The sequence below is a fragment of the Ochotona curzoniae genome, unplaced genomic scaffold (genome assembly GCF_017591425.1).
Source record: "Ochotona curzoniae isolate NIBS_2020 unplaced genomic scaffold, NIBS_Ocur_1.0 contig_3190, whole genome shotgun sequence".
Lineage (NCBI taxonomy): Eukaryota > Metazoa > Chordata > Mammalia > Lagomorpha > Ochotonidae > Ochotona > Ochotona curzoniae.
In genome coordinates this window covers 14,674,012-14,746,100 of record NW_024465751.1, presented here as the reverse complement: position 1 = coordinate 14,746,100, position 72,089 = coordinate 14,674,012, and the positions used below count along the sequence as shown (strand labels likewise).

At 42.6% G+C, this 72,089-nt stretch overlaps 1 protein-coding gene across 1 annotated transcript; it reads right to left on the bottom strand.

Annotated features, from left to right (window-relative positions):
- Positions 1 to 38,917: 38,917 nt before the first annotated feature.
- RAD21 (RAD21 cohesin complex component) lies at positions 38,918 to 68,090 on the bottom strand. The gene is made up of 14 exons (XM_040979387.1): positions 67,887 to 68,090; positions 61,515 to 61,689; positions 55,257 to 55,386; positions 53,393 to 53,492; positions 50,715 to 50,821; positions 49,627 to 49,833; positions 49,160 to 49,285; positions 48,795 to 48,917; positions 47,015 to 47,238; positions 44,707 to 44,869; positions 43,736 to 43,881; positions 42,140 to 42,289; positions 41,173 to 41,256; positions 38,918 to 40,625 (listed from the first exon to the last, which is right to left on the bottom strand). The coding sequence occupies exons 2-14, from the start codon at positions 61,656 to 61,658 to the stop codon at positions 40,434 to 40,436; spliced, it is 1,896 nt and encodes a 631-aa protein (XP_040835321.1). The 5' UTR covers positions 61,659 to 61,689; positions 67,887 to 68,090; the 3' UTR covers positions 38,918 to 40,433.
- Positions 68,091 to 72,089: the final 3,999 nt, after the last annotated feature.

Genomic DNA, 72,089 nt, shown 5'->3' with positions numbered 1-72,089 from the left:
TGCACCCAGCCTCCCGAACACCTCTTTCTCTGGGTCCAGCCAGTAGACGCCACCCATGGGTTGCTGATGTGGGGCATGCTCTGAGAGTTTTGCTCGAGTGGTTTTAATAGTTCATCAGTTCTGATTTACTGCCCATCTTGCCACTCCAAGCACAGTGAAATTTTTCCAGAGTCCACTGGTTGATATAGTCCACCTTAGAATCTACATTTGCCCAGATATTCACTGCCAACACTTGGCTGGGGTAGTTGATCAATTTGCTCTATCTTCGGTCTTCTGTTGTGGTACCAGGTGTTCTCTGTAAATTCCAATGGACTGCCATATCATCCATGTGCACCTGGATATGCTGTCCACTGCTCCATCTGAGCCTCTGAGAAGGCTGTTTTGACACATGCACTCCATGATCAGACAATGGAACCTGCACTTCTCTCCATGGTTGTGGTTTGAGTCCAGCAATTCAGTTGGAGGGATCCCCACAGAAACTTCATCTGTGGGGATCCCAGACCTGATTATTAAAAAAATTTTATTTGGGATTCTCCCCCTAAACTCCCACCCCCAGACAGGTTTTCCCCATGTTGCTACAATAATATAGTCCTTCATAAGGAGTCATAATTCCATCAGTCTCTTATTTAACTGTGCCCTGACATTGCTGGTTGAGACAGTGTCAGACAGTCTGGCATCCCATTGTTTTTTCCATGAATTCATCCATGTCAGAACTTTCAATGTTATCTCAGACATGCAGCAGTCATGCCATTCCGTCCCCCAATTCCAGTGATCCAGAGTCACACGCTAGGAAGACACTGAAAGGAGAAGGGAGAATCTGCGCTCGAGTTGCAGGTTCTCTTTGTCTTTGGTATCTCTGTGACTTGAGTATGTTGGTCTTGTGTTTAATCTTGTGAAGTTACCTGTTTGGCATTCACAGCAGAAGGCAAGCATTTTCCCAGGTCAGGATTCTATTAGTATAAGGTGACATGCCCCTGAAATTCTGCCGCCTGTTGAAATTAGATTACACTGTTGTATTAGGATACAATCGTAAAAATTAACAACAGCAAAACTTTGTAAAAAATGTAAGGATTGCTGCTAACAATGTCTCTCTTAGCAAGCATACTAATTCCTTCTCTAATATTGTGTATTAAAGTAACATGTATTGGTTAAAAGAAAATACAGAGTTAATGACATAGACCTAATGGTTTTAAGGAATAAGTTTGTTCTAGATTTCTGGAGTTCAGAACTCTGTTCTCAACTTTAATGGTTTAAAGTCAACCTGTTGGCAGAGCTGGTTCCTGTTGAAGGCTCCAGGACAGAATCTGTATCCTTGCCTTTTCAGTTTCTAGTTGTCACCAACATTCTTTGGTTTGTGATCTCACTTCCATTTTCAAAGGACAAAACTCCAATTTTCTCCTGACACCAGATGTGCTTTCCTCCTGACACTGACCCTGCTTGTGTCCAGGTACTGCAGGACACACTCCATCCTGAGACCCTAAGTTACACCAAGGAAGCCCCCTCTCCCAACAAAGTCAGATTCCTCAGTCCTAGGCCTTGGGATGTGGAAGCATTTGGGAGTCCATGATTCTCCTTGCCATAGCAATTATGCTTTAAAATTTTAATTTAGTTTCATTTTATTTGAAAGGCAGAGACATCCAGTTCTTACAACTATTATTTTATTCCACAAATGCCTACAGCAGGCATAGCTGAGTCCCACTGAAGCCAGGAGTCTCCCATATGGATGGCAGGGATCCAGGTCTTGCACCATTACCTGCAGCCCTTCAGAACACACATTAGCCAGAAGCTTGAGTTGGATGTAGAACTGGGATGCAAACTCAGCTACTCCAATATGGGAGACAAGTTTCCAAAATAACTTCTTACAAAATGACTGCTTTTCAGCATTGATTTGTGTTTTTAAAAAACACATAAATACACTATTATTTATATACATAAATATATAGATAAAGATAAGCTTTCCTAATTTCTTTTTTTAAGATTTATTTATTTTTATTGTAAAATCAGATCTACAGAGAAGAGGAGAGACAGAGGAAGATCTTCCATCCAATGATTCACTCCCCAAGTGGCCACAACAGCTGGAGTTGAGCCAATCCAAAACCCAAAGTCAGGAACTTCTTCCAGGTCTCCCACGTAGGTGCAGGGTCCCAAGGCTTTGGGATGTCCTTGACTGGTTTCCCAGGCCACAAGCAGGGAGCTGGATGGGAAGTATAGCTGCTGGGATTAGAACTGGCACCCATATGGGATCCAGGCACATGCAAGGTGAGGACTTTAGCCGCTAGGCTATCATGCCAGCTCTGCTTTCCTAATTTCACCTTGCATTATTTGTGCATCCGAGTTTACTTTTTGAAATGATGCTGACAGTCCTTATGTAGTTACCCTTCTTACTGAGCCATTGCATTGCAGCTTGTACTTTCAGGAGTCCTGGTTAGAAGGAATATAAATCCAACTCCTACCTGGTAAGCAGGTGTCATGTTTGCTCTGACAATCTGATGCAGAAATCAAAAGAGCTTCAGTTTCCAGGGAAACTGGATTCCACAGTGGCCCCAGGACCTCCTCACTAGTCATGTCTTTTTCACACTTCTAACTCATTGAATCTGCTTTCTGTTGCCACGGCAGAGGTACCAGCTGACCACAAGCTCTTTGTTTAACCAGGTCAGTCTATGCCCCTTGACCAAAAGGGAAACCCTGGTTATCCTAGCCTGAATTTAACCTCAGAGAATCGGCCACAGCCCCTGATAAGCTGGGTTCTTGCTGCTTGGTGTGTGGTCATCAGACAAAGCGCACGAGCTGCTCCTGGGAGCTTGCCAGCAATGCAGAACTCAGGCCTCGCCCCAGACACTGTGAGTCCCAACCTGTGTTGCCAGGATGTCTGGGTGGCCTGTGTGCCCATGCATGTTTGAGAATGCCTGCTATAGCAATGGCCTTAGTTCTCCGTTTTGATTTTTCTTTATAGCTGTTGAAAAGCCTGTGCTGACTGACCAGCAACCAAGGTTTATAGCTGAAGGAGGTGATAGGTGAGAACGGCGCAGTGAAAGTGAGGACAGACAGATGCACAGGTACTGAGAAATACATTCTACTGTCATCTGCCTGCCTGCCAGTCTCTCACACCATGCAGCAGCTAAACCAGAATAGACAAGACCTGCAGCTGGGCCAACCACACATTGTCGGAAGCACCTCAGGAAAACAGTGCCTTGCCATAGCAAAGATGGTACTGGGCTCTGTGCCTGCTTGACTCGCCCCAGTCAATCAGCTAATGTGTCCTTCCATGTGTCTGCAATTAAAGTAGCACAATGGGCAGACAGGGCAAAGCCAGCATAATGTGATGTCATTTTGTAAGCCACTTGAGATGCTTCTTTGCATTCTACAGAAGTTCCCTGCGGGGACTTGCATGGGGCACTGCTGGGATTCCTATCCTATTAAGAAGCATGAGGCTTTCATGCTGCTGCTAGCCAGGAACATGTCCAGTCTTGGATAACACCTTGAAGAGAAAATAACTAGCAGAGAAACAAAATAGCTTTAAAGTGGCCCTCAAATGTAATCATTAACAAGATGAATACAGATAGGCAATAGGGACTTAGATAGGGTGAACTTTTACTATCTTAGAGTAAAAGCATTAATTCTTCTGTGCCTGAGGCCAAATCTTAGGATATTAGAATCAATAAGAAAAGAGATTTTGGGCCTGGCATGATGGCTCAATTTGCTAAGCCTCCTGCTGTAAGCACTGGGATTCCATATGGGTGCTAATTCATGTCTCAGCTGCTATACTTCCCATCCAGCTCCCTGCTTGTGGCCTGGGAAAGCAGTCAAGGACATCCCAAAGCCTTGGGACCCTGCACCTGCATGGGAGACCTGGAAGAGGTTCCTGACTTTGGGTTTTGGATTGGCTCAACTCCAGCTGTTGTGGCCACTTGGGGAGTGAATCATTGGATGGAAGACCTTCCTCTCTGTCTCTCCTCCTACTCTCTGTAAATTTGACTTCCCAATAAAATAAAATAATCTTTTAAAAAAAGATATACAAGCATAGCAGGAGCAGTAACCAGTGTCCGTGTAGAATGCAGGTTAAGAGGGGAGTACATTTTTGTTTAATGACTGTTTCCAGATGATGGGGCCAGTGTGGTCCTAATAAGGTGGTCCTCCTCTCCGGTGGGCTCCAATGGTGTGAAGCTTGTGCGGTCTCACAGGGCCTCATGCTTGGTTTAATGTTCTGCTGTCACCATCCTGAAATTTTTACATTAATTTTTCAGTAAGAGGTTTCACTGCCCCCCCCCCGTAGTTGTTGGTCAGGTTCTGGTCCTACCTCCCCTTAGTCAAAGCCAGTGTCTCCCCAGAGAGGACAAGACTGGCAGAGTCACTGCTTCCTGCCCTGTGCAGGACTGGAGAGACTGGCCATTAACTCCAGGACCCCAGAAGACTGGGCAGGTGGCTGGCCTTGATGCCAAGGAGCTAGTTGTTCTGTCTGAGCAGTTCTTTTTTTCCCCCTCTTAGCAGTTCTATCCCATACGTTTCTCTTCGCCCGGGTAGAAATGCTTCATGGGTTCCAGCTGAGCATCCTCGGTGTGGTACACAGGTGGAGTGGCCTATGGAGGGTTGTCTTCTCTCCAACTGTGTGGGTTTGGGTACTTTCGCTCGATCATTTTTCATTAGTCAGGATTTTTGTGGACAAGATCAGGACTCTGTCCCAGCACATAAGAATAGTAATCTGTGGCCCTTAAAGAAACAGGAGGCTCAGGAGGAGAAACACAAGACACTCAGCTATCACTTCAGTGGTCTTTCCAAACTGTCAAAGCCGCTCTGAAGTCTGCCTAGCTTGTGAGAGGCTGGTGGGGGGCTTTACTGGCTGAACTGGGGAGGAATGCCTCTGTTGGACGGCCAGGACTTGGCTGGTAAATTGATCCAGAGGAGCAATATTGTCATTGGAGCTAACAAGTGTGTGTGCCCTGTTTGTCCAGGTGCAGCGCTCAAGTGTAAACCTGAGCCCTCCGAGGCTGTGCTGCAGGCTCATGCAGATCCTGCAGGTGTGTGGCAGTGGGGAGGTGGCACCTTGCACCAAGGGTGGGGAGGGGAGTTCTCCTGGGATCCAGCCTGCGGCTCATCACTGAGACTCCGTGGGCCTGGAATAACAAAGGAAAGGAACCCGCAGCTCGGTAGTTCCAACCGAGCTGAGCAGCGATGAAAGTGAAAAGAAAACTCAGCTGGAGTTCAGACTGTGGCGACAGTTAATAAATCAGTGAGTCTGGAATACGTTACGTCCCACAATAAAATTAGGAAGTTGCAACACTGTCGTTAAGCTAGTATTAGTTTTAAAAATAGTAATCATTAACACGTGTGTGTCTCCTGCAGCTATATTTCATTTATCCATTCACTCTTAAGTCAGACTGCTTCCTCCAGAAGAAATTGTGTGTGCATCGATACACAAAGTGGCTTCTGGCACCCAATCACTGTGTAACTTGGACAGGTTCTTGTCGATCTCTCAGCCTCAACGTACTCATGTGTAAACCTGAAGCAGTGGTGATTAGTTCAGTGTTCAAATATTCTGTCAGCAACCTGGAATAAGAAGTTTCCCATCACGCTGCAATATACTAAATGCACACCTGACACAACCATAATCAAAGCCAAGTTTGCACAAAATACGCCCTATTTACACGCTCGTTCTTCCAGTTCTTTTATATTGTATTTAAGAAATACTGGTTGAATTGACTAAGATATTTGTCAGTCACTGGGTTTGATTTCTGGTTCTGCTTCAAACTCCCCAGGCGGCAGAGCATGGCCCAAGTGCTTGGATTCCTGCGGCCGACACGGCATTCAGGGATTGAGTTCTGGGCTCCTGACTATGACCTGGCCCGGTTCTGCTTATTGCAGGCCTTTGAGGACCAAGCCAAAGGATGAATGGTCTTGCACATTTTCTTCTTTCTCTTTCTGTCTTTTCAAACTCTTTTTAAAAAATTAATATCATAAAACAGTGAGCACATGTTTTACTTTTGCAACCCTCGATTCCCACCACATGTTTGAGAATTTCTACTGGCAAAACGGGTCAGGCAGTGCGTTTGAATCGTGGTTATGATTCCAGGGGTAGTAAAGTGGAATTTCCTAGAGAATATTCTGAATACAGGCTTCTTGTTGGTTCTGACTGGCCTGTTTTCCGGGTTAGTTGGGTCATTCTGTCCTCACAGGTGATCCCAGAAAGCATAGACTGTCTTGAGGTGTCAAGCCTGCTAATGGCACCTTGTAAGAAGTCACCTGCTTTGCTTTCACACTCTGCAGGTGCTTTGTATCTGATCTCTTTCTAAGCTGGCTTTCCTCATAGGCTGTGAAACTTCAGAACATATAGCCAATTTTGGATACTTTTGTTTCCTAAATCCAGCACAGAGCCCAAGATGGTGCAGGGGCTCAGAAACTTCTGCAGGATAAATCAGTGAGTGACTTTGGGGCTCCAAGCAGGTCTTTGGTTCTCTGGGAGAGCATAGGAGGGGACAATACCACCGTGTTCTTTCTACCACTTGACTCTGGCTAACAAGGTGGTTTTTGTTTATCACAACGTCAACGGGGAGTAAGAAGAAAACTGGGGTGATTTGAGCTCACAATTAAACCAGAAAATAAAGAATTCTCTGCCACAGGGGCCTTTAAGCTCTAAGAGGGCCTGCCATTCCTGATCTCAAGGAGCACAGCCAGCTGCCTGCTGTTTTGGAAGCCAATGCTGCAGTGCAGAGAAACCTAATCTCCTGGGGGACGCAGAGTCAGTCCAGTGTGCACGGGACTCTCCCAGGCTGGAGCGGGAACTGCTGCTCCAGGCCTTGGGCTCTGGCCACTGGCGATGGGTCAGGATCTAATGCAGTAGACTGGTGAGGCAGCAATGCAGGAAATGTAGTTTTCCAAAGCAACTGAGAACCTTGGCTGGCTTCTGTTGGAAGGGATGGGCCCGTCTGGCTGATCTTAGTTGCAAAGTAAAAGGGAACAGAAGGCTGTGGAGTGTATGTGTTTGATCTCTCACAATTTATTTTCTTTTCAGTAACATTTTTATAATTTATAGATTTATAGATTTTGTTCAAATAAGATTTCTATTTTGAAATGTGTTTGATTTCTAATGTGATTGTAAAAATATGTTTTTGGGGCAAATATCCCAACCCTAGACAACTGTGGAACATAACTAAAATTAATCCTAACTCCATTGAAGGAAGAGCCCTTGATGATATATATATATATACATATGATTTATTTATTTCTTTCTTTTAAAGATTCATTTATTTTTGTTTGAAGAGTAGCTTTACAGAGAGGAGACACACAGAGAATGATCTTTCAACTGCTGTTTTACTCCCCAAATGGCTATAAGGGCCACAGCTGAGCTTATTCCAAAGCCAGGAGCTTCTTCTGGGTCTCTCACATGGGTACAAGGGCCCAGGCACTTGAGCTATCCTCCATTGCTTTCCCAGGCCATTAGCAGGGAGTTGGATGGGAAGTAGAATAGCCAGGACTTGAACCAGCACCCACATGGGCTGCTGGAACTGAAGGTGGAGGATTAGCCTGTTATGGCACTGTGCTGGTCCCTGTCAAACATTTTGTTTAAAGATTTATTTTATTTTTATTACAAAGTAAGATATACAGAGAGGAGGAGAAACAGAGGAAGATCTTCCATCCAATGATTCACTCCCTAAGTAAGCGCAACGGCCTGGTGCTACACCGATCCAGAGCCAGGAGCCAGGAACTTTCTCAAGGTCTCCCGCACAGGTGCAGGATCCCAAAGCATTGGGCCATCCTTGACTTCTTTCCCATGCCATAGGCAGGGAGCTGGATGGGAAGTGGAGCTGCCAGGATAAGAACCAGCGCCCATATGGGATCCTGATGCGTTCAAGGCGAGGACTTTAGCGGCTAGGCCATGCTGCCGGGCCCCTGTCAAACATTTCATTTAAAGATATATTGTAATTCTGTGCCCATGTGGGAGGACAGAGGGCCCATGGGGACCTGGGAATGCAGTTTTGCAGATGGCTTGAGAGATGGAGCTTGCGGGGGTATGCAGGGACCTGGGCGCATGCTCAGGCTGGTGGAGCGAGCCTGGGGATTCCCCCATATCCTCAGTCCCAGGTGGGGTGGGCGAAAGAGAGGGGCAAGGTCTAGACAGCATGCTGTCCTGGTGTGCTGGTGGATTAGGCTTAGGGAATTTTATCATACCTTGGTTTTGGGCGTGTGGAAGAGTAGGGTTCTGGACCAGCGTATGTGCTGGGAGCTTGGGACCATGGTGGGTGGGCAGAGCTCTGGGCCATCATGCCATCCAATAGAAAGATTGGGCTGGGGAACCCAAGCACTCTTGGGTACATGGGTCATGGATCAATTAGGGGAAGGGGCAAGGGGATATGTGGGAAGGAGGACCACTGAGGAAGTGTGTTGCAGGTGAGGAATGGCTTCTGAGGGACTTCCATTGACAAGGTCAATGTACATGCAGATAAGCGAGTGGGCTGAGACCGAGCGGTTTGGACAGGGGGAATGGGAAGACCTTTATGGGTCAGACCACTGCACCAGCCCACATGGGAAACCTGAGCTGGGTTAGTTAGCATGGCTTACTGCCAACTTCCATACACCAGTGCACACCATAGCTAGGGCCTACCTGACAGGGATAGATCACAGTACCCACCAGTGAGAGTCAGAACAAGGGATGAGCTATGACATTGACCAACACATGAAAGAACCAGGACTGGAGGCAGATTCTGTGCGGGGGAATGTGGGTACACCCCTGTGGAACTGCAGTTTCTGCTGATTTGTTTAAGAGGTGGAGGTAGTGATGGGAACTAGGTATGACCATGAAATCCCCCAACACTCATAGACACTGGGGCTGCAAACAGGCCTGGCTGCAGTACCCACAGGCACACCCAGTAATGGGGACTGGGCTTAACTTCAGCACCCACTGGTGCTCATGAATTCAGGGTGCGTGTAGGACAGGCTGGGCTAGGTCTCAGCTTCTGCTAAGCCAGGTACGAGCTGTGTCAGGTCATAGATGAGGTGTGGCTGGGCTGTAACACCCAACGGTGAGAACCAGGATAGGTGTGGGCTGGTCAGGCAAGGTCACTATTCCTTCCAGGACATGAGGTAGGTTAAGTCAGCCTGAGCCAGAGACCCACCGATGTGGTGAGGTCTGCCGTGGGGATGAGGTCCAACAGAAGAGCCTGTGGAACTTTTTTGTCAGGACACAGTCCCTGCAGGTGAGTGAAAGAAGCAACCCACTGGAGTAGAACCCTTGGAGCAAGCTGCACATTGGGGACCTTGTGTTGATGTCAGGTGGCAATTACCTATCCCGTGGTACTGGGGCATTTTGGAGGCTGGGTGTGGCTTCTCTACTTTACTCTTCCCTTCCCCCAAATACAGGAGGAGGAAAAATTAAGTTTGGAGGCGGTGGTCTCACCCATTTTCCCATAACCCTTGATTCTTCATATCCTGATCAATTATATAAACATCATCAAAACCAAACCAAACCCAACCAAACCAAATCAAACCAAACTAAACCAAACCGAAACAACAACAAAAACAATAAAAACAAAAAACCTTGAGATGGGGCTGGAGACAGAACTGACCCAGCAACTGCAACTGCAACTGCAACTGCAACTACAGTGTTTGCATAGGCTGATGTGGGTGACCGACTGAGCCATACTGCTAAGCATACACAAGAGTACGGACTGGGATCACCTCCCACAAGGTTTCTTTGGGAATCTCCTAACTGAATCTCTGGACTGAGACCTGCAACCATGAGGAGAATCACAGGATCTGTGGCCTCACCATAGAATGCATGTGTCAGAACTGGGTCTTAGTGGCTTCGACGGACCAGTGGATGGATACCCAGATGCACATAGAGGATTTGGCACTCCATTGGGGTCTGCAGAGGGCATCTGGTACCAGTGCTGAGGGAAGAAGGTAGAACAAATTGGACAATGACCCCAGCCAAGCATTGAGAGCAAATATCTGGGCGAATGGAGGTTCTAAGGTGTACTATGTCAGCCAATGGACCTTTGAAGGATTTCCTCATCCTTGGAGTGGCAAGACTGATAGCATTTCAGAATTATTGAAACCACTCAAGCAGAACCCTCAGAGCATGCACCACATCAGGGACCCTGGGGGTGATACTTTAGCCACTAGGCTACTGTGCTAGGCCCAGATAGGGGCTATTTTAAAATGCATATCTTATTCTTAGCATTTCAACTCTGTCCTATCCATACATGCTATATCAAGTTAGTATGAATTCATTATGTTGCAAAAACTAAAGCTCACACATAATATGCTTTTCTATGAACTTTTTAGTTTGCTTGTAGGACCACACAGCCTGTTCTAAGTCTGCACTTTCATTTCCTCATCCACGTTAGTGATAATGTTAGCTCCCACCTAATGAATGTGACTGCTCCCAGAAGTGGCTGTGAAAATGAGTTCTCCATAAATCCTTGACCAAGTTGAATTTCTTTCCTTGTTAGGCCACACATCAAACCATTGTTTTTTCAGGTTCTTTTTGATGAAGACAGAATAATATCCTACAAAGGATCTTTTTTTTTTTCAAAATTAAAATAAGGCTTTCACATACATTTTCATTTACATTCATGGCACATGCAACCAATATACCTTTGGTCCCTCAGAATCTGGTTTGCTTTATAATGGCATCTTCCAGCTGGCCTTGATTTGCTTTTGGTGAGAACTCCATTGAAACACGACTGAAACAGTGGGTTCTGGTTACGCTGATGGGAAAGGAAATCCTGAAAAGCCTGTGTGGTTTGTTTATCTATTTGTCTTGTGCATTTAATCGTTCAGCCAAGATTAAATATCTGTGTTTTGTGCTGAATTTCATAGCAATTGGAATGCAATGGCGAAAGAGTTCCTTCTTGACCTTCAGGAACCCAGATTTCCTGGAGAGAAAAACCCATGTTGATAAACAACTGTACTGCAAAGTGATAGAGCCGTAATACACCAGCTGTTTATTCGTTGGTTTCCTCTGGTGTGTCAGAGACTATCTGGGGATTGAAAATGTAATTATCTGTGCAACACATTTGACATCCAGGAACCTGTACGGCAGTGCTAAAGGCGAGTGTGATGTGGCTATTACAGGCATAGATATGAGGTAGTCTAACTTGCCTCTAGGAATTATGAAGGATTTTCCCGAGGAGGTGATGTTTTGAGCTAAGCCTTAAGAATTGAAGTCAGCACTTTCCAAATGAGGGCTATGGGGGATGGAAGCTAGAGGGCAGAGCAGGAGGCAGACAAAGGTCTTTCTAGTCAGAAAAAAACAACATCTGATGAAGTGGCAAGTGTTACTGTATGTATGAATTGGGAAAAAATGAAAAAGTGAAGTTAAATGGGATGTACATACCTTAGGGACTAGAACTTTGCAATTTTTTAAAAAAAATTTTGATGATGTTTACATAGCCAAAAAGGATGCATGCCCATGTGGACCGCTGACCAAAGTAGGAAGGGTTGAGGAATAGGGGAAACTGAAGGAACTCATTGTTTCCCGTTTTCTCTTTCTTCTTCCTGCATCTGGGGGACTGGGGGAGAGAAGGGAAGAAGCTGCACCGGCATCCCAACCCAACCACATCAGTACCTGGGAATGCGGACAGCCGCCTAGTGTCATCCCAGAATCCCTGATGTGAAGCTCGCCCTCAGGGTACTGCTCAAATGGTTTGGATAGTTCTGAAATGCTGTTGATTGTGTTGCTCCAAGGATGAGGTAATTCTTCCAAGTTCCATTGGCTGACATAGTCCACCTTAGAGTCTCCGTTTTCCCAGAACTTTTTTCTTGGGATTGTTGGGATTTTAGAAAGAGGCCTAAAGTAAATTTATGCCTTATGGCCATGAGGAACAAACTTCTTTAGCATGAGGTGAGCAGGAATATTGTTAGGAATGAAGGTGAGGAGTCTTACTCAGTTACCTGAAAGGAAAATGATAAGTGTTTAAACTATGAACTTTGGTGAAAGTAAAGAAGGGAAAGATTGGTAAGAAACCTAGAATGTGGGTTTGAGCACTGGATGAAGAATGTTGGAATTCACATTACCTAGCATGTCTGGTTATTAGTGACGTAAGTGGTTGTTACATGGTAATGTCCCAGGGATCATGGGAAGCTGTTGCAGAAGTTCTTCTGCTAGTTTTGGTTGCTGTATAAAGAACATATTACTGTACATTGTGAAGACTAACAGTTTATTCACTTCAAAAGGCCTTTTAGATGGGACTACAGTTTGGGCAAATGTATGTATATACTTGTGAGTGTGTGTGTGTGTATAGCTGTCTCTCACACAGCTAGGTTTTTAATGATATGTGGAAGTACCAGCATAACGAGGAGCTTACACATATGTACATGGATTATACTACAATTCCTGGACACAAACTCCAACTCCATCTCTCACTTGTAGCATGAGCTGGCACAAGAAATAGAAGTTCATCACCATGAGTCTCTTTTTCCTACAGAAGTATACTCAATAATTATCCCTGCCTTGTAAGGTTGTTGTGAGGATTAAATGAATTAATTTATGGTAATCCACTTAGAATGAAACCTGCCTGGTACAAAGTTAAGTACTTTGCTATCTCTTATTATCATGCCAAAAATGTCTCCAAGGGAACAAATCCTTCACCAATCCCTGAAGTTGTTCAAATGCTATCTCTGCCTGTTGCTGATATGCAAAGCTCAGCTCCATGCTAAAGCTGGTGCTATGACTGTACATATATATTACCTCCCTCAGTAGCCACAACAGAGTAATGAGAGCCAGTGTAGAGCTGTGTGGTTTCAATGCTGCAGAGGAAGACATGGATTAGATATGTTAAACAGCATATCTGAAATCATGGGACAGGATCCTAACCTAACACTAGCCCACTCTAATGTCCTCGGGTACAATCCAGGCTGTTGCTAGCACAGCCAGTGACCAGAGCTGCCTGTCATTTCAGTAGGACTTTAGTAGAAAGGAATTCATTATTCCAACATCAAGAGCCACCTTGAGTCCTGAGTTGAAAAGCTTGTCCAATGCCACACATGGTGATGAAACACAACTTAGGTGGTGTCTTTGATCATGTAAGACTAGACTGTGCTCTTTGCTTTATCCTTTCCAGCCACCCAGCCCCACAAATCATGTTCTCACTTCTCTTTTTTTCTTTTAGAATTTTGGCTTTCTTATCTTTCAAAGGATTTAATTATTTTGCTTGAAGTCAGAGCTACAGAGAGAAAAAAGAAACACAGATCTGTCGTCCACTAGTTCACTTCCCAAAGATTTGCAATGACCAGAGCTAAGCTGATCCAAAGCTGGGAGCCAGGAGCTTCTTCCAGGTCTCCATGTTTATTGTTATTTACCATATTACTTAGTCTTGAAACAAACACTAATTATCAGATGGCAAAACATTATGACACTGTGACCTGGAAAAGATTATTTTAAATAGCAATTGCCTCAACGGTGCTAACAGAGCTTTAGAAACCATTTGGAGGCGTATTGAATGCATACATTGAATAGGCATGAGTGCCTCAGTTGGCCTGTTTCCACATCATCACTCCATGTCTTGCTAGAAGTTGGTAAATATCAAGCTTATCTTCAATTGCATCTTGGATATGCTCCTGTACATGCCACTGACGGCTCTGGCAAGTGTGTTATCTTAGGAAGCCTTCCCTAATGTATAAATATCACAGACATTGGTACAAATGTGAACTACAACTAACTGCATCGCCTTTTTCAACTGGAAGCTGTGGTACGAGTGTGTGTGTGTGTGTTGGGGAGAGGTGGTTGAGGATGTAGGGGTAAGTTATGGATGCAGGTTTCCCCCAAGGTGATGAAGTGTGAGAACTTTTCACCATCCCAGGTCATGTTACGCAATCTCAGTTGTGGAAGTGAAGTTTTTAAAGCTTTGCATCTGTTGCTGAAGAGCATCCTGTTTCCCCAGTCGTGGAGATCTACTAGTCTTTCATGTTACTCTCTCCTGGAGAAAGAAATCTGGCTTTTACCCAAGTCAGGTGTGCTGCTTTAGCTCAACTGGGTATTTGAAAATCTGCACATTAAAAACAGATAAAAACAGACAAAACTAGGTCAATTGAGCAACAACCCATTGATTTTCAATAGGATTCACTTCTAATATTGTTTCCATTGAGCGTTTCTCCTGTACCTTTTGAGATGCTTTACAAAGTCCCCTTTACACAAAACTTTTCAAGAACTCCTACTGTAAGTGAAGTACTCTTGTGCCATTTTGAAATATTTGGTCATCATGGGAAGGAAGAGACATTTTATATCCGTATTTTAAAAATAAAATCTATTGGCAATATCAAGAAGGATTGATTTGGGGTGGAACACATTGTCATGGATTAAGGCAAGGCTGCCTTGTTCACTTCTGTCCATGTTAGTGAGCACATGGTGATGCCAGAGTCTGACGGGGACTTGAAGGCCTCACACAAAGCACAGTCAGGGTGCCAGCTGGCTGAACTGAGAGGGAAGTGCTGCTTCATTTTGCTTTCTTTGAAAGCCACCTTTAGTGTGCCTATAATGGGTCAAATGTTCTGTAAAGTGCCATCTCATTTCATAAAACTTTTGAAGTAAAGATTATTATCATCTGGACTCTGAGAAAACTGAGCCTCTTAGAGATGAAATAATTTTTCCAGGATCACACAGTTAATGTGTAGCTCTTGATTCAAATACGGGCCCGTACAGTATCACAGCTCATATATACTGAGCTCTGACATTGTTTTAAATACTTCACATGTGTGAAACTAATTTAAACCTTACGAAAGCTCTGTGTGGCAGGTTCTGACATCCTTCCCACTTTACAGACGAGGAAAAGAAGTCACCATGGTGTGAAACGATTTCCTAAGAGCACTCAGAAAATGTGGGCTGTGGGTAAGAATCCTAATCTGCTGGTTGTAAAAACTTCATTTTTTAAAAAGATTTAAAAAAAAATTTTTATTACAAAGTCAGATATACAGAGAAGAGGAGATACAGAGAGGAAAATCTTCCGTCCGATGATTCACTCCCCAAGTGAGCGCAACAGCCAGTGCTACACCAATCCGAAGTCAGGAGCCAGGAATCTCTTCCAGGTCTCCCACACGGGTACAGAGTCCCAAGGCTTTGGGCCGTCCTCAACTGCTTTCGCAGCCCATAAGTAGGGAGCTGGATGGGAAGTGGAGCTGCTGGGATTAGAACCGGTGCTCAGAAGGGATCCCGGTGCATTCAAGGCGAGGACTTTAGCCTGGGCCACGCCGCTGGGCCTTGGTTGTAGAAACTTCTCATGTAATCAGTGCACTCTAGAGGGTCTCTATCCGATGCTGCTTCCCTGTTTCCCTCAACTCTACTGCTCTGACAACTCTCTCTAGTTAATCATAGCATTTCTTAAATCTGATATTATAATTGCTTGATATATTCTCTGACCACTGACACTCCTTCCAGCCACCTTCTTATGTGTCTTCACTCCTCGTCCAAGTGCTAGTTTCTTATCACTCTTCATCTCAAAATAATTGTCTTATATCCCTATTGTTGTACAACTTGAATTCAAACATCACTACTGTAAACAGAATTATGGCAATATGGATCTTGACCAGTGGTCAGTTTTAAAGAATTTACAGATTCTACCCATGCCGCATACCATAGGATAGCCACTGTTCGGTTTTATCATGAGTCTACAGATGTGCTAAAAACTACAGCTGTACCAAGGATGCGGCAATAAACAAATAAGACAGAAACTCCACAGTCTTGGGAGCCAAAAAGAAATCTCATCAGAAGGCTTTACTGGAGGAAGAACAACTTCAGAATTGGATCTTGCTCTAGGAAAGCTCACAACACAGCAGATGGCTTCCTGTAGAAGGAGCTAGAAGAAAGTGAAATGGAAGTGTGAGTGACTTAGCAATAGAAGTGACTCCTTACCCTTTTGCTGCATTCCATTCATTGGAGGCAAGTCACTCTTCACACCCAAATAGAAGGGAAGGCATTGGTATAAGAAAAGAATAATCTGTTTTTTAAAGATTTATTTATTTTTATTGAAAAGGCAGATTGACAGAGAAGAGGAGAGACAGAGAAGATCTTCTGTCCATTGACTCACTCTCCAACTGACCACAATGGCTGGAACTGAGCCAATTCAAAGCCAGGAGCTAGGTGCCTCTTTTGAATCTCCCATGTGGGTGCAGGGTCACAAGGCTTTGGACCATCCTCGACTGCTTTCCCAGGCCACAAGCAGGGAGCTGGATGGGAAGCAGGGTTGCTGGAATTAGAACTGGCACTCTATATGGGATTCTGATGCATACAAGGTGAGGACTTTAGCCGCTAGGCTATCACACCAGTCAATAATCCATTTTTAAGGGTTTATTTATTTCTACTGGAAAGCAGATTTATGCACAGAAGCAGAGATAGAGAGAAAGATCTTCCATCTGCTGATTCACTCCCCAATTGGCCACAGTGGCTGGAGCTGAGCTGATTGAAACCTAGGAACCAGGAACTTCTGGGCTCCTATATAGGTGTAGGTCCCAAGGTTTTAGGTCATCCTCCACCACTTTCCCAGGCCATAAGCATGGATCTGGATGGGAAGTAGAGTAACAGGGACATGAACTGGTGCCCATATGGAATCCTGGCACTTGAGATTGGGAGAATCCAGTAAAGCCATTGTGCTGGCTTCAGAAGGTAACAGTCTTGAGGATCTTCTTAGAAACTGCCTACCATATTTTATTGCAAGTAGTAGGGGTACTCAGGTACTGTCTTGAGCCTGATTAGTGTAGTTGTGTAGAGAGGAGGAACCACCCACCTTTGTCCCCAAAATTGGTTCACATGTCCAAACTGATGGACTTACACATGTACCAAGAATGTATGGGCCTGGCAGTGTGGCCTAGAGGCTAAAGTCCTCACCTTGAACACACTGGGATCTCATATGGTCAGCCCAAAGCCTTGGGACTCTGTACCCGTGTGGGAGACCTAGAAGAGATTCCTGGCTCCTGGCTTCGGATCGGTGTAGCACTGGCTGTTGCGCTCACTTGGGGAGTGAATCATCGGACGGAAGATTTTCCTCTCTATATCTCTTCCTCTGTGTATATCTGATTTTGTAATAAAAATAAATAGATTTGAAAAAAAAGAATATATGAAAATATTTGTTACTCAAATAATGAATTGGCTTCCCACTGCTTAAGAAAACAAAAGACTGAGGAAGCAAAGGAAGAAGACTGACTTAGGGTGTTAGGCTGGGTTAGGGCTGGGGCCAGGAGCAGGGCCCCTTATACGCCCGGGTCTGGGTGTTTGAATTGCCTGCTGGAGCCAATAGAGGGCACATGCTGTTTCTTATCAGTTCTTCCAGATGTGAGGCAGAAGCAGAAAGGGAAATTGTGGCATTTGGAAGCTGTCAGCACCCAAATATCAAAAGTAGAGCTAGAGTGTCCATTGCATTGCTGAACTTGAAATTTGGTGGATAAGACTAGGTGTTGAAGTTCTGAAGTCTGATTCCACAATGGCTCTGAAGAGGGATTACGTTGTATGCACGCTGCCCCTGGAAACACGTGCCTGACAGCACTTCACATCCTCAGTGAGCACTGACTTAAAGCAAGTGTGAGGGACTCTAAAACAGGTGAGCTCATAGAAGCGGACAGCAGGACATTGCTCACCTGAAGTTGAAGGGTGACGAGCACATTGAGCCATGTTTCTTCATACCTAATTCACCGAATGTTTTTTTCAACCATTAATGGATGTTGAATATTATCAATTTTTTTTTATTGGAAAGTTGGACATACTGAGAGAAGATTGTTTGTTGGTTCACTCCCCAAGTGGCCATGAAGGCTGGAGCTGAGCCAATCCAATGACAGGAGCCAGGAACTTCCTCCAGGTCTCCCACACGGGTGCAGGATCACAAGGTTTTGGGCCACCCTCAACTATTTGGGCCAACCTTGCCTTGCAATGTGCCGGGATCCCATATAGATGCCAGTTTGTGTCTTAGATACTCCACTTCCCATCCAGCTCCCTGCTTGTGGCCTGGGAAGGCAGTGGAGGACGGCCCAAAGCCTTGGGACCTTGCAACCACGTGGAAGATCCAGAATAAGCTCCTGGCTCCTGGCTTCAGATCCGCTTACCCTGGCTGTTATGGTCACTTGGGGAGTGAATAAGTGGATGGAAGATCTTTCTCTTTGCCTCTTCTTCTCTCTCTTAATCTGCCTTTCTAATAAAAATAAATAATAAATTTTTAAAATGTCTAATTTATGTCTGCTCTTGTATTTATCATTTAATTTCTTCTAGTGACTATTTTTTCCCTTCTTTTCCAAACCTTGCAGTGCACCATTAAATTGTTTATTTGAGATCATCTCATTTTTTTGATGTAGGTACTTATTACTATGAATTTCCCATTTCGTACTACTTTTGTTATATACTGTGAGTTTTGTTGTATTGTGTTTTTATTTTAATTTGTTATAAGGAATTTAAGAATTTCCCCTTTGATTTTTTTTTCAATGATCATTCAGAAGCATGAGTGCAAGAGAGAATTCTAAAAATACAAAAGAATAGCTTATATTCATTTAGATTGCAACTCATTTAAGACAAATGACCAGCTTCTTGGCAGAAGCCTTACAGACCAGGAGAGAATGGGATGATATTTTAATAAAATCTTAAAATAAAAATATTGCAGAAAGCATGATATACCTAGCAAAGCTACCCTACACAAATAATGGAAAAATAACAACTTTCCATTACAGGAAAAATAGTTAGAATTAAGCCAGACATACATGAAATGTTTAAGTCAGTCCTAGAATTGAAATAATGATGATAATGATCATTATGAAGGCATGTGGAAATACAAAAATCAACAGTAAGGCATGCATAGAAGACAAAGAGAAAGGAATCAAACACTATCAATATTGACAACCACTAAACCACAGAGGTGAATAGCAAGAGAGGAAGAAAAGAACAAAGAATGTACAAAACAAACAGGAAATAAGACAGAATGATAGGAGTATGCCTTTATCCACTCGTAATACCCTTAGATGTAAATGGCTTAAATTATCCAGGTGCAAGACACAGATCGGCTGAGTGGATATGAGAACAAGACCCAGTGACGTGCTATCTCAGAAACGCACTTCCCCAGCAAAGACAAAGGTTAACTGAAAGCAAATGGATGGAAAAACACACCATCCAAATGCAAAGCAAAAGTAAGTAAGAGTAGCTAGATTTATATTCGACAAGAACAGACTTAAAACCATGAAAGAATTAGCAATGCTTGTGACTATCAACAATAAAAACTCCACACACAGTTTTATATAGCAGTAGAGTTACTGCAGATATATGAACACATTATCTATGTTCACTTCTGTTCATTGTCACTTCAAAATTCCTGGTAGTTTTAAATTTGTGTAAGATCTTGTTATTCTTTGGATCCCCCACCCTCTCTTGCAATGACCATCACAGTCACTCTGGAGCTCCCCAAAAGATTAGATCAGATAGACGGAGACCAATAGGGAAAGCTTAGAACAGACAGGAAACAGCTTGGCCTCCCATATGCCTTATTAGATAGGACACAAAGATTGGTTACTCCTCACTAAGGCATTGAAGATTTCTCTGCACACCCCTCCTAAAACTGTTCTGCGCCTCAATTGTTAACATATGCCTTGTTAGAGTTATAAGCCTGTTTGGGCTATCCTAAAATTCGCTAAGTTCAATAAAAAAAAAAATCAAGCTTCAATACTATAAGCTGTTAAATATAAAAATGAAAATAGACACAAGACAGCTAAATAGTACCCTATAATGATTTTAAGGTTTTGTAACAGCCGGTTGTGTATAAACTAAAATTGAAATGTCAATGAAGTAGTTACAGGATGTGACTAAGAACTTGCATTTTCTAACATATTGGTCACTCAGTACCATGTCAGTTAACTCCATAATGTTGTAAATTATTGTTGATGTTGTGCTGTGGCTTTTCACTGGATGGGATGATATTCTGCCAGCTCTACTTTCAGACCAAGGATGGTCTCCCAAGGGAAGTGTTGAATTTATCTGGACAATAAGACACTGGACTCTATGCATGGTACATGCCCGCAGTGAAGGAATCATGTCTGGTTATGAACTGTACTACTGCAACAATGTGGAGGAATCCAACATGGGGGGAGGGGTTGGGGAGGGATTGGGGGAAATCCCAGAGCCTATGAAACTTTGTCATAAAAAAAAAAAGATCTTGTTATTCACTAACATTAGGTCTCTTATTGCTTTATAACAGATATGTCATTAAAATTTTGATAATTATATCAATACAATTTTCTTTGTAATTGTATATTCTATTTTGGGCATGTATGAACAGTCTGTCATGTGGCCTGCAGCCTTCAAGGGAGCTTCAGGGATCAAACAGGGCAGAAGATGCTGACGTAGTCATACTTCTATAGAATTCTTGGCTACATCCACCTCTTTGATGAGCATCAGTAATGCACGTCCCAGCTTCTCATTTCCAGCTCCTCCTCAGCTGGAAGATTTGAGGATGTAAAGCAGCTCTGAGAGAGCATGACCTTCTGCACTCATTTCAGACACAATCAGCTGCAGGAGCCCAGCAGTTCATCTGTGCGACGTGATTGCTTCCATCAGCAGCAGGGCTCACCAGATTTTAGGGGCGGAAATGTCTTTGCAAGGCTTAGCTGATGACAGATTTTCCTCTCTTCTTATAAGCTGGTGCCAAGATGACTCTTCACATCCATGGAATAACTTCACATCTGACAGGCTGGGCTGGGGGCCTCCTCTCATTTAATCAGCACCAATTCCAGCCTGTGCTTTGGACTCCACTGCGTTCAGGGCACAGAGGCTGTGTCCTCACTGTCGCCTCGAATTCTGCCTCTGCCCTCCTGGTAGCCCTTATCTTCTGTTGCCTCTCCATCCAGCTGTGGCAGGTGATGAGACCAGGAGCCTGGAGGATCCCAGCTTCCAAGCCTGGCAGGCTCCTGCTGACAAGCTGTCAACTCTCACCATGTGACAAAAAAAAAAAAAAAAAAAGAACAGCAACAAATCAGGCCCCCAGCAGAAACCGTGTGGAGTTGGAATCACTGATCTTGTCAGTCTGTCCTCAAAACTCTCTCACCCAGAACTCTCTTTCTCTAAGCTTAGCACAGAGACAAAACTTTTTGTATTCTGTTACCTGAGAACATAGTGTTGTATACACCTCTGCTTCTAGATTTAACTGTAGTGATGAAAATGAACATGTTAAAATTTAAGAAGAGTTTTGTTAGTCATAATTTCATTTAATCCCCAAAGCAATTGCATGTACCAATTTTCTTGCTCTCCTCTGACAAATGAGGTAACCTAGCTCAGAAAGATTCACATGAGGACTCAGACTGGGAGTGGGCCACGCTGGGCTAGGTTGCTGCATCTTCAGGTGAGATACAGGACATGGAGGCTGGGGCTGGGGGCTGGGGGCTGGGGGTGGGACTGGCCAGGCAGCTGCATCCAATGGCATGTGCACTGACAGGTGCTAGTGACAGACTGCATTTGACCTTGCACTGACTGGAAGCACTTTTCGGGGGGACTCTCCAATTGATCGCTGAAACAGGGAAAAATCACAAGATACATGGGCTGACCTTGGAGTGCATGTATCGGGACTGGGCCTCCTCTGTTGCTGCCTACTTGCACAGAGGTGACATGACAGCTCATCTAGGCCAGCAAAGGATGTCAAGTGCTTCACATCAGAGATGGAAGGCACAACAGATTGGGACACATTCCTGGCCAAAGTTTGCAGCAAGTGTCTGGGTCTGTACATACCCTAAGGTGGACTTGGTCAGCCAACAGATCTTGGAAAGATTTCATTGCAAGCCTGGCGCAATGAAGCTGCCAACATCTCAGGACTGTCCAAACCACTGAAGTAACACCTGAAGCATGGTCTGCCCTCAGTACCAGCCTTTGTGTGTGCTGGTGGGTGCTACTTCCCCCAGATCAAGTTCTCTTGCATTCTTGTGGTTGTTGTGACCCAACCTGATTTGGCTCACCTCCTGGTCCTTCCATTCATGGGTGGGTACTGCTGTCTAGCCCAGCCTGGCTTGCTCCCCAGCCCCAGCACCAGTGAGCAGTGGGTGATGCCACATAGCCCAGCTCAGGTCTCCCACCTGGGTGGGTGCCTTAGCCTGACCCTGACATGCCCTTTGGTTTCTCCCCTCTAAGCCACCTTGCCTCAGCTCCGTTGTTTACCTGTGAGTGTGGTGGTTTATTCTGTGGAAGCCCAGAGGTCACTCCTCTCCTGTCAAACATACCTTCAGCAGCCCCTACTCCAATACAATTTCAGACCCTCTTCCCCAGGCAATCTGCAGCTCCCTTACTCCACCGGGGACATGCAGCATGCCTGGAGGGAGGGTTGCATTGTGATCCAGCGTCCCCCACTTGCCCTGCATATCTTTAAAAAAAGAGAAAAAGTGGAATAGACAACTATGCTGGCACACAGAGATACTTAACACAAATTTGGCATTAACCAGGCCCAGAATGTCTGACAGCTATTGGCTGCTTTTCTCCCAGCAGTGTAACACCTGCCTAGGTACAAGGCAACCTAGGCAGTTGTCTGCAGCAGGGGTCAAGTCTTGGAAATTTAATCCCTAATGCAACAGTGCTGAGAGGCACGGTTTAATGTCCTCTTCTGCAGACTAATACTGTTATAAAGAGAGTTGGTGAAAATGGTTCATTCGCTTTTGTCATCCAGGCACACAGTGCCTTGAAACTGGAGACAGATTCTGTTCACCCTTGGATCTTGGAATTCCCAGTCTCCAGAGCAGTGCGACACCTGCTCTGTAGCCTTCTGTCAGAGCAGCACAAAGCCGGCCGAGACTGGGACCCCGGTCCTTCTTTTGAGAAGTTACTTCCCCTCCCTGCCTCTATCTTCTTCACCTGAAAAACTTAAATGCAGGAAGATGGAAAGGTGAAAATCAGGTGTCAGCATTGTTTTCCTAAGCCCCAGATGTCGTCTTATTCCAACATGGACTTCATACAACCAGCAATATTGTCAGAAGAAATCTCCCTTAAACAAATTCATGACTTAGATTGAAAATGAATGTGTGTGTGTATATATATATATACAGGGAATTGGTACTTCCTTGCCATTTCCTTACTACCACTTTCCTCATATCAAAGGCAAATTGGTTATAATGGCAAACAGCCTGTCGTCTCTGGCCAACTATTTTTTTATAAGATTTATTTATTTTTATTGCAAAGTCAGATATACAGAGAGGAGGAGAGACATAGTGAAGATCTTCTGTCCATTGATTCACTCCCCAGGTGGCCACAATAGCCGGTGCTGAGCCAATCTGAAGCCAAGAGCCAGGAGCCTCTTCCAGGTCTCTCATGTGGATGCAGGGTCCCAAGGCTTTGGGCCACCTAAACGGCTTTCCCAGGACACAAGCAGGGAGCTGGATGGGAAGCAGGACTGCTGAGATTAGAACGGGAGTCCATATGGAATCCCAGGCGTTTAAGGTGAGGACTTTAGCCGCTAGTCTGCTGTGCCAGGCCCCATCTGGCCAACTATTAAAGGGTTCTGAAGATAAGTTTTCTTTCATCCTTTTTTAAGGATAACAATAATAATGGTAGTGGTCATTGTAAATATGTATTCTTAATCAGGTACTCTTCTACTCATTTCTTATATGTTATCTCATTTAATTTTTACAATGACCTCCTGTAGTAGGTGCTTGCCTCAATATTTCACATGTGAAGATTGGAGATTTGAAAACAAATAAGGAGCCCTTTCATTTCTGATGAAAGCATTGCAGACAGCTCACCTGGATATTATCACAATTCTTGAAAATAGAATAGAGTGCTTACATTATACATTCTCTAGAGTATAACTAGTTTTGTGGCAAGAGGAAGACTGTTGTGTTATAAAATAAAAATTTGGGATAACCCTGTTTGGTGACTTGAATGTGAAGGGAAAAGGTTAGTGATATTTTCAAAGAAATGTAAAAGTTGGAGAAACAATCAACTTTGGGTGATGCTGGACAGAAAGACATCTTGAGAAAGCATTTAGCTATATGCCGAATGGAATGGGACTTTGAAACACACTTATCCTAGATTACACCTTACAACATTATCTGCCTGGACAGCTATACTTATAAGAGCTCCTGTGTGGGGATAAGCCTGCATCGCTCTCATAGACTTTTGATAAAATACCGAAGTATGAAAGTAACAAGGCTGTACATTTATCAAGAAGTAATTCTTTTTACAACCCACTTTTCATTTTAATGTGCAGTGGGGTGGCTTGCTCATTACTCTTCTTTCTCTCTTTTGCATGCTCATCATAAGTATATGTTTCCAAAATGCAACCGTTGACAGCTCCAAAGCCATTGTACTGAATTCTCCTCCTCATACTATTCCTACTATTCTGTATCATCCTTTTTGCCCTTTCATCTGCTTTCTTGGCTGTCAATGTTTCTCATTTATCTGTCTCCTTTCTCTTTTGTCAGGCTATTCTGAAAGGTAATTTTTCATTCTGTTTCCTGATCGCAATGGTCCATTTATTTGATTCCAACTTTATCCACCCCCTCTCTTCTTCTACGCTGCCCTCATGACAGCTCTTTCTCTAGCAAAGTTTTTAAAACAATCCAGAGCTGACAGCTGAAGATGATGATTGGGCTAGACTGCAAAGATAAATTGATTTCATAGCTCTTACAGGACTTCAGATTAGTAAGAAATCTTGGCTACAAATGATAGAAACTCAACTGAAGTAAACTTAAGCAAAAGACCACGTAAGGAAAAGGTCTGGAGACCTTTGCTAGAAAAGGGTATTGAGATAAAGCAGATTGGAAGGCATTACTGTAGGAACCAAGATGCTACTCTTTCAACTTTTCTGTTTATTATTAGTTTCATTCTGCACACAAGAATTTTCCATGTGCTAGGAAACACAGCAGTTGCCTTTCAGCTTCAGCTTTAACTCACCCTACAGAAGACGAAGACTTTGTGCTCCTCCACCTCCCTTTATTCATCACTCCCAGGGGAGATGTCTGATTTGATCTGGTTGTGTGTGTCCTTGAGAGTTTGGAGGTTTTAGCAGAGGAGGGCAGATATCTTCTATCTATCTATCTATCTATCTATCTATCTATCTATCTATCTATCTATCTATCTATCATCTATCTCTATCTTAACCAGAGATGGATCCTCCTCCAGCAGTTCAGATTATCCTCCTGGATTGAGGGTACATCTTTGGGAGAGGTGGGTCTCCAAGCAACGGGAAGAAGGAGACATCTGCCTGACTGGTCAGAGGAGCCAACCCAACCCTGGAGGTCAGTGAGGAGACAGACGTCACAACCAGATCACCATCACATCCTGGTTGTGGGTTATTTTCCCGGAACAACTGCTGAGTCTTAGTCAAACATGAGTGAGGAGGGCAACACTGCCGCTGGCATCATGACTGGCACTCCTCCTGAACACTGAGGAGCGCGGGCCTCCACAGGGAAAGGACTTGGACAGATGTAATGAGTAAATACTGCAGAACCTAAGAACAAAAAGTTTGTCATGAAAGTGTGAAGGAAAAGGTCTCCTCCTCTGGTATTACCCGAATTATAATTTAAAAGTTACCTTGAGGAGAATTATAGTATAAAAGGTTTCCAAATAGCTTTTCTAACTTCGAAATATTTGACCTCTAGGGTTGGGTTGGCTCCTCTTACCAGTCAGGCAGATGTTTCCTTCCCGTTGCTTGGAGAATAATCCTTTATATGTATATATAATATACATATTATATATATAATAATCCTTTATATATATATCTGCCCTTCCCTGCTAAAACCTTCTTCTTTTCGTTTAACAGTTTTTGTGTTGAAGCCTATTTCTTTCTTATGTTAAAATGGGTACAGTGCTCACTTTTGCTTTCTATTAGCATGGAGAATTTTCCATCTTTTTCACTTTTACTTTTTGAGATACGTCTCTTGTATGTAGCAATTAGATGGATTCTATTTTTAATCCATTATGCCAGTCTGTATCTTTTGAAAAAGATTTATTTACTTTTATTTAAAGTAAACAATTAACAGCAAAACAGAGAGGAGTGTCAGAGAGAGTTGTTGATTGACTGGTTCACTCTCCAAATGCTGAAATGGCCAGACTTGAGCAGATCTTCAATCAGGATCCAGGAGCTTTTGCTGGGTCTCCCACAAGGCATTGAGCCATCATCTGCTACATTCTCTGGCTGTAAGCAAGGAGCTGGACCAGAAGAGGAGCATCTGGTCCCTGCTTGTGGCCTGAGAAAGCAGTAGAGGGTGTCTCCAGAGCCGTGGGACTCTGCACCCACACTGGAAACCTGGACAAAACTCCTAGCTTCTGGTTTCAGATTGACTCACCTCTGGCTGTTAAGGCTACTGGGGAGTGAACCAGTGGGTAGAAGATATTTCTATCTGTGCTTCTTTTTGTAAATTTGCCTTTCCAATAAAAATAAATAACATATATTTTTTAAAAAGGTAGAGCAGTTGGGACATGAACTGGGACCCATATATGGTGTACTTGCCATAGGCGAAAGATTAGCTTGCTATGCTGTGATTCTAACCCAGTCTGTATCTTTTAATTGGAGAATTTATGACATTTACATTACAAACAATAGGTGTCTTTATGGGAAATGGCAGAACCAATTTGGATTTCTTTTTTCTATGACTAAGATATTTTTCACCTTCACATGAACCAGCACCCACCCATAGGGGACCCAGAGCATTCAAGGCGAGCAGGCTACCGTGCCGGGCCTCCAGCTGTTATTTTGATTGTTACTCTTCTGAGAATAATCTGCCATTTCTCTTTGGCACATTTTAGAATCTTTGTATTTTGATGTTAAAATGATTTAAGGAAAATAAAATGATTTAAGCAATGAATTAAGGAAACAGAAGGTGATGACTTAAGCTTGAATAGCGGTAATAAATGTATTAAGTTGTAGCTGAGTGAGAGCTGTTTTTAAGACACAGCAGCAAGATTTGTAGGAGGATGTGAAGTTGCATGTGGGAAAAACTGATGCATCCAGACCAATTCTGTTATTGTGGGCTTGAGAGCAGGTAGAGTTCCTCTAACTACAATCATGGCTTCAAGGAGGAGGTTATCTGTGGGTAAACATCAGAAGGCCAGTTCTCAGTATGTTAAATTTGAGGGTTCTATTAGACATCTCATTGGAGATACCAAAAATGCATCCTTGAATGCAAGAGAAAAGTCACAGATGGAAGGAGATGGTATTTAAAGTAATGAGGTTTGAAGAAATCAACATAGGATGTAGCAAAAGTGGAGTCATCTGATGGAGCCTCAGGGCATTCCAATGTTAAGGATTAGACAAGAAAAATCAACAAAGGATTTTGACAAGGAGCTTCTAGTGACAGAGAGAAAACAAAAAGCCAAGAGAGGGCCCGGCGCGGTGGCGCAAGTGGTTAAAGGTCCTCGCCTTGCACGCCCGGGATCCCATATGGGCGCCGGTTCTAATCCCGGCAGCCCTGCTTCCCTTCCAGCTCCCTGCCTGTGGCCTGGGAAAGCAGTCGAGGACAGCCCAAAGCTTTGGGAACCTGCACCCGCATGGGAGACCCGGAAGAGGCTCCTGGCTTCGGATCGGCATAGTATCGGCCCGTTGCGCTCACTTGGGGAGTGAATCATCGGACGGAAGATCTTCCTCTCTGTCTCTCCTCTCTCTGTATATCCGCCTTTCCAATGAAAAAAATAATAAAAAATAAATCTTTTAAAAAAAAAAAAAAGCCAAGTGAGTAAGAGTAGAATCCTAGAAGACAGTAAATTGTTTCAAGGATGAATAATTAATCCATTGTGTCAATTCTGAGAATGTGTTCATTCAACAGAATAGTTTGAACAATGTGACAATTTGTGACAATTTACTTTGTAATGTAAATTAATAAATTGGATTTCTCATTTCAGTCTTCTGTGGCTTGAGTATTTTAATAGGGAACCAGAGAAAAGCTTTTGCTTTGGGCTTGTGGGCAACCTATTAAGTTGCTTTGCTTCCCCTCTGCATGTCTGCTGGTTGTAGTGACACTTCGACTTTGTTAGGGGCAGAGTCGGCTTGCCCATAACATTACTCATTCTATAATCAGCTCTAGCCAGTCTGCTTGTTGTTGAGCTAGTTTACATGGGATAGGATAGTTTACATGCATAGTTTTTGGAGTCACTGTCCCACACCATAGTGAATAATCAATGAAACTATGACCCTTATCAGGCTTGAATTCGTACAGTGGAAAGACGACTGGCCTGGCTGCCAGGAAATGTTTGTTCTAGTTCCAGCTCCACCACTTCCCTGATTTTATTACGTAAGAGTTAGTTACTGAACTGTTATCAGGAAAGGCTGGGTTATGTAGTAGTAATGACATTTAAAATATCAGTGGCCTAGAACAGCCAAAGGCCCGTCTCTCAGCCCAGTTTGCTGTGGTTAGGATATGGCTTGAATGTGTCCCCAAGAGTGCAGGTGCTGGAAGCTTGGTCCTCAGTGTGGAGCCTTTGAGGGTTATGGGCTGGGTGGAAGGTGGCTACACCAGAAGAGGTACTTTCCTTGGGAGGGACAAGCTAATTTATGAGTCTTTCTCACAGGATCCTGGATTGTTTCTGAGTTTAGGTTGTTGGAAAAAGAGTGAATCTCTGATTTAGTTTTTCACCACACGCTCTTTCCCTTTTGTACACATATCCTGTGTGTGTGTGTGTGTGTGTGTGTGTGTGTGTGTGTGTGTGTGTGTGTGTGTGACAGGGGAGGCTTACTGGAGGCTGAATGGATAAGATCATTCAATCTTGGACTTTCAGTTTCCAAAATCACGAGTTGAAAAATACCTATTTTAAAAACACACTGAAGAGTTCCACCTCTTCCTTCTTCCGAATCGTTTTCCAGGATCCTGGTTTCTTCCATGTGCCCAGGCCATCAGTGCGAGATGATTAAATGGACAATGCAGGAAAAATTGTAGAAGGGACCTCATTTGTTCGTGAGCATAACAATGCACAGCAGACCAGGTTGAGGGAAGGAATGAAAACTAGGTGGTTTTGAGCCAAATGCCTGTCAGAAAACCCTGCAAGATTGCTTAGTACAACTTATTTCTGTTTCTGACTGCTACTTTGATTTGATTTCCTTTTATCCAGGCTTCCAAATGAGCCCTACTCTTATTAATTTTTTTACTTGAAAAATAATTAGTTACCTCCCACCCACTGGTTCATTTCCTCAAGTCCAAATAGCCAAAATGGAGCTGGCTGAAGCCAGGAGCCCAGAACTCAAGCCAGGTCTCCCATGTAGGTGGCAGGATCTATCTACTGGGCCAGCAGCCGCTGCCTTCACTGGTGACCAAATGCAGGATGCTGGAATTGGAAGTAGATCTGGATCTCAAGCCCAGCTATGTCAATATGGGATATGGGAACTAGACTGGAATACTAGCCCGTGAGCCAAACGTGTCGCAACTCCAATTGATGTATTTGAAAGGCAGAGTGACAGAGAGAGACTTGGGGACTGTAGGGGAGTGAGGGCATCTTCCATCTGCGGGTTTACTCTCCAAATGCAACAGCCACAATTGGGCCAAGCTTAAACCAGAAAGCAGAAACTCCATTGGGTCTCCCACATGAGTGGCAGGGACCAAGGAGCTGAGCCATCATGTGCTACCTTTCTAAGCACATTTGCAGGAACGCTGGGTTACGGTTAGAGTGGCCAACCAGCAGAGAAGTGGTACCCTGATTAGTGGTTAATCCTGTTGTGCCACAGTGCACATCTAACTCCTCTCCCTTTTGCCTCCCTGTCTTTGCCTATGCCATTTTTCAAATCGAAACAGTCTTCCTACCGATCTTCTGTACTCTCCATCAAATACAATTCTGCTTTCTTCAAGATCTTAACTCTGTAGGAGCAATTGCGAAGATTATGTCTCATATGCGCTTCCCACCCTTCATAGTGACAGATATTTAAGAATTGATGTTAAGCTGGATAGGACCCCCTTTTCTTCATGAATTATATCCTTCAGGGACTGTCAAAGATGATAATTTTAAGAAATTTCCTTCTGCCAGCATCCCATCAAATAACAGACTCTAGTGCTGAAATTTCTCAGGACCTTTGAGATCCCGCAAGAAATCAACCTGAACTATGTTACATTCTCTTACCTTTTTCAGATTATGACCTAATATTATTTTCATCTAACATAATCACTCTTGTTAAGGGGGGTATGTTATTATTGTAACTACATTTGTGGAACTTTTCAGATTGCAATATCTGTGAATGTATGTATATTACCTCGTTTAGAACTCATGATCATGGGGCTTGGTAGAATCGGGGATAACATTTCATATGAAACTTCTCTAATGAAGCAAATCTAGTGGTCTCCTATTTCAGTGGAGTCAGTCTAAACAAATTTGAGATGGTTTGGGAGAAAGAAACTTAAAGAATTTACCAGCTGCCATTACCCTTAAAACAGCACAAATAAAATGACACCAGTGATTCTTGGGAAAAAAAGATTTTATACCAAAAATTGTTGTGGGATCTTGGAACCCCAAAGCGAGTATTTTCCTATCTATTACCACTCATTTAAACTTTAAAGATTCTGAACCAGTAAATGTTATCACTCAACTATGGGGCCCTTGTTCATTTGCTTGGAGCCAGTCACGTCAAGGAGTGGGCCCTGAACCAGTACAGAGCCTGTTGGAGACAGGCGTCTTCTTGGTGGCCCTTGACGGGTTCTGTAGCTGACATTCCACCAACTATCAGTTCGCAGATAAATTATTCTCTTCCTCACCTGTTTTTCCCCCTTTTTTCTTTTTTGTGTGTATTTTTATTTTATTTTTTAAGAGCTGAACTATGTGTATATTTTCTTTTTTCTTTCGTGGGTAAGACCATTGTTTCCACATTCTCTCTCTCTCTTTTTCCTGTATCTGGGGTAAGGAGGGAGATAAAAGGAAAAGCCCCACCCAGCCTCCCATGCTTCCCAGGGTCCCCGACCTGAGGCATGCTTCGAGGGCACTGCTCAAGTGGTTTTGATAGTTCAACTGTTCTGAATTGCTGCCATTCCAAGCACAAAGAAATTTCTCCAGAATCCACTGGCTGACATAGTCCACCTTAAGTCTCCATTTGCCCAGATATTCACTGCCAACACGTGGTTGGGAGCTGCAGCCTAGTTGGAGCGACCAGTAATACCCCCCACCAGGCCTGCCCGCTGCCCTGGTTCCTGTGCTTATCCATATGTACAGCAGACTTGTCCAGTCTGTCCCACATTCCATTCAGCTCTTTTACATGTCAATGGGCATTGAAGCCTAGTTCAATCCAACCAGCCCCACTATCCAATCCACACACATACTGGCGGGTGCCTTTCTGTCCAGCTACCCCTGCCCCAGTCATGATTTTCATGCTGTCCAGTGGGAGTGGTAACCCAAGAGGGAGATGCCCACTATTTACCTACTGGGCTCACTCCCATCCCCAAAACATGCATTCTTCAGATGGTTTTGCAGCTTAACTCGACAGAACTAGCCCCCAGTGTCAGCATCTGCCAATTGATGCTGTAGCAAAGCCCAACCAACCCTTGCCCTCTGATTTATGCTTGCACCAGCAGGAACAATCAGCCCAGCCTGGCTTTCTCCTGATCTAGCTCACATGAGGCCCACAGGAGTTGTTGCCCTGACTGGTCTGGTCTACCCCCAATCCAACTCATGCTTTCCAGTGGGAGTGGTGGTCAGGCAGTGGGGCCCACCACATTCTCTTTACCAGCTTTACCACCTCCCTCCCTGGTTCTCACATGTGCTGGTTGGGTGCTGCAGTCCAGTCTGCCATGACCCCTCTTCCCTTGGCATTTGCTAGTTGGTGCTGTAGCCTGGCCCAGCCCAGCCCACCCCCAGTTCCAGTTCATGCTGCAGGGGATTCTAGCAGCTGTAATGTGTACTGATATGTTTTGTGACCGAACCTGGCCTGACACACGTTCTATTATTTTGCTCACATCCGCCACTCGGTGATGTGAACTGATTCAGCCTAGTCTGCCCCCAACCTATGCCAAATGTATGCCTATGGGTACATTTCCCTGGCCTGGTCTGGGTTGCTGCCTGTCATGGTTCTTGCGCTCACCTGCAGGGACTGTGTCCTGACAGAAGAGTTTCCCAAGCTCCACCATCAGAACCTCTCCCAAGGTCAGATCTTGCACACATCGGTGGGTCTGTGGGCCAGCTCCACTTGGTCCACCTCCTGTCCTGGCAGGAAAAGTGGCTTTTCCTTGCTGGCCTTCACCCATTCTGGTTTTTACTGTTGGATGTTTCAACCCAACCAAGGCTCATCCATACCCAGACACAGCTCACACATGGCTTAGAAGGGGCAAAGACCTAACCTAGCCCATCCTAAACCTACCCTGGTCCTCCAGAGCACCAGTTGGTGCTGGAGTGAAGTCCGGCTCAGTGCGCTCAGCCCCAGTCCACACTTTTGCCGAGGAACACTGCATTCATACCCAGACCAGAATGCAGCTCCCACTTCTGCACCCGCACTCAGCAGTGGGCACCTCATCCCAGCCTGGGTATCCCCTTAGCTCCCCAACCAGACCTGTTCCCAACCACAGATCGTGCGCATGCCAGTGGTTGCTCTGACCCAGCTGGACATAGCCCTTCACCTGTCATGGCCTTCACCTTTGGATGCTGTAGCCTAGCATCCCTGGCTCATGCAAAGCAGTAGCTGTCAGAGCCTAGCTCAGCATGACCGGTGCTCCAGCCTCATTTCTGTCCTTGCTTGTGAGCTAAGGTTTGCTCAGACCTGCCTGGTCTGCCCCCTTCCATAACCTACACACACATTAGCCAGCAATTGGAGCTATTTTGCCCAGCTTGCCAGAAACGCAGGCCTGGACCATGGGATCTTCAGTGCGAGTTATGAGTCACTAGGAGAGTTTCCCAAGTTCCCCCAGTTGAACCACTCCCAGACCCAGATCTCAGATGCCAATGTGTGTTAGGCCAATGCCTGGCATAGTCTGTTTTTCCATCTTGGCTTTGTATGAGCTGGTGAACATTGTGCCCCAGCCTGCCCCACACCCTGTTTTAGAATGTACATTCAGGTGCTGCAGCCCGGACCTCCCCAGGCTGTTCTCGGCCCCTGTACCCGTGAGTGATGGCAGGTTTTATGGTCACACCTAGCTCAGCCCATCATCACCACTCCAAATCTTGAGCTAACCAGCAGGACTTGTGTTTCCACAGGGTTGGGCTCACATAGTCCCCCACAGAATTTACTCCCATAACTGGTTCTCTTGCATGCTGGTTAGTGTCATGGCCCTGCCTAATATGACCTGTCCCGTTCCATCATTCTGTTAGGTACTAGGATCTAGCCCTGCCAGACAGGACCTCAGCCCTAACTTTCGCATGGACTGGCGTGTGGTGGTCAGTATTGTTCAGTGGTAACAAGTCTTATACAGGACTCACATGTAGGCTGGTGTATCAGTCTGACCAATACAGATCATTTGGCCTCACTCGTCCAAACCACCATGTGTCAGTACCCTCACTTGCCTTCAAGTAAAGTGATCCTGTCGTTGGGAATCCCTCATATTGATTCCTCACCAACATGCACAGTGACCTCATTCATGGACATACCTAGGCAGTAATTTCACACCAAGACCCCAGAGTTCCCTGCTAGGCAGTCAGCCCAATGCCCAGGACTAATTCACTGCATGGCTACGTTGACTGTGGCCAGGGTCCCAAGCACTGAGTCCGACCTGGGTTGGGTGTTCCCAGCAGCCGCCGGGCTGCTGGAAGTTCTCTCCACCCAGGCCCCGAGCTTGAATCCTCCTAGGTCCCACCCACCACACAATGGTGGCGGCGGGTGGAGTCAGGGCCCACCTTTACTCCCAAGAGATCCCCTCCCAGAGTGCTCACCATGAAGGGAGGAACCTCTTGGAATCATACCAACCCAGGACTCATCACTGCGTGGCAGCGGTGGCTGTGTGTTCCCTTGTTTCTTAAATGCAAAACATCAAGCCTTTAAGACATTACATAACACTCACATTCTGCTTTCAGGCCCACTATCCTGGCTCTGGTTTCTGAGGGATTATTTTGCTTTTGTGCATCATCATTGGTCATGCTGAATCCAGGGTCATATGCCTGCTAAGCCAAGATCATTGTTAGATCTGTGGTTGCTTTGTTTGCGCCCATAGATGTAATTATGACCTATTCTTTGGGACACTTTGATATCTCATAGGAGACTTTCAGAAACTGGGATAATTTTAACAGGACATGAGAACCCCTCCTGTCCTCATGACCAGCTGCCTTTGGGAAGTACTGTTTGCTCAACTTGGGAGAGCTGCATTCCACCCTTAAAGTGTGCTAGTGAAGGAGTCTCCCCATGGACCTTGTCAGAAATGAAGAGTCATACACAGATGTTTTTGCTATCCGCCAAGATGGCCAGAAGTTACAAATAAGACTAAAAATAGGCAAGTGAATTATGGTATATTGTGATGTTTCATCCAAGAGAGATGCAGGAAATATTAAAGGAATGGGGAAGATGGGGAAATGTTTCTTTGACAGAATACAGGGTGGTTTACTTCTGAGAGCCTACCTTGATCCTCTTGGACTTACTAACATGATACACTTTGTGGGCCAAGAGACCCCATGTTCTTTGGTTGTAGCAGTACACCTGGTACCAGACTCATTTCTCAGGGTGGGACTTGATAAATTCCTTCCTTCCACTCAACTATTGTGTGCTCAATAAACGACCAGACACGAGAGGGCCCAGACATCAGCACCTTTTGAAGGTGCCATGCTGAGAATCTCCGAGGGACATGCTCAGGTTTGTTCTAGCTCCCACTCACCTGCTCCTGGTTCAGCTGTAGGAGTTTGCTTCATCTTGATCAAGGACTTCCCAGTGCCTCAGAGCCTTGGATCTAGCTGATCTCTGAAGCATGCCGTCCTTCTCCATTCCCTTTACTTCTTAACTTTCACATCTTTACTCAAACCTCACATTCTCAATGTCTTACCCTTGCCTAAACTGTCCTGATGTTCCACATACTCAACTCATTACTGTTCTTGTCTATGTTATCAGAAAATAAGCCTTATGCAGACTACTTTTTGTATGTATTCATGGACACCTTGCATACAGTTAGAATCTTGAGACTTTTTTTTTTAAAGATTCATCTATTTTTACTGCAAAATCAGATATACGGAGAGGAGGAGAGAGAGCGGAGAGGAGGAGAGACAGAGAGGAAGATCTTCCATCTGATGATTCACTCCCCAAGTGATCACAACAGCCGAGCCGAGCTGATTTGAAGCCAGGAGCCTCTTTTGGGCTTCCCACGTGGGTGCAGGGTCCCAAGGCTTTAGGCTGTCCTCAACTGCTTTCCCAGGCCACAGATAGGGAGCTGGATGGGAAGTGAGGCCACTGGGATTAGAACTGGCACCCATATGAGATCCCTGAATGTGCAAGAAGACTTTAGCCACTAGGGTATGGCGCTGAGCCCTTAAAACTCTTTCTAATGTTAAGGTAAAGTTGTAGTCACTTTTAAATTTAGATAACCTGAACTGAGGTAAGTTGTATAATACAATGTAGATTTTAAGAGGAAAAAGGTAAAATAATTCATAAAACTTGAAAAAAATGATTATACTTTTCGTGTGGTAAATTAAAGCATTATTAGTCACTTTTTATTTTTAAAAATTTCATTTTTTGTTTTATGATAGTCCCATGGGCTCTGGGATTTCCCTTGCCCCCTCTGCAAACTGCCCCTGCACAGATTTCCCCCATATTTTAACAAATGTATAGTTCACAAGAATCATAAGTCCATCATTCTGCTAAGCGTATCCTGACATTGAGGGGATGGACAGTGGTAGACAGTCCAGCATTATATTGTCAAGATATATTTGACAGTTTCATTAGGAAGCAGAGATGCATATTGCATTGTATTTTCTATCTGGATATGATAAGCCTCTATTTAAGCCATCACTATACATTCCCTTAAATGAATAGCCATACAAAAAAATCAACAGAAATAAAGTTTAAAAAATGTACAACATGAAGTTAAATAACATGCTATTGAATGGCCAATGCATCGATGAAGAAATGAAAAACAAAAAGCATTCCTGGAGAAAACATTGCTACTGTATGACGTATAAATCATTGAGGAATTTAATAATAGAAACTATTTTGAAGAAATGAAAATAAAAGCAAAAACATCAAAAACCATTAGTTGCAGCAGAAACAGTATTGAAAGGGCTATTGATCCTGCAGTTCGCATGAAGGTTGCCTTATGTGAGACAGAACATACGATATTTGTCCTTTAAGGATTGACTTACTTCATTGAGCAGGAAGGTCTCCAGTTGGGATCATTTGATTGCAAATGGTAAAAGTCCATTATTTTTAATGATTGAGTAGTATTCCATGAAGTAGATATATCACAGTTTCTTTACCCACTCCCTCTTTGGTTGGGCATCTGGACTGTTTCCATGTCTTTGCTATTGTAGATTGTGCTGCTGTGAATATAGGATTCCAGATCCCTACTCATACGCAGATCTCATTTCCTTTGGACATATTCCTAGAAGTGGGGTAGCTGGGTCATACTGCAGGTTTATTTTCATTTCTCTCAGCACTCTCCATACTGATTTCCATAGTGGTTGTACTAGCCTACATTCCCACCAGCAGCGAGAGTAATCTTTCCCTCCCACATTTGCACCAGCAGGTGTTAACATGTTGAGTTCTGAATGTAGTCCAGTCTGTCTGGAATTAGGTGGAACCTCAATGTGGTTTTCATGTGTATCACGCTGACGGCTAAGGAGCTTGAGCATTTTTTCATGTCTATTAGCCATCTGAATTTGTTCTTTTGAAAAATGTCTATTCATTTCCTTTGCCCTTCACAGGGTTGTTTTGCTGTCCAGAGTTTCTGAAGCTCTCTGTAAATCCTGGATGTTAGTTTCCTATCAGTCATGCAGTATGCAAAGATTTTCTCCCATTCTGTTGATTGTTTCTTCACTTTGTTGATCATTTCCTTTGCTGTACAGAAGTTTTTTAGTTTGATGTAGTCCCATTAGTTTATTTTGGCTTTTACTACCTGTGCTTTTGGTGTCTTTTCCAAGAAGTCTTTCCCTATTTCTCCATCTTGAAGTGCTTACTATGTTTCCCTGTAATAATCGGCTGATTTCTGGGTACAGACTAAGGTCCTTGATCATCTCTGCAGGCTGCTATCGAACTGTTCCACCAGCATTTGCTTAAGAGACGAGGTTTTGCCCTGGATTTTTTTTCTCAAAAACATTAGTTGGCTACTCATGTATGGACTCCATTTTGGTGTTTCTATTCTGTTCTTCCAGCTTCTGTTTCTGCACCAGTATCGGATTGTTTTGATGACCACTGCTCTGTGACATGTCTTGAAGTCTGGAATTGTGATTCCTCCAGCTTGATTTAATTCCTCAGGATAGCTTTGGCTATTCCTGGTCTTATGTGTTTCCTGATTAGCTTTTGTAAGAATGTTATTGGGATTGCGTTGAATCTGTATATTTATATAGTTTTTTTTTAATGGAAATTTTTAATTGGAAATTAAAAATGAAAAATGACTTAACGATGGACATCACTAAGAAATTAACTTTTAATGATTCACAACTGATTAGGACCCAACTTGTATAATCCCACTGTTATTGTCATGCCACCTCAACTGGTTTCATATTCAAATCATCCATCTAATTTTAGGTATTCTCCTATGCAATGACAACATACAAATGTTACACCATTTCACTTTATTTTTCAATGCTTCCTTGTTTATGAACAAAACAGAATTTATTGACGTTTGTAGGAACATTAACATCAGGTCTGCTGATAGCCCTTTATTTTATTGTGCTTTTATTTTCTAAGTCTGACTTGACAGGAGGAATGAGCTCTCACCCACTGGTTCACTGAAGAGCCCACACCAGCCACAAGTTCAACACAAGGCAAGAACTCAATTCAAGTCTCCCAGTAGAGTGGCAGGCAGCCAACTGTCTGAGCCACATTGTGGCTTCCTGCATTCTGTTGGCAGGAAGCTGGAGTCTCATGTACAAGGATATGGGTGTGGGAGCATTGCCATTTAATAAGCCAAATACTTGTCCTGGGGTCATCAATTTAGTTTCAGCAAAACCTTTTATCATTAGAGAATATTTTTTGGACATTGCTGAAATCCTCTGTCATAAGATGGTAATGCACCATCTTGACACCACTTACCTTCAGGTTAATTACACTATTATCTTAGCCTAGCTCAAGGTGGGCATGAGGGTAATTGGTACTTAAAAAAATAGCTTTCCTCTTACAAATACTATCTAAGTATTTATGTTTAACAGATATCAAGATCTAAATCCGTAAATCTGGGTATATTAAAGCTCACATGATTAGTCAGAGGCTTGAGTGTAAAGGTAGGTGCAGGTCAAGCTCCTAGATGGTTGTCTTCTGCTGGGCTTCTCTGATGCACTTTACAAAATCCACAGCACCTGGCCATGCTTTTTAGAATCCCGAGTACATACACCAAAAGGCATGGTACAACTTATGACAGCCCTTCAGAAAGTTCATGGAAAAACTCAATGTTCATTTGAATACTAAAAAACTGAAATCCATGCAATGTCTTTATAATCACATTTTTCTTAAAAAATTTTTGAAGCTTTTTAATAATTTAAAATGCAGAATGACAGAGATCTATTTGCCACTTCAGCCATGTGCTTACTGGGGTTGGAACTGGGCCAGGCAAAGGCAGCGACCTTGGATGCCATGTGGCTCTCCCAAGCGAGTGACAAGGGTCTAGCTGCCTGAGTCATCCTCTGCTGTCTCCCTGGGTGCCATCAGCATGAAGTCCCACCCCAAGTCAAGTGGGGACTATGGTATAGGTGCAAGCGTCTCTCTGGCTAGACGCCTGACCACCTGAACCTTCCACAGGCTGTGTGTCAGGGCTTTCTTAGCACACTTTAAGACATGTTGATTAGACATTTAAGCTTCAGATCACACAGTTAAATTACAATCTAGTCTAGGTTTTCATTTTTCAGTCACTTTTGAAAAATCATTTAACATGTAGAGAAAACTATTCCAAATTAGTATGGCTACATTAAATTTCCTATTAGCTTTTTCTGAGAAACACCAACTACATAAATCAATACTCTAAAATCTACAGCTTATAACACAACTTTTATTAGAAAAGTTATACATAAACATAGCCTTAACTATTTTCAAGAACAATATTAAACCCAATAGGCAACAAAAAACAGACCAACAAAATGTGTAACAAGAAACTAATGACCTTTCTATAATCAAACATTTAATTATCTACAATGTCTTTTTACAAAGGGGAGGAATCCATGGTTTACAGGCACATCATATTGAAAATAAAGCTGCAATAGCAATTTTATACAATTACCATTCTTGAGAAACTGAATCATTAAAACAGTAATTACGAGTTCACAAAGTTAAAACATTTCACATGATTTTAAATTATTGGGCATACACTGAAGTCTGTGTTTCAAGAAGTATTTTTTTTTTCCCATAAAAGTGCCAACACTTAAGCTAGAACTCTCAGTGTAACTCTGTCCTAGAAAGTTAAAAACCTAATTTCATAATCACAATAGTCACATCATTTCTGGTGTTATCTGGTCTGTTAATAAAGCCTTTACTTAGACGCATGTATTTCTTCATTTAAATCAAAGGAAACCAGATACAGGATTTCAACTGCAAAGCCATTAATAATAAAAAATTCCAAACACAGGAGTGTGCGGCATTGGAAAAGGATCAGTACTAACTTTTATAATAAATATCAGAGAAGCCATTAGTTTTTACAGCATTGTCTGCTAAAAGGTTAAGTCAACCACGTCTAACTTCCCAGCTGTCTGCCTTTTTGGTAGACAGAGCAATTTCTATGTTCATGATCTGAATATGCAAATGGGTATATTCAACTATCTTTTAAAAACTCCCGATTTTGAGCTCCCGGAACACTGTAAATGTTTCCTATGGTCATGTGACTCTAGAGTTTTTCGTCTGCTCACTCTAGAGCATCACTAAGACAACAGACTCCAGGATAACAAAGACTCAACTGGAATGATTCACAAAAGAGAACACTTTCAACCGAGTCAGTCTTTCAGGGCTGACAGGGAGCAGCCACAATACAGTTTCACATACACCGATTATGGAGTTACATTTTAAAACACATCTCAAGACAATGGCCTTTCCTGTTTCCAGTACCCTCCCCACGCACAGTGGACAACAAGATTGCCCATGTACTGTGACAGGAAGGTTTTAAAAAAATTATTCCCGTTGGGCATTTTTCTAGACAAGTTTTCACTTTTAATGTAGTGATGGAGAACTAAGATAAAAATCATGACATCTGACTGTTACATTATTACATGCACTGATATTGCACACGTTGTGTCCTGAACTGTTTAAATAGTCTCCTGGGTCCCTGGGGTGCTGTTTTCTCCATAAGCACAAACACAGCCCATTAAAGCAGTTTCCTTTAAAAATGAACTTGATAAACCTAATGTAATAGGGGGGGGGGGGGGAAAGGAAAGAAAAAGGCAGAGACTTTGTACAGACAAAAACCTAAATTTTCTGAAAGGGTTTTGTGTGCCCTACACATGGGGGCAATTTGGACGCACTAGTGAAATAAACACTAGCCATAATGCCTTTAGCTCTTCAAATAATATGGAACCTTGGGCCAGGTGTGGCAATGATGTCACTGTATGGTTCTTCCTGCGTCAGCTCAATAGCTTGCTGTTTTTTGAGAACCAAGAAGCTGTAGAACTTTGCTGCAGCTTGCTTTCTGTTCGTGTTTCGACACAACTCAAGCAAACTGATAGATTCAGCTCCAGTTTTAGCAAGAGCACGCTGCAATGAAACAGAAAAGATGAATTAATTTAAAATGCACTATAAATTTATTGGGGCTGGTGACGAACTTTGAATAAACAGTACACCATGATTCAAGTACTCATAATTATATCATGAAGTAAACAGATAATGAAGCTCTTTTGAAGAATTATTAAAGTAATTAATTTTCTTGGTGTTTTTAATGCAATACAATAGCAACATCTAGCATTTACTTGCCAGAATTTAATTCATTGTTTTATTAAAGCCCAGGATAAGTACCAGCTGATGCTGCTAAACCTGATCCAACAAGTTCAATGTGTTTCGATAGGTCACCTTGGCTTAACGAAAACGACGGATGCAGATACGCTAAGCAACTACTGCTACAGTTCTCAGGATGAACACAGTGCCTCCCAGGCTTCCTGTGGCCTAACAGTTTATCTACTTAATTAAAATACATTTTTTTTAAAGCTCAATAAAGTTTCACTTTCTTGTGCTAACAGGTTAACCTGTTTTTGAAGGAACAGTGTTTCACAATGTGAGCAAGTTCTTGAAGATGATGCAGGCATACCTGAAGACCATGGAGCATTTGCTGGGTCCTTTTGTTCCACCTTCTCTCTTCTTGATCCTGGTCACCCCCCAAAGCATCTTCATCCTGAATGAAAATGACCCCCAAAAAGCTCACAAAACTCTTCTGCTGCATAGGCAAATATTTCTATAGCTTCTGAAAGTTCTATGTTAACTCAGATCATAAATTCTAATGGAAAATTGCATATAATGTTGCTGGAAAACCACACAGCATTTACCGTAAGCTTTCTTAAATTACTAAAGAATCTTCTATAAAATGTAAAAATTTGGTCAAAATGTCGCTCTACATTAGTCTTGAAGGGCATATATGGCCCACAGACAGCCGCTGCTCACTGAGGTTTTTTTTCATTACTGGCTCAATTAAGGAATTCATATGGGGATGTAAACTGTGCAACTGAGGATACTGGTCCTTTCAACTGAATACATGTAGATGATTGTTTTCCTGCCCAACTGTTAAAATCATTGTAAACCAGCACCAAGAAGCCCACAGATTAGCTAAGTTGAATTACTAACGCTGGTCTATAGGGCGTACTACAAAAGAAATCAATACCCACAGTACAACCCCTCTCCGTCTATTTTAGGCTAGTTATGTCTCACTCAAGTCTAAAACAAAAATGAAACCCAGGCGAATGGAAGAGAGCACGCAATGGGCCAAGAATCCTCCCAGCAGTAAACCACTGACCACAGGGCGGTAACAACAGGCTCCGAGTCAGTACAGGTCTTTCAAGAGGCTAGGGGAGTCCATAAATTACAGAACACTGCACAAGATGTGATGCTTACTGATTTTTTTATGCTAGTAAGAAATTTGGGTTAAATATGTTTTGAACTTGAACACTCTGTGACTCTAACATTTAACATCAATTAGGCACCACTATGAAATGCTGGCTGAAGGTGTTTGCTAAATCTGAAACGAGAATGTATTCAGTTAATATCTGTTTAGGTTTCATTACCTCCTCCTCTTCATCATCTTCTTTCTCTTTTTCTTTTTCCTTCTCTTTTTCAGGGAGAAGCTCTAACTCGGGGATTAGCTGACAGATATTTGGAGGCTCTTCAGGGGGAAGCTCCACAGGGGGGATTTCCATCTGCTCTACCTGCTGAGGCTTAACATGAGAAAAATGGCACAATTTGAGTATTTTAAGTGCAGTGTCTTCTAAAAATATGAAAATACAAAAGAAATATTAGAGTTAGTGCCCTTCTGTCCCAACATGTTTATTTTTATAGCACCACGGTAATTTACAGAGAAATTAACTACTACCTTACCTAAAACACACTTTTTATTTTTATCTTTCAGGAATTCAGTGCTGAAAAGAACTAAGTAAGAATTTTGCAAATAACAAGAAAAAAAATGCAAGTGTACAACCAGCAACTTACTTTAGTAGTATTTTAGAAGAGAGCAAAATAAAAATGGTATTTATCCCAGGGCTGCAAACTATTATTACATAACATTATCATAATGTTATTACACTGTAAGTTAAAATCCTAAAAGTTATGATTTCCAACAAAAGCCTTGGAACTCCTGTATCAGCAAGTAGCAGGGCTGAGATTTTCTAGGGCAGTTCTCTGCATTCTCTCTCTCAGGCTTAGTATTATTATTAATAAAAAAAAAAAAGCCATAAAGAAACAAAAGTATCAGGAGAGTGGTATTCCAGCAGCCTACAATCTACCTGTTTCCATTCCTGAGATCACAAAGAAAAACGCTCCCACTGACAAATCATTACCATAAAGAGGGCAGAGAAGGGCTCAGGACACCGGCTCAGCGGCTAATCCTTGCCTGCATGGCCCAGGATCCCACACAGGCAGCAGTTTGTGTTCTGGCTTTTCCGCTTTCCTTCTAGCTCCCTAACTGTGGTCTTGGGATCCTGCACCCATGTGGGAGACCTGGAGGAGGCTCTGGCTTTAGCTTGGCTCAGCTCTGGCCGCTGTGGCCACTGGGAGCATGAACCAGTGGATGGAAGATCTTTCTCCTTCTGATCTTTCTCTCTCCTTCTCTCCAAATCTGACTTTCGAATAAAAAATAAATAAATCTTAAACTGGTGAAAAAAATTTCTACCCTTTCCTCTGGCATATTGAATTAGATGCCCAATGTTATCTAAAAGCCTCATTTGCTCAAATTTATTCACTCTAAAGATTGGCAAGCCCTGGAACAAACTGCTACTTCCTTTACGCTTAATTTTCCTATCTTACCTGAACTTACTCTCAGCCAAGGTGAAGTTGCCACAAAGTGCCTGTTTTCAGCTATTAAATAAGCATATGTGATTACTAATAAATAGTCTAAAGTAGATTTGCAGGAGTGTTTGCTAAAAATAAATCAGACCAAGTTTGGAATCCAGGGTTATACATACTATAACTGTTTACTTTGATGACCAAAGAAAAACTATGCAAAGACGGTCAGGCTGCAGACTCCCAACATCTCCCTCTTAGACCAACTGTGTTCCTGTCACAGGCTGCCATTTCTGACCTAAAGCACATGCTTCAAGAGGTCCCTAAGCAATCTGCTATTAACTACAACAAACAATCAACAGTCTTGAATATATTTGCTTGCTTACAGGTATCACAGGCTCTGGGTCAACTTGCCCAGCTTTCCGCTTAACCCCCTGAGTGGGTGGCGGGGGCATGGCTGACTCGTCCATGTTTGTCCTGCTGGCCTCCATGGATTCCTGCAGGCGGCTTGGCTCCTCCATAATCGGCTCATCTGCAATCGGTCATATGGAAAGGGGACTTCAGTTAGAGCTGTGAACACTTTGTCCATTTGCTTTTAAAACTAATGCACTAAACACTCGTCCTTTCTCTAATGAAGAGTCAATTTTAAGTTGACACAAATGATTCAATCTATTAAACATAAAGGTAGAAGGAGTCTTAAAAGTGCAAGTCTGGGGCTGGCACTGTGCTGTACTGGTTTTAAGCCACCGTGCTGCAGCATTGGCAGCCCACGTGGACGTCGGTTTGAGTCTTGGTCACTCCGCTTCCACCCCAGCACCGGCTAACGAGCCTAGGAAGAAACGGAAGCTGACCCATGCCCATGGGCCTCTGCAGCACATGGAAGGCCCAGAAGCAGCTCATGGCTTCGGCCTGGCTCAGCCCTGGCCATTGTGGAATGGTCACAGAATGGAAGATCTCTCTCTCTGTAACTCTTTCAAATAAGCAAAAAAAGAAAAACACAAATCTTAACTCTCTCCACTGCAAGGCAATCCTTTAGCAGACTACCCATCAGTCCTGAACTTCAGACCTTCCCTATGTACCAGGGGATTTCAAAACAATCTGTGGAAAATAGAATTAAGTATACAATATACATCATACAGGAAAATTCTGGAATCCACACAGGTTACTAACACATTATCCACGAATTTTCTAAAAAGACGAAGTAATCAGATCCAATGCATTTCTCTGTCTAAAAATTTTAAGTATTCTCTTCCATTCCTGATTTCTTTTACTTCAGCAATATAAAGGTAAAACTTCAGTAAAATATTTAAATTGCAAAATGTAAACTGCCACAGTGAACTTCCCAAACAGAACCAACCAATAACATCGCGCTGCTGTTGCTGCTGCGGCTGCTGGTCGTCCCTAGGAACCTCTGGGTTCTCAAATTCTTTGAGGAATTCATCCAGGTTATCTGCCTCTCCTCCTTTCCTCCTCTTCCTCAGGTCTTCCGGTACGAGTGGTGTAAGACAACGTGTAAAGAGCTAGAAGTTCAATTATAACATTACTACATTAAATGAAAACTCATTACCGACATTCTGGGTCTTAATTAAATATGTTTTAACAAATATAATTGTGATCAATGTACCACTTGTATAATTATATCATAGTCATACTTTATTCCATCTTGATTTTAAAAAGCTATTTCTCATGATACAGTTTTGTAGGTACAGGGATCCCTTCCTAGCCTCCCTCCTCCTCTCCTCCTCTTCCCTTCCGCCATTTCCCCATATTATCACGGCAGAGTCCTGTGGTAATAGCTACAAGTTTAACTTCCTGCTATTTCCGTGTTTAATGGCACTGTAGGTACAGCAGCTAGCATCATATTGCCAAGGTGTATACGTAACTGTTTCATTGGGCATCCTCCTTTTATTTGGGAATAGAGACAAGTACTGCAATGTATATTCACTTCCCAGTATGGATTTTAAAATGATAGAAATTTTAGAAAAGTTGGAAATAATTTGTCTAGACTTCAAAATTTTGAAGTTGTCAGCAGTTACCTAAATATTCAATCTAACCTGGTACCCTATTCAAATAGTTTTGCACTGTAGTTTTCCCATTTACTATCTATTAAACTTACTATCATTTAAAATATTTTTTAATGGCTACATAATATTTCACCAAGCAGGTAGATGTGTGAATACTACTGCTGAAACAATGGTCTACTCTTCAGAATTTGCAGTATTCCTGACAATATAAACAGAAGTGGCTTTTTCTCATTTTAAGTTAATTTTTAGTAAAAATTTTAAATGATGAATCCACAAGCAGACACCCTAAGGACCTTCTTCAAAGTAGTTCTATGACAGTGTTTTCAGAAGAGAGCTGCTGCTCCAAAGTCTTTGTGCTTTGAAATGGCCTGAATCTGGACATTTCAGAACATGAGGGGAAAAAGGCCCATTAATGAGCAAAAATTTCCATCAAATCAAGTGCTTGATTTTGGGAAAAGTAGAACTACCTCATGTCTGACTCACAGTAACACCTAAAGAATACAGATTTCAAGCACAGCATACATCAAGGTAAAATATTAATTTATTATGGAAGCTGAGGGTGGAGAACTATTAAAAATGCCGGTGGCCTTTTTAACACCGAGAAAATCCATTCTACATCTATCTTTCAGAAATGTAGGGATTTGCGCTGGCACCAAGGCAGAGTGAGCTAATTCTCCACCATGGAGATGACATCCCCTAAGGGCTCTGGTTCGTGTCCAGCTGCTCTACTCTCCATCCAGCTCCCTGCTGATAGACTGGAAAAAGAGCAGAGAATGGTCCAAGAGTTGGGCTCCTACACCCACACTGGAGACCAGGTAGAAGCTCCAGCCACTGCAGCCATTTGGGAGAGTAAACCAGTGGATGGAATACCTCTCTGTGTGTTCCTCTTCTCTCTAAATCTTTCAGGTAAACATGAAAATCTTAAAACAAAACACAAAAACTAAAACCAAATGAAAACAAAACACTCAGGCATCACCACATTTACATGAGATTACACTAAGCAACCTGTGATTTGAAGACGTTGACACACACTTGATCAAAAATGATTCAGGCAATAACTTAAGTGTCCATCAATACTGACTGCATAAAGAAAACATGGTACATACACATAATGAAATCCTACAACCACAAACAAGGACATAAATCCTATGGTCTGCAACAATACTGAAGAATTAGAGGTTATTTTAAGTAAAATCATCCCAATACAGAAAAACAAACACTGCATAATCTCATAGCAGTTGCATCTTAAGGGTGGTTATCAAAAAATGGAAATTAGTGACAAAGGAGAGGTGGGAACAGGTACTAGCTTATATTTACACGGGGTAAAAAACGCTGGGTCCTATTTTCAGTAGGGTGAATACAAATAAGGATATGTAGTATGCTTCTAAGAATAGAAACAAAAACAAAATTAGAAATAAGGATTCTGAACGCTGTCATCATAAAAAAGATGATAAATGTTTGAGACATTTTTCTGCTCTAATTACGATGCAATCCGCACACGTGTCAAGATATCACACAGTACCCCACAAATATGCAGAACGTGTCAGGTAAAAATTCAAACTGTTAAGAGGTTATTGTTTTTTTTTTAAATGGCCAAAATAAAAACAATTGAAATAAAAACAATTCTGCAAACTCTACTACCTTTAGTAGTCTGTTATTCCACAGAGGCTGAGCAGGTAGTGAGAAAAGCTTTTCTACTCCTCCTGTCTCTTTCCACATCATCAGCTTCTTGGTGGGTGGCGCCAAGTCCAAAGTCGTAACAATATCAGAATAATCACTAAGTTGGGCTCTAATTGTCTTGCTATCCAACTCTTTCACACTGTCAACAATTAGCTTCCTCTTTCTCTTGGCTTTTGTTTCTTTGACTGGAAGAAAAGAAAGTAAGATCATTTTCTTGAGATGTTAGCTCTTAGTTCTGGCCTGAACATTTCTCCTGCTTTGTAAAACACTAGGTGTATTTGGCATATATTCAGCCTTCTCGAACTGGTTGTAAATGATATTACTCTCATTGGAAAGCTGTAAATCCTATATGGCATGTATAAGAGTACAAACCCAGCCAGATGGACCTGAAACTCCACCCTAGATCCATATTCTATGTTCATTTCTAATCCCGGTAGCTTTATTAAGTAACTAAGGCATTACGCCAAGTTTTTAAGAAGCAAAAATGATGATGGAATTACATAAATTCAAGATTTCACTTTGTCTGATATTCCATATGGAGTTTTAGAATACAAAACGTCAGAGCTCTGTAAAGTTTAGAAAAAAGTGACAGTCCCTCTCAAAGCCCTGTCACCCAGCTACCAAGCTCACGCCCCCGAAAGAAGCCAAGGTTTTTACAATGGCAGAAAGAACTGGCTGCCTCATTCTATGTAATGCAACACCTTATCCAGCATCACTCTTTCTTTACCTCTCCCACAGCTCGGTAGTATCTGTCACAGGGCAGGGTCCAAGAGTTTACTTAATCTGTGCTTTTGTAATTATGAGAGTTCTATAAGGTTTAAACTTTACTTATTCTTACATTTATAGTTTCTAAAAAGAACCAGGCTTCATGCTGGTATTGTGGGTATTGTTTATGGTAGGCTGGCAATGAGTTTAAGTTGCTGCTGCCTGCAATGGCTGCCTCTCATGAATACCAGCTCAGGTGCAGCTGCTACAGTACACGTTAGCTCCCTGTTGATATACACAGGAAAGTAAAAGAACATGGTCCAAGGACGTAGGCCCTTGCCACCAGTGTAGGAGATCTGGATGCAATCAGACTGTGACGTCAGGCTGGCCCAGCACTGGCTGCTGGGGCCATTTGAGAAGTGAATGAGCGGACAGAGCTCTCTTTCTCTTACCACCTCCCAAGTAAAGTAAACAAATCCTCAAAAAACAAAACAAAATCTTAGTTTCATAAAAAACCAAAGCCACAATTTTAGGTGATCAACGGTTATTTTCAGCAAGAAACTCAGAGTTGGTTGACCTTGTTCTACTTAAAAGTAAAAACCATGTCTGAAATGATTCTTTAGCTAGTTTCATGTATTTCACCTATTTCCTTAAATCAAGAAAATTTTAAAAAGCACTTCCTAATTTTTTCATATCCCAAATTGCTTCTTTCAACCAAGAACAACCACTCTTAACATCATGTTCTGTAATTTTTTTAAACGATAAAAGAAAAAAATTATTTCTATCTTGCTATTTCAAATCTTTTCTTGAGCCCCCGAACACTTCCACATCAGCACAGAACTTGCTTTATACCACCGTTATTTCCTAGCAGCCTGTATATTCTACAAAATACTTGAATTATAAACTCTATGAATGATGCCTGTAACAAGAGAAAGCAGCTTAGTTATCTACAGTACCCACAGTCTGCCAGTAAGGCAAGAGCCACAACTAGCAGCTTACATTGTGTGTGGTATAGATTAAAGGTTTGTTTGCTCACCAGTTATATCAATAGGTTCCAAAGCAAATGCTTCCTCCTCATTTGGAACAAGCGTTGTTTGGTCAGTCATTGTTGGCATGGGCTCAACGGGATCCACTGAGTCAGGACTATCAGGCCCACCCACTGGGGGAAAAAACAAAAGAAAACAGGGTCACAAAGGTTTGGGTATGTAACATGTACTCAACAAATCAGAGGGGGAAAAATCCCTCCATGAAACTGAAAGAAACCCTTCTGGTATTAAAAAAGAGGTAGGGACACAGGGTGAAACATACAAGAGTACGAGACATAAATCAATCATGGGAACTGATGTATGATTTTGGACGTCACATAATCCTCTCCAGAATGATGGAACATGAAATGCTTACTTGACACATTGTCATCCTCGTCCATATCATCATGCGCAGGTTGTTCTGGCAGCATCACTCCCGCCTCAGAGAGGGCAGGTGGGTCATCAAAAATACCACCGTCATTATTACTAATGAGCTTGTCATCTAGGACAGGAAATGTAACAGGTAATTTAAAAACCAAATGCAAAGGAAGCAACAGTCACTCAAAAATAAAAAATTCAAATCTTCATTCAGTTTGCATGATCTCTTAAACCCAGTGTATAAAAATGAGAACTACATGTTAAAGATCTCTCATCCTTTTTAACACATAAAAAATATTTCGGATAATATGAATTTATTTAGAACATTAGGTATTGCTCAAACATACTTAGTTAGTTTTATAGAAAACCTCGATTAAACTGATCACAATTCCTCCATATGTATCTACACAGCTGTTCCAACACCACTCAATAAAGAAATATAATCATCACTTCGTCATGACCTACCCAATATTCCACCATCATTCCCTTCTCCAAAGTTATCATCTTTATATTGGTCTTCATATTCTAAATGGTTGATTTTCTCGTTCAAGTTGCTGGTGCTCTGTTCGGGTTCCAACAGGAGGTTGGAAGCATTATTGCTTCCCAACATGTCGTCATCTTCAAAAGCGCTACCCTCTCTCATGATCTCACGGTCATCCACTCCAAAGTCACCTAAACAAACGTCAGCAAGTCATTAGCTCAAAGGGTTCCAAAGCCCACGGCTATAAAGGAGCACAGCTAAGGGTAATCAAATTCACACGCAATAGTTGCTTCCTAAACTATTATTTATCTTGAAATGAAACACCTAGTATATAAATCTGAAATCTTTAGCACCTAAATCTTATAAACAGATTCTTAAATTATAAATGACTATTAATTCTGGGTCATGAGTAGTAAATTCACTTAGCTCCAAACTGAGGTTATCCAGTTTGGATAACCTGTTACACTACCTTATAGCCACATTCACAATTTCTGTGTTTTCATCAAGAGAAAAATTTGACTTACTGCCAGTTTTGAATAACTGAACCTTCCGAGTAGATCAATTAAGTCAGCATTTCTGGAGCTGGTGTTACAGTATAGAGGGTGGCATCTATACAGGTAATGAATTGAGTCAGGTGCTCAGTCCCAAGCCAGCTCCTTGCTAATGCTTCTGGAAAAGCATCCAACCGAGTGCAAGACTTGCTTAAAAATCCTGGCTCCTGCCTGGCCCAGACCTTGGCCATTTGGGGAGTAATCCAGCAGATGGACAATCCCCGACTATCCTTCAAGTAAATAAATTTTAAAAGAAAAATGAAGATGACTCCATTGTTAGAACTTCAAACACAATAAAAATACAGTTGTATAACCACATATGTGGCAGGTGTAAAGACCGAGCCATTCAGTTTGGTACGCAAGTGGAAGTAATGCTTAATGTTCTTATGGCAAAAAAGTTTTCTTGATGAAAATGGACTGGAATTACAAGTACATAAAAATGAGGATAATGTTTGCTTTTTAAAAGGCTATTCGTATCACAAAATACTATCATACTATGATGAGCAATTTGTTGCTTTTACCAAAATCATTTTCTTGTAGGATACTGATGTTCCCGACTTCTTCCCTCATGGTTATCTCTTCCACTCTACTCTGGTTCAGGCTGAACTGCTGGGCCACATCGATGTCACTTTAAAAGAAATGTGAATGTATTTTAGTCTTAAATCTCACTATAACATATGAAGAGAGAAAATATCTTAATTCTCTCCATAAGAAAAGTACATAATACAACCTACTGAATTTGTAATGCCTCAATTCAATCAAGCAAAATACAACAGACCAGAATTATCAGCTAAAGCATGAAGGTATATGCCGCAGAGGGAAAAAATGAGAACCAATGGGCTAATCAAGCAGGGCTTTTCTTCTGGTTCCTGCAACTGACAGGTCGTGTGAACTCTGAAGTTATCCGGCTTTTCTGACCCAGTTTATCCTTCCGACAACAGCATATAGTTTAAAAATATTAAGTGATAGAATGTAATGTTAAATGCCCTTCTGGAGTACTACTAGCCAAAACCTGAAGGTAAATACTCAAAACAAACTACCAACTTTGTTCAGTAAACAAACTGCAAGGAAAACACAGGAGTTTTAAACTGCATAGACTCATGAGACACAGTGCCCAAATGGAAACTGCAGCCTTCCTGGAACCCAGATTCCAACGGGTAGAAGGGCGCAAGAGCTTGCATGCCAAGTCGGGAAGTTAAATACTGATGGGATATTCTAGGAAATACTAATAATTTTAAAACACATATTAATGTATCACAGAAGAAATAAGATGTTATTTAAATTTAAAAACAATCCAGTAGAGTAGGGAGGTAAGCTGGGGAATGGAAAGATATGGATAAATTAAAGAGGTTAAATAACTGGTATGGAGTTCCTAATTCAAATCTCTGTTGTTTAGCCATGTTTAACAGTTTCTATGACTATGTCTGGTACTGTGATGCAGTGCGTTAAACAGCTAGCTACAACAGTGGCATACCATTTATGGGACTTCTAGTCTTGACTACTCTGTTTAGGGTCTAGCTCCCTGCTACTGACGGAAAGATGACTCAAGTCAAGCAATGGAAGATTACTCCAGTCCCTGCATGCCAACTGGGAGATCAGAATGAAGCTGTTGCTGGCTTTGGTCGAGGCCCAGCCCTAGATATGGCAACCATTTTGGAAGGGAGTGAACTTGTGGATGAAAGATCTGCCTCTACTCCCCACTGCCTGTAACTATATGAAAATAAACACAATTAAAAAATTATTCATTTTTATTGGAAAGAATTACAGAAGAAAGATCTTCTATCTACTATTTTTCTCAAATGGCTGCAATGGCTGGAGCTGAGCCAAACCAAAGTCAGGGGCCAGGAGCTTCTTCTGGGTCTTCCAAACAGGTACAGGGTCCCAAGGCTTTGGGCCATTCTCTGTTGCTCTTCTAGGCCATAAGCAGGGAACTGGATGGGAAGTAGAGCAGCCAGAACAGAAACCAGCACCCATGTGGGATGCTGGCATATGCAGGTGGAGACTTAACCAACGGAATCATCATGCCAGGCCCAAAACACATAAATCTTAAAAAACCCTGGTAGCCAATAAAATACGTGTTGGCCCAAGTAACCAGGTCCCTGTCACCCATGTGGGGCACCTGGCTTATCCCAGCCCTGGCCACTGCGGGCATTTTAGAAGAGCAGACACCAGCAGATATGAGCACGTTCCTACTCGGTCTCTCCCAAGGCATACATACATCTACAAAAGTACAGGAAGAAAAAACAGAGTAGTCTATAAGTACCTAGCATTAATTAATAAACATATTATAGCAGCCAGTGTGGTGGCACAGACACTGAAGCTGCTGCTTGCAATGCTGGTATCTGACATAGGAGTGCTGTTGTGTGTCCTAGTTGCTATACTTCTATCCTAGTTGGCTCCATACTTGTGTTTCCTGCAATCCATGGGGGTAATCAGGATGGAGTTCCTGCCTTCTACCCTGGACCTGCCTTTATTGCCATTTGGAAGAGTGGATCAGCAGATAAAAGCCTTTCAAGTAAAAATAAATCTTTGAAAAGAGTAACACAATATAAAGCAGGTCACAAATTTATTCTATTCCATATGTCATTCCAAAATGCAGAGAAATGTGTAATAAGCGGGGTTCGGTGCAGGGGGCTTGGTGGTTGTGAAGTGGACTACTCAGTCATTTGGAAAGCTTCAGTCACATTCTCAACCACGGTCTAACAGCCGGCACTGCAAGGGTGGAGAGGAGAATCCATCACTGCCATCTGCCAACATGGATATCTCTGTACTCCCTCCTCTTTAGAATATGTACTGTGACAATGACCCTTTTCTGCACTAATTATTTTACGTCATTAAAGCAAAAACTATACAAATGTTGGCTACAAGTATATCTAAGCCAAGAAGAGAACATGCAGCTGACCTTAACACAAAACTCTTTAAGGTACCATAAGAGAGAGTTTACTGGTAGCATGACAAGTACATGCGTGGACACCTACTCACTTTCACTCACACTGCGGCCTATCATATCTCACCTGTGTTAGAAAGCGGACACGTGATTTTTGTCTAGAAGAAATACTTTATAGGTTACATACATTCATACATTATCCTAAATGAAAGCATGTGTACAACTACACACAGGAAAACTATGTATCTGAAAATAGTACTATGCTTTAGACCAATTAAACCAATGGTTACAAAAGGTCAAAGTCTTACATACTCTAAGTCAGGCAGTGGCTGATCAAAGTCATGAAATTCTTCTGGTAAAGTAATGGCATTGTAAGCTGCTTCGCGGTTTTCTTCAGGAAGATCAACAACACCTGGAAAAAAAATACAAGGGTGATGACCTGTCCATACCATAGAATATCTAGGAATCAGAGGGAGGTGCAGTGGGTACAATCCTACGGTTATGTGTAATAGCAAGACTGATAACAGTCAAAGCTCCTTGAAACACAGTACTTCTGCTTTTCTATCATAAGCCACTATACCTGTTTAGCCAAAACAATTATAAAATGATAAAAGGATACATTCACAAGTAAGTACTGATGCCAGTTTTCTGTTTAAGTATAGAGTCTGAGGGGGCAAAGGAGTGACTGCAAAGAATACTATGAATGTTAAAAGGAGCTGGTTATTTTAGGGAGACATCGATAACAGATTTTACAGATCTTCATATTTCACCCTACATTTTCAAACTGTCAGTAAATTGCATTACTCTAAAAAAAGCCAAAAATAAGTGCTGGCACTGGTGCACAGAATTAAACCACCACCTGTGATGCCAAAATTCCATCTTGGTACAAGTTCATGTCCCAGTTGTTCCACTACCAATCTGATTTCCCGCTAATGCTTCCTGGGAAAGCAGCAACGGCCACAGTGCTTGGGCTGCGACCATCCACATGGGAGATGTGGAAGAAGCCCCTGGCTCCTGGACTCAGCCTAGCCCAGCCCTGGCTGACGCAGCCACTTCAGGAGTGAATCAGTGGACGGAAGATCTTCCTTTCTCTGCTTCTCCCACTCTGATTCTACCTTTCAAACACTACGTTTTAAAAAAATAAAAAAGCAAAAGTGAAAACAAAATGATTTAAACCAAATGCATTTAATGATCATGTATTCTAAAAATTAAGATATCACAGCCTTTTCCTAATTTTCTCAAATTCTTTACTGTTAATATATTATAAACTGACATATTCAAATGAAATCTGAGCAAAAACTACTGTATAAGTCATGCTATACAAACTCACAATAAAATTTCATCAACGGCTTAAAGAATTAGATTATGTAGATTTAGATAAATACTCTGGCTAACTAGAGACACTCAGGTGGAAGTCTGGTTGAAAGGTCTAACTTAAGGCTTATATCTGATTTAAGAGTGCACTAAAATTACTCAGGGGAAAAAAGAAAAATCCCAAGATTGCATTTTTAAAAAATATATTTAAAAAGATGCATTATGTGGTAACTACTTTTCAACATTTTAACCTCTGATATCAGAGGACTCAACTCTTTGTGGAGCCCAGCACGGTAGCCTAGTTCTCTCATTGCATTTGCCGGGATCCAATATGGATGCCTGTTCATATCCCTGCAGTTCCGCTTCCCATCCAGCTTCCTGCTTGTGGCCTGGGAAAGCAGTTGAGGATGGCCCAGCCTTGGGACCGTGCACCCACGTGGGAGACCTGCAAGAAGCTTCTGGCTTCCTATGGGCACAGCTCTAGCTGCTGTGACCACTTGGGGAGTGAATCATCAGGCAGCTCTTCCTTCCAGTCTTTCCTCCCATCTGTGCATCGGACTTTCCAAGAAAAAGAAACAAATCTTTTTTTTTTTTTTTAAAAAAAAAGCAACTCAAAAATAAACAAATGAAGGAATACATAAAGGAATAAATCAATAAAGGGCAGGGAGAACTTCCACCAGAGATGGAAACAAAGCACACGGGCTTCTTGCCTGGACTCACTGCCCCACACCCAAGCTCTGCTGTTTCTTCAATGGTTCCCAATATGGTGATTAAAATACAGCAAAACATGCTGATCTAGGGTTCTGTGCTTAGGTTTCCAAAATATGAAAAACAAACAAACAAAAATCCAGCTCAACAATACCTGGCCGGAAAGCCATCTTGATCTTAATGAACGCTTCATTACAGTCCGCAAGAAGGTATTTGGCTTTCCTGTGATAGATTCGAACTACTCCCAGTAAGAGATGTCCTGAAGTTCGCAGCGCCATCTTCACCTACAAACAAAAAGGTAACTTAATTTCCAGTTAACAGTTTTAGAGGTAATCATATGTGCAAACTTGCATTTTATGCCACTCACACTCGATTTTTACTTTCCTTTCATCCCTTAAAGGTGCCTCATAATCACCTGTGTTTTCTTTATATCTTTATTGGAACTCCTATTAAGTATTAATGAAGTAACACAGACACGGAGTTAGCTTACCCAGCAATTTTGTTCACAGACATGAAGCAGGAACCATTCTAACATGTCATTTACACTTGAGGAGCTGGTGACAGCCCTGTTACCAATCCTAAACTACTGCTCACTGCTGACAAATTGAAGTGTAATTTTGTTTTGGAAGCAAATGTTTCTAGGCTTGAAGGGTTACCACATTCTGCTAGTACTTGCTGTTGACTATGCATACACCACAGTTTAGCCAAGAAGTCCCGTACGGCAGCTGAGGACTTCCCAGGAAGAAGGCCTCTCTTTCTGCTGTGTGAGCAGGCAGAGCAGACAACAACTGCAGTCATGCAACCACAACGCCATTAAACGTAATGACCAACAAACTGACAATGGCGAGTGCATGCATGATACGATCAAGCCCAAACTGCAAACAAATCCTGACCTTTCTGCTTCCAAGTTTGTACCTAAGTAGAAACCCACTCACTGTTTACATTTTCATTAAATTTCTCTTACTTGATTGCGGGAAGCAGGCAGAAAAAAACGGTATCCTTTTTTTTTAAATCAGAAATATATCCCCAGAGCCTATTTTCTTTGAAGAAGCTCCTGATCAAAAACTAATATGAGATCCAGCGTGTCGGGCAAAAATCGGTTGGGAAAAGACTGACTCAAGTAAGCATCCAATCTAAATAAAAGCATTCAAGATTCCTCTGGTTATAATGGTGAAATTTTTGATAACAAGGTAATCTGAACACAGTCTTTATCAAATCATCTTCCAAATCATCACATTTAAATATGGTAAACATCTGCTCAGAATTGACATTGTGCCGAGGGTGTTAGTACACACATGTGCTCTGTAACACTCTAGGACATTACTTATCACCAACTCTATGGCTATTTCATGTAACTTTCACCTATATCATGAAGGTTACTATTAAAAATTTTAGGTACTGCCAACTGTAACAAATTTGAGAAAAAAAAACTTGTCAGTTAATAAATCCTTGATAAACTTATAGCTCAAACTGTTAATAGAAAAACAGAATCTCCCTTTAGGTGATTTTAGTAAATTTAAAATTTATACTAATTGTGACTTCATCTGAGATGATGATCATTCACTTGTCTATATTAACACCACTCAAAAAAATGTCTGAGCAGAAGCTTTCTTTATGGATTACTTTGGTTCAGAAACCATAGAATCAACTAGGACGCTTGTACTTTGCGCTGTACAGTCTGATAAAGTAAGATGATAAGCACAGGCTATCGATGGCCAGGGCAAGCTCTGCAACACTGCTGCCAACGCACGAGGGAAGCAGCGGCTTCACGCACACGCTGACGCGTGTATAACCAAGCACTTCCCTCCAAAAAGCACACAGTAAGCAAACAGGAATTTCTGGTCATCTGACTCTGGAAATATCTTAAAATTCCTCATTCACTCTCTCTTACCCAGCTCACCACAATCTACAACCTTATTTCTGAACTGTGCGTTCCGCAATGCGGATGTCAGCGTGCTCCTCCCTACTGCCGGAGCACCTCACACTGAATGCGAGTGCCAGGGACTCTGCACATACCACAAAAAAAGCGGCTATTATTTTCATCCAAAATGTACTTGACATTTACTTAGGATATTATGAATTAGCCACACACACACAAAAAAATAAATTAGCCACAATATTAATTTCAAGGAAAGAGTACAAGATCTCTCCAATTTATCTCAGTAAGCACAATCTATAAAACAGAAAATACCACACTCCTATTGACCAGCAGCGCAAGCTGATGTTATCTTAGAAGGTCCATTGCTAGTGCATATCAGAAATATTACACACCAGCATCGCCTGGCCCATCTATCATATTCCTAAACATCATTAAGGAAAGATTACAAATGTGATCAAACTTTAACAAGAAATGTTTATTAAGTGATTATTAAGGAGGGAAAAATCCCCATAGTCCTACTACCTACTGAAAACTTCAATATTTTGTCAGGCCTTCTAGGCTTTTTTGTATGCATGTACAGAGTGTATTCTGTATGGGCCAAGCATGCAAGTGCCTTTCTTGTGTGTAAAAGAGCATTATACCAAGTTGCTGTAAGAAGGATGCAGAGAAACTCTGATCGCATCTCTACCGTCAGGTTCTCGGAACAGCTTAGCTTTATACCCAAGTTGTGCCTTCAGTACCATGAGCTGCATCCACACTTCTGTCCCCACTGGTGTGATCTCCCTTCCATCAACACCTGCATCAAACAGGGACTTCACACCAGCACACCATCCCCACCCTGCATCCGCAACTTTACATTAGGGTTCATTTCTGGTACTGTGCATTCCGACTTAAGCCATCGTCTGCTGCTCTCCCAGGCCACAAGCAGGCAGCTGGGTCAAAAGTGGAGCAGCCAGGACACAAACTCGTGTGCATATGGAGTGCCGGCATCCCAGGCAGACACTTCTCTTAGTATAACACAGGACTGGCTCCAGTGTTTTCATCCTGACCATGTCCTACAGAGCCCAGATTTTAATTTCAACGAATTTAATCTCATAAATTCTTCCTTTCATGGATCATGGTTTGATGTTCTATCCAAAAGTCACTCCCAAATCCAGAGTCATCTAGGTATATTGTGATGAGTTTCATATTGCTTATACTGGTTTGTGCTTTGGACTGAAGTCTATAATTCAATTTTAATTTTTTTGAAGGATGCAGGGTCTGCACTACAGTTCTGCCTATGCAAATGAACGTTGAAAAGGTTTGTTTTTCTCCATTACATTATTCTATCATCATTTAAAAGTTACATTGCACAGAATCACAAGAATACCAAAAAATTAGAAGTACTATGACCTACCCACAAAGAAAAAAGAAGGGTTAAGTCAATCACAACCGAAACAATGATTTACAGGTTGATAATCTGTTACATAAAATTCTTGAGGCCAAATGTTTTAAAATCTAGAACTTTACAAATATAATAAAGGTAATGCAACATACTATTATACGTATTTTACAGTGTTTCCTAAGAGTCTACAACAATTTCCATAACCTGATTATACACTGGTATTTCTATAGTGAATTTATAAATACTTAAATTACTTTATAATGCTTAGGTCTTAATTTTAAATCTATCTCAAATTCTACATTTAAATTATATGAATAAGAGACCATTAAAAACAATGGCAGAGGAGCCGGGCACACCAGCATAGTGGCTAAAGTCCTCGCCTTTCATGTGCTGGGATCCCATAAAGGCAATGGTTCTAATCCCGGCAGCTCCACTCCCCATTCAGCTCCCTGCTTGTGGCCTGGGAAGCAGTCAAGGACAGCCCAAAGCCTTGGGACACTGTACCAGCACGGGAGACCTGGAAGAGGCTCCAGGCTTCTGGCTTCAGATCGGCTCAGCTCTGGCAGCTGTGGCCACTTATGGGAGTCAACTAGCAGACAGAAGATATTCCTCTCTGTCTCTTCTTTTCTCTTTCCAACAAAATCAAATAAATCTTTAAAAAAGGTAGAGCTATGAACAAAGTCCAATTGTGTTACAAAATATAATGTGGTTTGTGTGTACATGCAAACAAAAAACTACCTACCTGCTACATACACCCCCACAAAGACTGCTAAGCCAAAATATGATTCAAGCTTTCCTCAGGTTATACAACCACAGGTTATTTGCTTTCTCTTTCTGGAGGGTAGGAGTGTTTTGTTTTTATTAAAATTTTCTTTTTTTTCTTTTTTTTTTTTTTAAAGATTTATTTTTATTATTTTTTATTGGAAAGGTGGATATACAGAGAGGAGAGACAGAGAGGAAGATCTTCCGTCCGATGATTCACTCCCCAAGTGAGCGCAACGGGCCGATACTATGCCGATCCGAAGCCAGGAGCCTCTTCTGGGTCTCCCACGCGGGTGCAGGTTCCCAAAGCTTTGGGCCGTCCTCGACTGCTTTCCCAGGCCACAGGCAGGGAGCTGGAAGGGAAGCGGGGCTGCCGGGATTAGAACCGGCGCCCATATGGGATCCCGGGCGTGCAAGGTGAGGACCTTTAACCACTTGCGCCACCGCGCCGGGCCCTATTAAAATTTTCAATTTAGAATTATTTTACAGACACTGGACAGCAATGACTTTAATAACTCATCAATAAATACTATGTTAATAAATTCCACCAACGACATAACTAAAACCAGGAAAAATCCAGATGCAAAGCACAATTTCATAATTTGCTCTAAGAACAAACTTTCACTTTATCAAACCAAGAAATATTTTTTCCATATAATTTTCTGGCCAATTCCCTGTATACCCAATTTTATTCCTTTGAGATTCCCTCTTCTTAGAAACTACTCTTCAATGAACACATTATGCCAGCACTTGGACAAACCAAATTCTAAGAGGACTTCTTCATGTTGGCAGTCCACGCTTGTTTAATCTGGAACATTTTCATCACAGTCAACTGGTCTGCACATGTGGTATATATAAGGTACAGGAAAGAACCATTAAAACACAGATGTGTATATACGGAAGTTGAACTTCTGAACATTTTCTTTGAGATTGGTTCTTCACGCACTTTAAGTCAACCTGTCCTTCAATGAATGCCAATTACAGTGTATAGTAATTGCATCTGTTTTAAGATCCTTTCTTGGGCCTGGCGCGGTGGTGCAAGTGGTTAAGTCCTCGCCTTGCACGCCCGGGATCCCATATGGGCGCCGGTTCTAATCCCGGCAGCCCCACTTCCCTTCCAGCTCCCTGCCTGTGGCCCAGGAAAGCAGTGGAGGACGGCCCAAAGCTTTGGGACCCTGCACCCGCGTGGGAGACCCTGAAGAGGCTCCTGGCTTTGGATCGGCATAGTATCGGCCCGTTGCGCTCACTTGGGGAGTGAATCATCGGACGGAAGATCTTCCTCTCTGTCTCTCCTCTCTGTATATCCGCCTTTCCAATAAAAAAATAATAAAAATAAATCTTAAAAAAAAAAAAAAAGATCCTTTCTTGTTAAAGCTAAAACTTCCTACTGTTTCAAGCTATGCTATTTGTGAAATACAAATGTGGAGACCAGTACTTTAGAACACACTCCAAGTCAAAAAAATTTCTCTAGGCAGAGAATAGGAAACCTAGCAGATGAAGCAAATGCAAGAGGGAGACAGACAGCAAGTAAGGGAACAGATATCTAGCGAGAGAATCCCTTGAAAAATGCACAGAAGTGCGAACATGTGAGAGGAGAAGGGCCTGCAAGAAGCCACAAGCAGCCTGGAAAGGCTAAGGTAAAGAAAGCACTGCGGACAGTAGGCCAGAGTGACGGCCTAGTGACTAAACCCTCACCTTGCACGTGCCATGATCCCATAAGGGCGCTGGTTGTGCCCCAGCTACCTTTCCCTTCCAGCTCCCTGCTCGCGGTCTGTAAGCAGCAGAGGATGGCTCACAGCCCTGGGACCCTGCACCTGCGTGGGAGACCCAGATGAGGCTCCTGGCTTCAGACTGTCTCAGCCCCCACCATTGCGGCCACTTGGGGAGTGAGCCAGTGGAAGGAAGGTCTTTCTTTGTTTCTCCTTCTCTCGGCAATCTGGCTTTCTAATAAAAATAAATAAATCTTAAAAATCAAACCAAACCAAACCAAACCAAAACCAAAACCAAAGCAAGTGCTGTGCATAGCACCCATGATGTGCAGAAGTTGTATTTGGCCGCTGAACAGGGATATTGTATTTTAAATATTCTGTAAATTCCCACACTAGGAAAACCTATGCATTCAGAAAGCTGAATTTAAATTACTGGAATACTATCTCCATCTCATGGTCAATGTGGATTAAAACATAAATATCCACAGCTCAAGTTTTTTTTTAAACAAGAGTATCAATTGCGATCACATCTAGAGGTGTTAAAGACACAATGTAACAAAGGAAAACTGCATAACCTAAGGCTTCCCTGTATTTACACACGCCCACCTAAAGGGTTGTTTAAGCTTCATTTCACACATCAATAAATAAAAGGGATACAAATATCAATATCAAACATACCTTTGGTGAGATTATGCTCTCCACACTGCTTTCCAAATTACACTCAAACACATGGGCTTTGGTTAGTTTCTTATCCCAATGGGCCGCTAGCCAAATTTTGGCCAGAGGCCCTCTTTTACTGAGGACGAAATGTGCGTAGAACATTGTTCTCGTTGACTATCCAACAGGAGGAAACCTGAAAGAGATAAAAAGTCAATCTAAATACCATAGGAAACTAAAATATTTCAATACATAAGAAATCTGAAAAACGAGAATACAATTCTTATATTCATTTTACAAAATCATCCTGTAAATTTTGAGAAGGCAAGACTCTTATCATTAAGGGCAGGGCTGGCGCAATGGCTCAACCCGCTAATCTTCCCCTTGCAAGCACCGGGACCCCATAGAGGTGCCTGTTCACAGCTGGTTGTTTCACTTCCCATCCAACTCCCTGCTTATGGCCCGGGAAAACAACGGAGAGCCTGCAGCCTTGGGACCCTGCACTCGCACGGGAGACCAGGCTGTCTGGACTGGCTCAGCTCTCGGGCCGATGTGGCTGCTTGGGGAATGAATCAGCGGATGGGAGAACTTTGTTTCCCCTTCTCTCTTGATCTGCCTTTCCAAAAAATAAAATCTTAATGAAACACACAAACCGCTACACACACAGTAAGGGGGGGAAGGGTCAAGCATCAAAGTACTTTCCTGTCATCTTAAAAGTGCTAGAGTAAGAGTACAAATTGTCATCAGAAAACTTCTGGAAGTGCCACTAAATTTTACTAATTCTATTCCTATTCTGATGACTGACAGTATAAATTGACTGCATACAAGACAAATGCTGGAGCACATGTCAGCTATGGTAAAAGATCAGCAAAGGCAGAAATGACCATTTCAGAAGCTCATTAAAAAAGAGTCTTAACTACAGGCTTGCTGCAATAATTACCTAATGACAAGCACTGAACTAAGAACTTCATACTCCACTAAGCAAGGAAATGGCAGACAGTTTTAGAAAAACTGAGGCTCAAAAACGTATTTCATAGATATTGAATTAACTAAAGAACTTGAAAAACACTGGTCTGTTTATAATTTAAACATTAAGTCTAGGAAAACAGTGTTAGGGTTACAAATATATTATTGTTCCTTTGCTTTTCTTTCAGCAAGCTAATATAGTAATTCATAAGAAAAGATCGGTAGCCTGAAAACTCCAGTTTAAAAAAGAACATTAACTGTGCAAATCGTTATTCTTTTTCCCAAAAGACCTAAAAAACCTAATCTGTCAAAATTATTTTTTAAAACATTTATGACTAAAACAAGCTACTTCAGTCCGCTTCTGCAGAAGTCATGCACATCTGAAAATGTCACCACACAATGTGTGGCTTCTGGGAACTGGCGTAGCGCTTCTGAGATCAGCCCGACCTGTTAGTTATCAGCGTATGTCCCTTTACTGCCAAGCAGCACTCCCCTGTACGGATACACCACCACTCACCTGCCTACTCACATACTGGAAGAACATCGGCTATTTCCACACTTTGGCTTTCACAAAGCAAGCCGCTGTAATATTCATGTGATCTACAGTGAACTGAACTTTCCATTGACAAATGCCCTAATGGTACAATTACTGGATACTGTGATAAGCATATGCTCAGTTAGTTGTATGTGCATGTATGTTAAGACAAAGGAACACAGCTATCAAAACCTCAATAAGATTTATGTTTCATAACTAGACAAGATTATTCTATAGTTTATTTGTTAAAGTTAAGACACTAGAAAAGCTAAAGTCACTTTAAAAAAGAAGAAAGTTTAAGCTGGTAAAAAAAAAAAAACAAAAAAAAAACCTAAACTACCCGATTTTAAGACTTACTGAACCACATGGCTCTGCTCATCTCCCTCTTCCATCACTTCATAGCAAAGGGTCCTGAAATTCTCATTTCCTGAGCCTAATGCTCTCTGGAGGTTAGTTCACACCAGGAAAGTGCTCAGAAGCTTCGCCAATCACCCAACATTCTAATCTTTCTTCCAAATCCGGAGTTAAGAACTAAGGAATAGCATACTAAGAACTCACATTAAGCACTCCAAGGCAAAAGCATTAAACAGGAACACCTCAGGATTCCTTATTCCCTACAGAGCATCTGACATTTCAAAATAGGTTTTCCACAATCAAAGAGAACTTCCTTATCTTGCAAACCAGTGCCTATACTTTAAGTCTTAAGAAAAGTTTGCTACAGAAAACTTCAGCAAACTGTGTTCCAAATACTCAAAAAGCTCCCAAAAGATTGTCATATGACAATTATTAAATATGTGCTTAATGAAAAAGTAAATAAGATGCACAAGTGACCTCATAGTTAACAGATGAAAAAAATTCTAGAGGTCTTAGAGGTCGAAACAGGTGCTGGAAGCACAGGGCTGGGATTGCAGTTGCCGGTCAGGCCCAGCTCTAAAACATCCCAGCTATGCAGGAGGAGATTCTTAAATAGATGCCTTCTTGGCACGGGATTTTTTTTTTTTTTAAGAGGGTTGGAGAGTAAGCTAAAATTAATCTGGGCAATAATTACCAAGAGGAAAGCACCTTAATAACTATAGGCAGCTAAGCAGACATTACTGTAAGAACAGCTCACATTTGAACATGGAGAAAATGCAGTCACGGTTGCTCTTCAAGACACTTATTTCCTTGGTAATACTAACCTTTACCTAATTATTAAAAATGGCTGATTAATCTCTGCATATTGTGAAGATCCTAAAATATGATCTCTCCCCCCCATAAATAGTATAATTTTTTCCAACTGATTCTAAATAGTTTAACGTTGTCAAATATTTTAGAACATATTTAATAATGTAAAAAAATTTAATTTCTCTTAGATTATTCAAAAGAATCAATGTTAAACTAAAGTTGACAGGTGTAGCATACAGTTCTTATCAATAGTTCATCCACCAATAGATGTAATAATTTGCATAAACTGGTAAGATCTCGTTGAAGGACACTTTGGAACATCTCATCAAAATTCCACCCTCTCTTATTAGAAACTGCAATTCCAATAGTTAATATACGAGATATACTTGGTTTCACAAAAGACACACAGATAAGCAGCAAATAAACGCTCAGCATCACTATTCATTAGGGAAATGAAGCTCAAACCACAAAGGAGACACCATCTCATGGCGGTTACTGCTAAAAGAGAAAAGGGAATTCTGGAGCTCTGCTGGCAGCAATACAAATGATTAGGAAGCACAGCAGTAAGGAGGCCCCTCTGAAAACTAAAGAGATTTAGCCTAAGACCCAGCTATCCCAGTTCTTGGGTATGTAGTAAAGAGACGATCAGGGTAGCACTATTCCCCACAGCCAAGATATGGAGTCAACCTAGATATTCACTGTTATCTAGGATAAAGAAAATACTGCATATACACACAATGGAGTACTATTCACCCATGAAAAATGAGATTTACAGTAAAGTGGATGATATCGGAGATCATCATATTAAAAGAAATAGGCCACAAAGATACATACTTCAAGTTCTCCATATGGAAGTTAAAAACAAAACAAAAATCAGAGTCAACCTTGAGTAGTGATTACTACAAGGTGGGAGGGAGGATGAGGCACAGGACAGAAGGATGGTTGGATAATGGGCACAAAAACAGGAAAGGAATAGCTTCTAGCACTCCACAGTACAGTGGGAGCTACAGTTCACAAAAGTGTATCACATGCTGTATAAAAAACTCAGGAGCTGGCAGGTTCCAAAGAGAATAAATATGTGGAAATATTAGCCGCTTGATTTGGTCACTTCATGCTGACATATATGCTGAAATACTGTCTGACATCCCCACAAAATGTACAAGAACTACCTATTAAGCATTTTTTTAATTAAAAAAAAAAACGAAAAAAAAAATCCCCCCAAAAAACCCTTTGACATAAGTAATATTAATGATAGAAAGACTCGTCCATTTATATAGAATCAAAATTCATCATGACTGTTCTACAGGGCAAAAACTAGCCACTTTGCATACAGAAAAACAAAGCCGAGGTAAGGAAGTGTCATCACCATTTACAAAAGAAGGGGTTCAACTACAGAGCTCACACTTCTCCAACACTACACTGTCTTGACAATATAATGTTTAATAGCCAAACCTTAGAAATAATAGCTGGCCAACAGTAAGAGACTTGTATCTACACAAAATAATACAACGCAGGCTTAGACAACAGAAAAGCTGCCAGTAAAACGGAAAAATCTCCAGTATTAATTTTGGAGTGAGGGAAGGAAAGAGAAGTCCCCTCCTCCCCCCCATCTGTGGCTGCAGCACCTGTCCTTTCAGCCAAACACAGACCAAGCAAACATATACATTGTATCTGTTCCCAGAATGCACAAGATGCAGAGGATGGCTGTGTACAGTTACCACGTGCAGAAGATCTGGAACACAGGCAAACTCCTGCCAGCGGCTCCCCCTGGCCAGGAAGGCTGTGGGCAAAATGATGCCCACCCCCCGACCCCCCGCACTGACATCCGTGTACACATACAGGAATCTATGCAATAAAGTACAAACCATTACAATGGATGTCAAAACAACCGGACTTGCCCATTCAGTAGCAGCTTAAGCAGCATATTCTCCCTGTACTTCAGCATGTATACATCTAAGTTTGAAAACCTGAGTACTTGACTCAGGGCGGAACAGAGTCCTAGTCTTTCCAGACTGGAACCTGGAGGTCTTGGGGGAGAAGGTATGTGACCACAGCTTCCCACCTTTTTGGTTCTCAAAGTTTCTGACAAAAGGGCTTTACACAGTCCTAGATTGCAACTCAACTCCCTCCTGACTTAGTTGTTTTGTAAGTTGTTCTGACATGTGAGTTTTAGCTTTCTCAGTCTTGGTGTGGGCTAATTCCCCCCTCTACCGTGAAATTAAAATTGACCACCACACCTAATACAGTGCCACAAGAGATGCTAACAGCAATTGTTTCTCAAACTGCCAAAGTACATGCACAAAATGTATGTTGCTAAGCAGAAATGCATCTAAAGAAAATTCTCAATTCTAAGTGCCACTTTAAGTGGAACGTGAAATTCTATGAACTAAAGGTATAAACAGAAGAAAGTGAAGCCTAGCCAAGCAAAGCCATTTTCACGCGTATAGAAAGCTAGTTAGGCGCTGCTGTCATATCAACTCCGCAAACTGAGAAGTCACTTCATCCTGGGACACGGCCTGTGTCCTCACCAGGGCTCTCTCAAGCAGCTTCCTCCCACGTGAAACAAAGGCACTCAGCTGACTACAAGCTAGCAAAGCGCCTCTAGCCAGTCTCGCAATGCTGAAGACTCCACACAGCTCACCGCCACCTGAACTTTCTATCCCCCTCCCCGAAAAATCAATAGTAATCCTAAACAGTACAACGTGAACAGTTAACTCCGGGCTTGCAAAAACCAAGCCAACAGACACACGCCTTTATCAGAGAACCCTTTCAGAGCGCTGAAGATCAGAGCGGATCTCCCCCACCAATCCCTGGGGCGTCCTTCCTGCCGGCCCCCAACACTAAAGTTGAAGGCCGGCTGAATCTGGCAACCCAAGCCCTCGGTCTCACCCGCACTTTCACAGATACCCAGCAAGCCCTTTCTCGGCCACCCCAAAGGCAGCAAGCGTGTCAGACACATACACTCACACACCTCTCCTCAGAACGCCCCTTAAGAAACACGATCGCCTTAATCATTTAAGTAAATTGCAGGGGGAAAGCCAAGAAAGCTCATTTCCTGACAAGCAGAAGCAGCTCCCGCCGGCGAAGTCCGGTCATTCACATCCCAGCTTAAACTCTGCATTTTTAACCAGCAAGGCGGGCGGCGGCGGGTGGGGGGCTGCAGCCGGCAGAGCGCAGCCAGGGCCCCCGGCTGCCCCCCGGGTCCGGAGGCCCCTGGACGGACGACCCCCGCGGGCTGGCACCCCGGCCGCCCGGCCCGCCAACGCCGCCTCCCGCCCCGAGCCCCGCTTCTTCCCAGCCAGCCATTTTTTACCCGAGGAGGAGGAGGAGGCGGCCCGCTGTCCAGAGCGGGCTCGTTCAAATCTCTTCCCCTCCCTCCACGACCCAAGACTTTTTTTTTTCCTTCCTTTTTCTTCTGCCTCTTCCGGGAGACCCGAGAAGCTTAGCCGTTCCCCCCACCCCGGAATAACGGCTTTTGTTGCTCTCAGAATGGACCGGAGCCCTCTGTGACCCAACAGGCGATGGGGAAGCGCCCCGGCCCGCCCCGGTGCCCGGGGAAGAGCGGCCTGGCTCGCTCCGGGGCACCGACGGCGGCACACGCGGGGCCGCGGCGAGGGCTGCCCCGGCCTCCCGCCGCCCCCGAGGCCGCCGCCCGACGGCAGCACGGCGGGGACCGGGTGGGGGGAGGGAGCCGGAGCCGGAGAGCCGGGGTCGGCCGAGTTTCTTACCTGGTTCTCGGCTGGGAGCCGGGCGGGCGGGCGGGCGGGCGGGCGGGCTGCCTGGCCCGGGGAGGGGGAAAAGGGTCGGGGGAGGGGGCGGGGAAAGGGGGCGCCCTAGCGAGGTGAAGCTTCGGAGCGGCTCCCGCCGGCGCCACGGCCGCCGCCTCCTTTCCGATTCACTCAAACAAACAAGATGGCTGCCGTTACGCCGCGGCTCTTCCTGCCGCCCAAATCCTCGGTTCAAATCGGCAGGATGTTTACGGTCAAAATGGTACCTGTGCGCCTGCGCAGCCGGCCTCAGCCCCAGACGCGGCGACGCAGGCGCAACGACCATTTCCTTCTCCTCGGAGCCCTCCCACGGATGGGAAGGCCGTCACTGGGCATGCGTAAAGGTGTTCCGCCGGCTCCGCGGTTCTGGCTGAGCTTTCGGCGGGCTGTTCCGGTGCTTGGTGCCTGTCCGAGCGCCCCGTTCTTGTATTTGTCTTAAAGGAAATAAACTGGGGCTAGGCAGCTGTAGTGCCTTTGACGTACGAACTCACTTGCAAGGTCTTCAGCGACGAAAGTACACAAAAATCTTGCAACAGTGAAACGTAAGGGTTCATTCATTCATTCACCGAATCTGCTTGCTCTGTAGGTTTTGGCCACTTGTGCTAACTAGGCTCGGAAACATGGATGAGCACGATGGCGAGAATTTCTGCCCTCACGAAGCTTGCTATTTCATTAGAGAGAAATCGCAAACTATACATCAGTAATTGTTCCATTCGGAACAGGCGCGGGGTCGGCGTGGGGTGGTAATTTACCCCTGTGTCCTGTTTCTGACTGTAGATTCATTATCCAGCTTCGTATTTTTTTTAACTTTTAACCCTCAGCCCCGAGACCGCTTTTCCACCCCTGAATTTTCGTACTGTTTCTCGGCCCGCGTCTGCTCGGTTGGATTCCTTTTGATCAGGGTGTGCCGTTCTGCTTGAGTTCCACCCTGTCAATATACTCTTTCATCTTCCTGAACTAAAATGCCCATGGTTTTTTTTGCAGTACTTAGCTACAGTCAGTGTCTGTTTCTTCACCTGGGCACACCTTACGAACGTGCATTTGTCAAACTCACTAGTTGTGAATTTGTTCCACTAGAGCCAGGGCAAAAAAGGTTTTAGTTACAGATGTAATCTTCCTACAGTCAGAAGTGGTTGGCTTTCTGTTTGAGAAACAGTGTTGCCACTGTTTTTTTGAGGACGTCAGTATAGGCAGCTGTGTTATTCTTCCCGATTACCCACACGCAGCTGAGATATTCGGTGAGATAAAAGTGTTACAGAAACAGATGCTGTAACACATAGTAACAGCCTTGGTCAAAAGATACAGTATTCTAAAGTTGTTTCCCTACAGCTGACAAGTTTTTCAAACAGGATTATCTGCAACATTAGATCACAGTAAGTGCGAGTGGTTAGAGAAACAGGTCGGAGATTTGCAGGGTACCTCAATGTTAGCAATAGACAGATATTGATTGTTTTGAACCACTGTTTTTTAAAATTATGGAATATTTGTTCCATTTAGTTTTTTTTTAAGATTTATTTATTTTTATCGCAAAGTCAGATACACAGAGAGAAGGAGAGACAGGAAGATCTTCTGTTCCATGATTTTAAAGCTGCCGAAGAATAGACATGAAACAGCTGAATAGTACCCTATTGTCATTTTAAGGTGTATAGCAGCCGGTTGTGTATAAGCTAAAATTGAAATGTCAATGAAGTAGTCACAGGATGTGGTTAAGAACTTGCATTTTCTAACATATTGGTTACTCAATACCGTGTCAAATAACTCCATAATGTTGTAAATTGTTATTGATGTTATATTGGGGCTTTTAATTGATTGGGATGATAGTCTGTCAGCTCTGCCTTCAGACCAGAGATGGTCTCCCCAAGAAACTGTTGAATTGATCTGGACAATAAGACGCTGGACTCTATGTTTGGTGTATGCTTGCAATGAAAGAATCTTGACTGAATTTGAACTGTAATATTGCAATAAGGTAGAGGAATCCACCATGGGGGGAGGGCATGGGGACGGGTTGGGGGAATCCCAGAGCCTATGAAACTGTGTAATGTAATGCAATGTAATTTAAACAAAAAAAGCTACTGAAGAAAAAAGTTCATAAAGAGGAAAGAATTCCTTCAAATTTCTAAGTTAACCTGAGAAAAAAAGGACTGAAAAACGTTGTAGGTTCTGATTTTCCTTCTAACGATAACCACGTATTGTCTATCCCCAAAAAGAGCCGTAATATTTTTATTAAAAATTGAACATATTTTAAAGATAAAATTCATAGTGAAACTGTCATCAAATGCTGAAATTTTAAGAAGCAGAATAAGTACAAAATGCCATTATTTGAAGTGACAATTCTTTTTTGAAATTATTTTGAACCTTTAAAAAAAATTTCATTGGAAAGGCAGATTTACAGAGAGAAGACAGAAAGAGATCTTCCATTGCAGGATTGCTTTCCAAATGACTGCAATGGCAGGAGCTGGGCTGTCCGAAGTTGGGATCTTCTTCTGGGTATCCCACCCAGGGAGAAGGAACCCAAGGCTCTGGACCATCCTCTGCTGCTTTCCCGGTCCATAAGCAGAGTTGGATCAGAAGTGGAACAGCCAGAACTAGAACCAGTGTCCATATGGGATGCCAGACTGCATGTGAAACTGTGACTTACCATACCACAGTGCTGGCTCCTGAACTATCAATTCTTTTTTTTTCCATTTTTAAATTATATTTTTTACAATCTTTCCATAGTTAATTAGGGTAAAAAGGTTCAAGGGCTACAGGAAAATGGGTAAGACTATTATTTCCACATTGTTTCCTTCGTGTATCTGAGGTAAAGGAGGATTTTAAGGGAGAAGCTCCACCCAGTCTCCCACCCACCCCAGGTCCCGGATGTGGGGCATGCTCAAGTGGTTTTGTTAGTTCAACAGTTATGAATTGCTGCCACTCTCGCCATTCTAAGCAAGATGACGTTGTTGAAGAATCCACTGATAGACATAGTCCATCTTAGAGTCTCCGTTTCCCCAGTTTTTCACTGCCAATATATAACTGAGGTGGTTGATTGACTTGTTCTGTCCTCTGTCTTTTCATGTGAACTATCAATTCTTAATGCACTAGATATTAAGCATAATCAATGAATGATAATATTGTGGTTAGGGGGGTTGCAAATTTCCCAAGTGGTCCATTTTCCTCCTAGGAACATCCTCAACTTTAGGCAGTAACTATGGAGGTTTGTGCTAGGATTTGGGGTTGTGGAAGACATTGCTGTCAAGATGAGGCTCAGGTCATCAGGTGTTTAGCAAAGGAAAGTCACCAGGGGGCCAAGAGTGGCTGCAGAATGATAGAGGGCCGGTCTGCAGACTTGAAGATTGTGTAAATCTCTCTAGACGGACTAATGTCGGCAGTGGCTCGGAGAGGCGTCAAGACCAGAAGCCAGACGAGGGTCTCCATTGACCACTTGGATTTGTCTCAGAACATTTCAGCGTTTCAATATCAGGAGCATGTTTAACTCTGAGAATTTGTGAAGGTGTCTGTTTTCTGCTCCATTGTCTTTTCTGCAATCACACTTCATTTTCGACAATCAAGGGTCCTTAGTAAGAGCAGGTTGAGCAGTTGGACAGCATTTCTCCTGAAGCACTCAACCATTCCAGAATACAGGCACATTGATTATTCTTTTTTGCGAAGTTGCTTCAAAAATTACTAGGCAAATTGTAGAAAATGAGGTGGTTGAGGTGGATCTCCTAAAACCAGTGCAACTACTACAAATGGTAACAGGCCTATTGAAAATCATTGCAAAATTTAAAAATGTCAAATGACTACGAATCAAGGTTATTACAAAGAAAACAAAGGTGCTTGATGAAAGGACTAGAAGCTGCAGAAGCTGTAAGAGCTATAAGAAAATGAAAGTGTCCGGATTAGGGAAAGTTGTGGTAGGCACTTTAATGACACAGCATGGGGTCAGGCTGAGCCAAGAGCCAGCTTGAAGTTTACTGGCATCCTGTGTGGTATTTGCTTCCCTGTGGCTGACTGCTCAGCTGTGTTAATATATTTGCATTATCTTGTTGGGAACAAAAATTTTACTGGCTAGGGGAAAAAATGTCACATCTGAGTTATTGTAGGGATTTCTTCTGCAGGGTCAGATATATTCATGGTGGGTGGAAGGCAATGATACTTGTCCAATTTTAATGGGCTTACGGT

What these genes read in the sequence shown, in the direction of transcription:
- RAD21 (XM_040979387.1), bottom strand. Translation starts at nt 61,658, where the DNA reads ATGTTCTACGCACATTTCGTCCTCAGTAAAAGAGGGCCTCTGGCCAAA. An exon ending in GGAACCTATTGATATAACTG is followed by an intron (nt 47,239 to 48,794) that starts GTGAGCAAACAA and finishes CTTTTCTTCCAG; the next exon opens with TCAAAGAAACAAAAGCCAAG. An exon ending in ACCCAGAGCCTGTGATACCT is followed by an intron (nt 42,290 to 43,735) that starts GTAAGCAAGCAA and finishes TCTCATGTTAAG; the next exon opens with CCTCAGCAGGTAGAGCAGAT.